At 40.7% G+C, this 55,336-nt stretch overlaps 1 protein-coding gene and 1 long non-coding RNA gene across 2 annotated transcripts; one reads left to right on the forward strand and one right to left on the reverse strand.

Moving 5' to 3' along the window:
* Positions 1-6,028: 6,028 nt before the first annotated feature.
* On the reverse strand, positions 6,029-54,205 carry LOC127643501 (SPARC-like; the record flags this gene model as incomplete). The annotated part of the gene is made up of 4 exons (XM_052126303.1): positions 6,029-6,121; positions 42,612-42,760; positions 53,148-53,267; positions 54,122-54,205. Coding segments are annotated over 4 exons (408 nt in total), but the record flags the coding sequence as incomplete, so codon positions are not given.
* Positions 10,054-27,617, forward strand: LOC127643609 (uncharacterized). The gene is made up of 3 exons (XR_007970541.1): positions 10,054-10,102; positions 26,774-27,072; positions 27,166-27,617. It is a non-coding gene; the product is annotated as an uncharacterized LOC127643609 (long non-coding RNA).
* Positions 54,206-55,336: the final 1,131 nt, after the last annotated feature.

The following is a 55,336-nucleotide window of genomic DNA, read 5'->3' on the forward strand; positions in this document are numbered from 1 at the left end:
CTGAGGGGCTTTAACACTGGGCACGTTTGCTGCGGTCCGATTCCAAGTGTGATTGTTCCCAGTGCCCCCTGCAGCGTTGGTCTATTTTCACACTCACTTGATTCTATCGAACCTCGGTCCATTTGCGTTCATCTTACGTCATCACAAACACGCATGGTGCGTATATATGCGTTTCATGGCGTAACTCATCAGATGTCCAGAGGCATCAGATGTCCAGGGGCATGTAACTTATCTATGTTCTGTGCAAAATGTCCCTCGAAACCCTTCTAGGTTGGCCGTTTTACTATTGTGGGAGGAGCATCAGTTGAGGCGCATATTAGAAGGATGCTGGCCTGTGCTCTAACCAACGAGCTGGCCTCTCAGATGAACTGGGCAGGAAAGAAACTAAAAAATGGCATTCAGAGACACAAAGCTTAAGATGTGCATGTTTGGAAAGTTACAGTCAGTAGAGAAATTGAGAAAAATGTTAAAAGGGCAATTACAGTATAATTTCAGTTTTGGCTTTTTCTTAAAATATTTCCCATCCCATAAATGTTATTTGCAACCATTTGTTCGAATCCCAGAGTGACTCCAGCCAGGTCTCCTAAGCAACCAAGTTCACCTGGTTGCTAGGGAGGGTAGAGTCACATGAGGTAACCTTCTCGTGGTCACTATAATGTGATTCGTTCTCGGTGGGGTGCGTGGTGAGTTGTGCGTAGATGCCGTGGTGGGTGGCGTGAAGCCTCCACACATGCTATGTCTCTGTGGCAACACGCTCAACAAGCCACATGATAAGATGCGTGGGTTGATGGTCTCAGACGCCATCCGGAATGAGGCGAGTCACTACTCAAGAGGACTTAAAAGCACATTAGGAATTGGGTATTCCAAATTGGGTAAAAAAGAGGAAAAAATCTCAAAAATAGTGCTTAAATGTCGACAGGACCTAAGGAAGTCCCTGGAGGGCTTTGGAGGCTTGAGACTTTCTGTATCCGCCCTCCAGCTAGAGTTAGAGAATACAGTGGGCAGCAATAATGGTAGAAATTACAGCAATAGTGGTAAAACCTCCTGAAATAGTTGTGATCGGGTAATAACTGATTTAGTGGTAATAACAGTACAGTGGAAATATTTGAGAGTTAGCCTATTTATTAGGCAATTTATTATTTTACCATCTAATTCTATTTAATTATCCACCTTACTTTACTTTTTACTTACAAACTATTTGAACCTTTTCACATTGCTTTTCAATTCAGTCCTACAGTGTGTCTGCAGGTGCTTAAAAGGAAAATGTCTATATAAAAAGTAATTAAAAGGTCTTAAATTTAAATTCAGCAGGTTTTAACTTCAACATAAACATTTTATAAAATTTCAAGTTACTCTTAATTTTGTGGTACATTTGTAACACATAATTAGTCACATTTCCAAATATTTAGGACCCACCTTCTGTCAATTATACAGTACTACTGGTCAAAGGTTTTAGAACATTGTGCAGTTCTAACTTCCTGTTTGTTTTTTATTCTTTTTAGATGCCTTACAACAAAAGTTGAAAGCGGGAGATATCCGCTGATGAAAAATCTATGCAAAATTTCAACACTGATTCAATGAAAGCTTGTGTTGTGTTCTATCTCTATATATATGCTACATTCTACCACCAGGCGGCACTGTCGTAAAGTAGGTATTAGTTGAGAGAGTAAGAGATGAAGAGATGATGACTCCTGAATGTACCGAGCTTGTTACCATGTGTTTGCTAATAAGAACTGTTGTAGTAATGTAAATGATCCCTGTTGAATTAAACAGCCCTTGTTGAACTTTCTGGCATTCTTCAACACTACAGTTTGGTTGATGCATTAACATTGATTCAATGTTGATTCAGTGTTGGTCCGCTCCAGACAAGTTGAAAGTATAAGCTCCGTAAAACAATTACATGAGTTGTCTGTAACTTGCATTGATTAAGAATTGCTCTTTAAAAGAACTACAGTGATAAATACCACACTGCAAACAGCAAAGCGTGTTACTTTTTTGTGCGTTAAGATTCGCCTTGATTGCATTGAGAACACAAGCGCCATGTTGAGTTACAACGAGCTAGATGTGATGGCTGTGATTTGTACATTGGTGAACACGCTGACATTCATGTGATTCAATGAAACTTGTGGTAACATTAGTGGTAAAGGAATATCATAAATCACTGGTGTTGTTTGCTATGACAATGGGGGTTCATGGGAAGTCCTAGGAGACTCTTCAGGGGCAACTCACCGCACATGAGCAACCTGCTGACTCCATTGTCAACATAGCACAGCATTGCTAAGCTAATGAGTAAGCAGTAAGCAGTTTAGCATCATAGCACATCATTGCAAAACGAATAAGTTAGCGGTCTAGCATTGAAAGCCTATACTAAACCATAGCATCAAAAGCTAGTGGTTAGCACCCCATGGCCTGCTACAGTTAAACACAGCTTGTGTTTGAACAAACTTTAAGTGATTTAACACTAACTTCTCAAACTTTAAACACATTTTTGTCTCTCTCTCTTATGCATTTTATTCCATTATTATCCCTCTTCATTATCTTATAACACAAATGACTGTCTCTCAATGAGCAATTGAGTTTAAGTTAACTGAAGCTGTGGGACCTGTGGAGAGCCGATAAAAAAATGATATTTTCTTCATGTTTCCTTTATAATTGCTACTTTTATCAACTTTTACCAAAGCTGTACTACTAGATAATAATAAGTCTGAAATGGTGTAAGTTTACAGAAAACTTATAGCTGCCTCTCATTTATTATCTACCACCCATCCGTTTCCACCTTTATTTTAATTACTTATTGGCTGTGTTATTTTATTTCACTTTTGTGTGTTGGGCATTGAGCTGATTCATTTAGGTGGAAGGCCCCCACCCGAAACATCAACTCAATATCCAGACAACACAGTATCAGAATACATCAGCTTCCCCATTGTGGAATTTCAAATGTACAAAATTGTTCTGTTACACAATCACGGTCAACAAGCACTGAACCTCAATCAGAATCCCTGATTTTGCTATTAAGCATAACAACAGAACATTTATTGGTGGATTTTGCTCATTTAGTCTTGGCTATTTTCCATTTTATTTCCAATTCCCTGTCTCCCTCTGACTTTTCTCTCCCTACTATTTACAGTCTCGAGACAAAGCCTGTTGAACCACAGATAATTCTTGTTAAAATATTTGTCAACAATAAGAGTCATCTTGAAATGTCAAATCATTAACCAAATTTTGTGTTCTCCTTAGTCTAACCTCACGCAACTACTTTCTTTGTTTTAATTAACACAATCCAAATTCCAGCATCCAAACGCAGCCACATCCAGAAGTAAATTGCACAGAGAAGCTCCAGGTAAACGTCACTGCCCCCGGGCATGCCTTTGAGGCATCTGTGGTAAGCAGTTCAACTGTACCGCATAAACAGGTGTATGGTGTCAATCCTGCAAGATTGAGAAAGAAATTATAATAACACTTCACTAATAACACAGTTACTCACATTCACTGAAAACAACACTTAGCTGTTACTACTCTTCACTTGTGTCTCCACACATTGAAGCCAACACCTAGCTGTAACACTATTCTAGGCCCTTAAACCATTGCAGATCTGTCAGATCTCTCGCTAGTCTTCCACTACAGTGTGCAAACATGTCACTGAAGACTGTCCCTATGGCCCACTTGAAAGACTTGAAAGCGATATTGAGTGACATATTGGAAAAATTCAACAACTACCTAGCCCACAACCTAAAAGGCCAGATGAAACCGAGTGACAAGAACACCACCTATCTGACACAGGAATTAAATGACCCAAATCTGCAGTCCACAAAGACCCAAAAGGTACTAATGCATGACATGTGCCGCAAAAACCTGCTACAATCTGAAGCCCCAAGATCAACTCAAGGTGTCCAAACATCTGGAACAAGCATCAATGAGAAAAATCGAATGGCCCCAGGAAGCTGCCAAGCACAGAGAGCAGCAGACTAATGCTGCCCAAGAGGACCTGGAAAAGAAACTCCAGCACAAAAAATCGGAACTGCAAAAGGACAGATTTGATTTGAAAGATATGAACTCTTGAGACAAGTCCGTGGAAGGCCATCTGGAAATGTCCAGAACTGAAATTGAAACCCTGACCCAACAACTTGACCTCACCAAAGATGAGCTTGACATGGTCAGAGATGAACTGAAACACTCTTACCTGTTAAAATGGACAGGCATAGCATAGCAGCACTCCTGGTCAACAAAACAACATCCTACAACCAAAAGATTCCACATGATAAAAGATGCAGCACTAAGCTTCACCAGCCCAAATCCTATTGAGGGTCACAAGATACATGCTTACCTGCATGACATAGACTTCCACCTTAATATGAGGCCTCAGATGATTAACAGAGGCATTTTATGCCTACTAAGGATAGTAGGCATAAAACCACACAAACCACACAAATTTCAGTAAGTAACTGAGTAAGATCTGTTTACCACCCTGAACACCAAACAGGGACAGAAAGAGACTATATAAGCCTACTACATCGACTATGGCAAGACTACTTTCAGTCTCCGAATGAACCAGAGATGGAAGAACAATTCAACTTCAAAAACATACTCCTCCAAAATCTGCAAAAAAATAATGGCCTCAAGAAATGCCCACAAGGCATTGTCAGTCTCAAACCTCTTAAAACCAAGGACTGGCATCAGAAGATATGTGGCATCACAGCAAAGCCAGGTTCTTAAGCATAGATCAGAGTAATCCCCATGGTGATCAAGAGCGTGACCCCCACATATGCATGTTCAACCACTGGGAGAAACTGTGGAACAAACCACATCTCTAAAGCAATCCAAACGAAAGGATGACATGGGAACCCAGATGGACGAAAGGCATCTCCACACTGCACAGACAAACACTGAAATGAGCCTGCACACAAACCAGATAAGCTACCTCCAGAAGACTCACCAGAACTGCTGAAGCTACACACAGCATACTGTACTTCAATCAGAATCCACCCAAGGCCGACCATAAAGACATTTCATACTCCTCCTGTCACAACCAATGACAGGAATACAGGTGACAGGCACAATAGTGACCGACACAGCACTGGCTTATGGACCAAAAACTCAGCCATTAGCCTCAACCTCAACCACATCCTAATTCAACATGACAGAAACTCAGTCATACAGCAGATCATGATGATTCATATACAGACATCAAGAACTGTGTGAAAGACTTCTATGAACTGTAGCTCAACCAGCATTGACTGTCACCTAGAGGATACAGGTTAGCCAAGACACAAAGGGGCAATCATAAAACAATTGGTGGAAAACCATTTCTTAAGATTAGAAAATGCGGCTTCAGCCCACGAAGACCAACTAAAGTTCGCATGGAGGTGAGATCTATCAGGGGCGCAGTGAGTTGGCTATAATTTCTAATAAATCTCAGTTAAAAATGGGTGAATCCCAGAAACCTCTGCAATACCTTGTGGGAATCTGGGTTTGGCCACTCGGAGATGGCTTTCACCTTGGCCAGGTCCATACTTACTCCCTCAAAAACTATGAACCCCAAAAACAGAACCGACTGTGCATGAAAAGTGCACTTCTCTGCCTTGCCTCTCATGGTCCTGCATAGTCCTGGAGAAGATAAGAAAATCATCATGATAAACAAACACAAAACGATCGACCATGTCTGTATGCATGTCATTTACGAGCCCCTGGAAGACGGCGGGGGCATTGACCAATCCAAAAGGCATGACCAAATATTCAAATTGCCCCCTATGAATGTTAAATGCCATCTTTCACTCATCCCCCTTCCTGATATGGGCCAGGTGATAAGCGTTGCGTAGGATAACGATTCTTCACCGTGATGTAATTTAGCCCCCAATAACCTATGCAGGGTCTAAGCGAGCCAGGAAGGGCGTATGAGACCAGCTATTAATGAATCGTTTATATACCTGTTCATGGCCTCCTTCTAGGAAGCAGGGAGTGAATACAGCCATCCTTGAGGAGGAGAGGAGCCAAGAAACAATTAAATAGCACTGTCATATGGGCAATGAGGAGGGAGGGTTGTGACACAGGATAGGCTGAACACTGCCCTCAAGTCGTGGTACACCAATGGTACTCCGGACAAATCCGCCAGCTCATCCTGCAACTAAACACAAGATAGGACAGGGGAGACAGCAGAGTTTAGACAGTGTGAGGAACAAAAAGAGCACCAGGCAAGGACAGTGTTGGTTGCCCAATCTATGTGTGGGTTGTGTGTTACCAACCAGGGATTTCCCAGCACAACTGGGGTCGAAGGGGACTGGATGAGATAGAAGGACCACTGTTCAGAGTGGTGTGCAGTGATGGGCATTAGGAAGAATTGTGGTTGGAAAAAAATACTGTATGATCACGATTGGAGGTCATTCAAACTCATGGTGAAGTTACATTGTAAAAAATCGACATTAGAACTCAAGGATATGTTTAGTATTGAAAGTAAGAACATTTCCACACGCACAATGTGACAAGAACTTACAGGATTGAGACTAAACAGATCTGTGGCCACAAGAAAGCCACTTGTTAGTAAGGCTAATCTGAAAAAAAATTACTTATATTTGCTAGGGAGCATTAAGCTTGGAATGTGGAGCAATGTAAAAAGGTAATGTGGTCAGGTGAGTAGAGATTTACCCTTTTCCAAAGCAATGGGCGCGTCAGGGTAAGAAGGGAAGCGCATGAAGCAATGCACCTCTCATGCATAGTGCCCACTGTACAAGCCTCTGAAGGCAATGTTATAATCTGGGGTTGCTTCAATTGGTCAGGACTAGGCTCAGCAACATTATGCAGCAATAAAATGAAGTCAGCTAACTACCTGAATGTACTGAATGACCAGATTATCCATCAATGGATTTTTTCTTTCATGATGGCACAGCATATTCCAGGATGACAATGCCATGATTCATCAGGCTCAAATTGTGAATGAGGGAGCATAAGGAATCATTTTCACACATGACTTGGCCACCACAGAGTCCTGACCCTAACCCCCTTGAAAGTCTTTGGGATGTGCTGGAGAAGACTTTACAGAGTGGTTTGAATCTCCCATCATCAATACAAGCTCTCGGCCAAAAATGTATGCAACTCTGGATGGAAATATGTGTTGTGACATTGCATAAGGTAGTCGAAACAATGCCACGACAAATTTGTGCCTTAATTAAAGCTAAAAGTGGTCCAACTAAATGTTAGAGTATGCAACTATTTTGGCCAGGCAGAGTACATTTATTTTTTATATATTTACATTTTACAATACATTTATATTAGTACATTTAAATGGTTTGTGCCAAAATTCTGCTCCCTGTGTTACGGCGTGATACACAACAAAATTGGCTTACACTACAGTGAACAACAAAATAACCTATTTCATTTTCTGCAAAAAGTTTCTGTAGGTGTCCTGTAGGTAGATCAACAGGCCAAATTTAGCTGATGTTCTCTGGCTCACTGTCGCAGAAACCGGCTTATGATGCTCTCGCTGAGATTTCCACTCAGTTAATTTAGATCAGAAAAAGAGAAAGCCACACTTCCACACTGCAGGTCTGGAGACATGGCACCCTGGGGAAAAGTTACTTTTATCAGCTCTGAACAAATAAACTCACACAAAATGTAATTTTGTTACTACAGAATATATTGTAATGGAGTGTTGTTTGAGAATCACACACCAGACCATCATATACTTCTCCAAGATGTGTAGCAGCAAACCACAGGCACATGGACATACATGACTGGCTGCTAACTAATGGCCAAGCTATTCTTATTTTAGCCCATGTATTATTAGCCCCTGAGAAGACAATAGACATTAGCTGCAAGAATTAATTTAACAAGTTCAGCAACTCGCATGTACAATCCTATACATGCTCTGCATTGCAGAAAAGATCATCTGAATTATCCACGGGTGGTGACAGTCAATGCACCATTATACTAAACCCTGCTACAGTCTCCATGGGGAGTTACAACCCATGGAAAAAAAGCTACAGTACCTTCTCTTCTCATTTTTCTCTTGTTCTATCAATTAAATAAATAAACTGAAAATGTCAAAGAAGAACGACTAACAAGACTAAAAAATAGTAGGGTTGAATGATTTGGACAAAAAAATCTAATTGCAATTATTTTTTAAAAATAAAATACAACAGTCGTGGTACAACTACAATGTAACTAGTGAAAAATTATTTATGCCAAAAAATATGGTTCCTATAGTCTACTATAATAAAAACATATTTAAACAATAATATTTGTATAGTAAAACCATAATAACCACAAAAATTATTATTTTTATTCCAAAATTTAGTTTTACTGTTTTATCACTATGGTTTCACTATGAATGTCATGGTTAAAATATGTTTACTGAAGTAAAACCATGGCAAAACTTATTGTGAGGGCACGCAAAACTTTTTCAGAAAAACAAAATTCCACACTGTCCTCTAAGAGGCTCTGTACTATAAAAAGCTTTTATTTGAGTTGAAAACAGCCTTTTAATGCATTAAAAAAAGTGTCATGGGATTATTTTATAATAGTATAGTCAATTGTAGCGGCAAATCATATGTGAAATTACTACACTGTGCAATTAAAACAAATCTGGAGCACTTTAAATATAATGCCTCAGCACACATTAGCACACTGAACCGAATTGAATTGAACTCAGAGCTATTCTGTCATTCAGGAGACCAGAAGTATATGTGTATCGAGCACAGAACCGCTCTGAAACCACTGAAAATGCATGTGTAATACACTGACCCTGAATGTGGTTCCACTGATCTGGACAAATGTGTTATGGTCTGATGAGACCAAGATTAAACTTTTTACCCAAAATTGTAAAAGGTATGTTTGGTGCAAAAACAACACTACACATCAGCAAAAGAACACCATCCCCACGGTGAAGCATGGTGGTGGCAGCATCATGCTTTGGGGCTGCTTTTCTTCAGCTGGAACTGGGGCTTTATTGAAGGTGGAGGGAATCATGAATGGCTCCAAGTAACAGTCAATTTCAGCACAGAACCTTCTGGCATCTGCTAGAAAGCTGAAAATGAAGAGATCTTTCACCTTTCAGCATGACAATGATCCAAAGCACACATCCAAATCAATAAAAGAATGGCTTCAGCAAAAAAAGATTAGTGTTTTGGAATGGCCCAGCAAGATCCCAGACATGAATCTTATAGAAAATCTGTGGGTGGACCTGAAGAGGGCCACAGGAGATGCCCTCGTAATTTGAAAGATCTGGAACGTTTTTGCAAAGAAGAGTGGGAAAATATCCCAAGTCAAGATGTGCCAAGCTAATAGACTCTTATCCAAACAGACTGAGTGCTGTAATAAAATAAAAGGGTGCTTCAAATAAGTATTAGTTCAGGGATGTGCACACTTATGCAGTTAGGTTATTACATTTTTTTATTTTTTTTATCTGAAACGTGTCACTTTGGTTTTCAGTGGCATTGCATAGGCTGTAATTTTTTACATAAAAATTCTGATATGATATATCTTTGTTTAATTTTTTTACTTCACAAAAACCTGCTGTTTTAACAGGGGTGTGTAGACTTTTTATATCCACTGTAAGCACAAAAGGGTAGCAATGTCCAAACTATATATTTGTTTAGTTAAATTGCAGCCCTTGCGGTTTGATAATCGCACTGGGTCATATTGCAATTTGTATTTTATTTAGATTATACATCATCCCAAGAATGTAGATAGTTTTTTTCTTCTTTTACAAAGTATTATTGCTGCAAATGTGACAGATGGGAATAATGCATTTTACCAGTAAGTCATTGCAAGCATTTGAGTAAGCAGTAGAGTAACAGTTAGCGGGTTCATATTCAGGTATGTTTGCCATTCTCATAGGGTAATGATATATAATATGTTATGGTTAAAATTGTTATTGTTAGTTACAGCAGTTACAGTACTTTTATTATTTCTTATTTTTCATGTGCAAAATGTCATTCTAACAACAGAAGCAGCAAGTGTAAAAAAGGTGTTGTAGTTACTTGAGGCTCCAGCAGGGGGAGCGTTTGAACTATGTTACGGTGCACCTCGCTTCCTCCCTTCAGTCATTACACATATGATCTGATGGAAGTTTGTGTCCGTGCATCTTTCATTGAATTATTCCTCTTTTCAGGTATGAATTTTGTATAATAGGTGATACTGTTTACCCACGTGTTATGTGACTGTGTACATGTGTCGAGGAGAGTGTCCTTACGCACAGTTAGTCGAACATTGTGAAGTTACGACGCTAATTACATGACGACGAGTAAGCTAGTTAAATGAGCCTTTAGTAATGCTAACCGCGACCTCGTGGATGAACGCGCGGCACTTAGTAACGTTAGTTATGCAGTGATATTGTACTTGTCGTAGCATGTGTTGTATATGATTACAAAAGATACTGAGTACTATTAATGGTGTAAAGAGTTATGTATGTATGTTATCAGCACAATTGTGTTTGTATCGCGTGTGGATTGACGTATTTACTCTGTAGTGAAAAGTGGGAAATGCTTCTGCAGGAATAACTTAATTGCTGACGAGAGATAATTGTTAGAATTGTATGTATAATGCATGTAATATTATTTTGTATATGTAAACTGTACTGACGTTGCATATGATTGTTGAATATTCAGTCATTACACATAGGCTATGATCTGATGAAAGTTTGTGTCCGTGCATCTTTCATTCAATTATTCCACTTTTCAGGGCTTTACACAAACTTGGAAATGTAAAATAACAATTACAAAAAATGTATCATGTTTGGAGCTCCAGTGGATGAGAATTTTTATTTAGATATTGTTATTATTCTAATCTACAATGGCATACTGGCTAGTGTAAAGAGTAAAGCTAGTGGATGATCGATGCTTCTATCCTTTGTTCACAAAATCATGTTGTCTTCCTGGATTGGTGTATTAGATTATTAGCTCTTACCACATAAATTAATTCCTTAACTACAAATATTTGATAGTATGATATTAGTTAGTGAATAAACAACACTGAGTCCATTCATAAATGTGACTGCCCTGACTTAAATTTAATATAACCAGTATCGCATGGCTTCGGAAGACTAGAGTAATGCACACAAGTGGCATAGACCACTTTATAGCTTACGTTTTTGGTGCTTTTCCCATACTGATCGCACTGTGAAATGGGCAACAGTAGATTTAGTGCATGCTTACAAAAATACAAACCACTGCCCCCAGTGGCAAAGCTGGAAGTGTTGTTAAACATATGGGCATGTGTGAGGTCCAAATTCAGTTGTGTATTCTTTACTTATAGCCTAACCCAACCCCCAACCAAACCTAACCATCAGTGGAGTAAAATTTTCATTTTAGAGTGAAAATGCAACCTCTGAATCATGCACCATTGTTTAAGTGAACATGATTACTTCCTGGTGAAAAGGCTACACAAAGCTGCTGGCTTTATGGTTGGGTTTTTTTTTAGCGGCCTGGTGAGGCCTGGCTGAGACCAGAATTTGTCACTTGGAGGTTGCTCCAGAGGGAAAGGTGAAAACATATGAATTGATGCAAAAATGTCTGATGGGGGATGACGCTTGCCGGTTAATCGGCAGAATGGTGTCAGTTTTAAAAATAAGGGTTTTGAAAAATGAGGGTGGATAAATTATTAGACTTTTCATTTTTGGGTAAACTATTTCTTCAAACTACAATTTAGAGCATATTTTGATAGACATGAAGAAATGAAGGAAGGTGCCAGGCTAGTCCCTGCAATACAAACTAATAAAAGTACCTTAAAATCAGTGCTGTACTTAACGGCAACTAATACAAATTAGTGGTAACGTGTATAAAAAGGTTCCATTTGTTAATATTAGTTAATGCATTATGTATCATGAACTTACAATAACCAACATCATTTTTAAAGCATTTATCTATCGATGTGTGTTTGTAGGGGGCAACTACATTATACATTAAATGTCCTCTATAGAAGAATAAAACAACATTTGCTATTTTAATATTTGCTATTCTCACCTAGCCAGACCTTTGACTAAAACAGCAAAGGTTAGGGCACGGACTATGGGCATGACGTCTGAGGCTAAGACTAAATATTTTCTAACACAATGCTATTTTTTGATGACAAATAGTCATCAAAAACCTGATTCCTGATTCAGGTAAAAAGGCTCATAACAAATGTTTGTGTCAGGAAGTATTCTGTCAGGAAGTACACCAGGAGAGTTGGATGCAAGTGCAGTAAGGGCAATTTAATGTGAACCAGGCAACAGTACAGTTCAAACAGCAGGCAAATCCAATAATCAGAACAGGCAGAAATTCAGGCGATTGTCAAACAGAGGTAACAAGGCTAGAGGCAAACTCCTGGTCAAAACAGGCGAAGGTACTATAACAAGAGATCAGGCAGACTATGAAGGCTTGATAACATCTTTGACACAAGGAATAGAGTTATACTTCACGCCGACAAAACGTGACAGGGTTTCTTATAAAGGGTGCAGTGATAACTGTGGTGACGAGGTGCAGGTGATGCTGATCAGAGTTCAGGTGATTGGAATCAAGGTAGTACATTGTGTTGTGTGAATTGGAGTCCGGTGTTGCCATGTTTTGAGGCTGCATTGCTTGCTGGGAAACTGAGTTCATGACATTAAGTCAATACACCCTAACATTTTGGGATTGCCCACAAACTCTAAGCCATGTTACGATGTTGTTCTTTAGAATGTCAATTGTGGTAAAATGGTTAAGTAAAATAAATGACTTATCAAGTTAAATATATGCAGTATAAGGAACGCGCACAGGTCTTGTATATGGTCATAATTTTTTTCAAATTGTCTCCAATTGCAAACATATTTTAAACTTCACCAGTTCATTTTAAATTGTCTTGTAGTGTAACAAGTATATTTATAAAAAAGCATTCCCTCCATCAGGGAACTGGGGTCACAACAGTAACCTAGATGCTCCCCTTCTGTCACTCACTCGACGGTATGTCGATGTAGTGACACTAGGGGTCCCAATCCAATAACGTCACGACACTGAACCGTGTTATGTGAACTGCTGATGCATGTGTAAGCAAGCTGTTGCGTGCCAAAGGAGAAGACCTCATCAGGCTGCACATAACTTTCCCCAATGCCCCATAAAACGTCATATACATTTTAAGTTCCCAACATCCCTGAGGAAGGGAACAAGGGACGTGACAAGCATGGGAGCAGGCCGCGCCAGCCGCAGCCTTTTCTCTCTCTATGTTTTCTTTACATAGAGTGTTAGATGCGGCTGGCCCCCCCACACGCATCGGGGAAGGTGTTCTTTTCCAATCCTATTCTTTTAGGGGGAAAAGACCCTGCGGAGACCACATCCTGCCCAGGCCGGGGAGGTTAAAATGTGGCAAATATGTCACATGGGCTTACAAGCCACTCATGGAAGTGTCGTGGTGGTAGGATCTGCCTAGTGAGGGAGGAGCTCTACAAACACAGTGACCGGGGGTAGAGGGAACTGCCCAAGGGAGACGTGGGTCCGTTGAGAGGGGGAGCGTACCGAGGAAAATACGACACAGGGGGTTACCATGATAACCAACACCTGTGGAGCGCCTGTTCCAGTACAGAGTAATTAGTACCCATAGTGGGTCTGGTCAGGAATTCCTCCACCGAATTCATGAGCCAGAGGGCTAGGGAGGAAGGACATCCAGGGAGCACAATTTTGTGGGCTCGCCTGAGACTAAGAGCGGACGTGTACACCTCAGAGGAGGGGAAAGATGCTATGCGCAAGTGTTACACCCAGTCAGCTGTTCCGTATTACTGAGTTCTATGTGCTCGGTCCTGACAAAACATGGGACGAGACCAACTAAACCCAGAGATTATAGAATCTCACAAATGCATTGGGTGTTGCCCAGCCCGCTAGAGAGGTGCCATTGGCCAGTGCTCACGAGGATGTCACACTCCTCGTAGAGTGTGCTGAAACCCGCAAGGGGGCGGGCACGGCCTAGGTCTGATAGGCCAATGCAATGGCATCGACGACCCAGTGGGCAAGCCTCTGTTTGGAGACAGCGTTCCCTTTCTGATGTCCGCTAAAGCAAACAGAGTGCTACTCGGAACATCTAAATAGGTGCGGAGAGCACACACCGGACACAGCAACGATAAGGCTGGGTCTGTCTCCTCCCGGGGCAACACTTGCAGGTTCACTACTTGGTCCCTGAAGGGGGTCATAGGATGCACATAGCCTGGTTGGGGTCTTAGGATGACATAAGCATCTACCGGACCAAACTCCAGGCAAGTGTCACTGACAGAGAACGCTTGCAGGTCCCCAACCCTCTTGATGGACGCGAGCGCAATCAGGAGGGCCGTCTTCAGGGAGAGGGCTTTTTGCTCATCTGACTCTAGCGGCTCGAAGGGAGCTCTCTGAAGGCCCGTAAGGACCATGGAGAGATCCCATGAGGGGAACAGGCGTGGCCTGGGTGTGAAATAAGGTCCATCCTCAGGGGAATTCGCCAGGGAGGTGCTGTCGTGAGGAGCGTGAGATCCAAGCACCAACAAAGGGCTACCAGAGTGACTTGTTCCTCACCCTCCCTCCCTGGCCTTGCACAGGGCTTGTGCAAGTAGGCTCACTAGGGGAAATGCGTACTTGTGCAGCCTCCGGGGCCAGCTGTGTGCCAGTGTGTCTAACCCGATGGTAGCCTCCAACCGGGAGTATCAGAGCAGGCAGCAGGAGGATTCCTGAGAGGCAAACAGGTCTACCTGTGCTACACCCCATTGATTCTAAACCAGCTTGGGGTGGAGTCTCCACTCTCCACTGAGTGTGGCCTGTCGTGACAGCGCATCCGCTGTCCTATTGAGGCTGTCTGGGATGTGAGTGGCGTGCAGCAACCTCAGCCGCTGCTGACTCCTGAGGAGGAGATGGCAGGCGAGTTGTGAAATGCGACGAGAGCAAAAGTTGCCTTGGCAAGTTATATATGCTACAGTCACAAAGCAGTCTGAGTGGATCAAGATGTGCTTGCCCAGAAAAGGTGGAAGAAATATCTGCAGGGCAAGAAGTACTGCCAGAAACTCTAGGCAGTTGATATGCCAGCCCAGCCGTGGCCCTGTCCAGGAGCCAGCAGCTGCGTGCCTGTTGCACATGGCGCCCCAGCCTAGATTTGAGGCATCTGTGGTGACCATGACACGTCTGGACACCTGCTGTAGGGGGATTCCTGTCAGCAGAGAACAGAGGTCTGTCCAGGTGCTGAATAGCTGGATAATTCTCATCCAGAAGCCTCTGGAACTGGCACAATGTAACCGCTGTGCCTTGTCTGAACGATCTTAAGCAGTTCAACACCGGCTGTGTGCACTCGCTTGTGAGGCACGCTGACATTGAGACTGAGTCGAACTCCATTCCGAGAAAAGAGATGCTCTGAACCAGGAAGAGCTTGCTCTTTTCCTAGTTGACCTGAAGCCCTAGGTGGCTGAGGTGCTTAAGTACCTGGTCCCTGTGGGCACACAGTGACTCTCGAGAATGAGCTAGAATCAGCCAGTCATTGAGGTAACTGAGTATGCGGATGCCCACTTCCCTTAGTGGGGCAAGGCTGCCTCTGTGACCTTTGTGAAGGTGCGAAGGGACAGGGACAAGCTTAAGGGGAGGACTTGAAACTTGTACGTCGGCCATCGGACGCAAGCCCTAGGACGGGTCTGTGTCGAGGCAAAATTGAGACGTGAAAGTACGCGTCCTTCAGGTCTACGAATGCGATCCAATCTCGATGTTAGACGTGTGTTAGAATACGTTTCTGCTTGAGGGTCTTGAATGGGAGTCTGTGTAAGGCCCAGTTCAGAACTCGTAGGTACAAGATTGGCCGCAAACCACCACCTTTCTTGGGTACAATGAAGTGAGGGCCATAGAAACCCTTCTTCATCTTGGCTAGAGGGACAGGCCTTGTATAAAAGTGTTGCAATTTCCACTCGCAGGGTGTTGTCATTCTCGCCATGTTGTGAAGTGAAGTGGATGCTGCTGAAACGGTGTGGGTGCCTGGCAAACTAAGTCGCGTAGCCGAGTCGGATGGTCTTGGCCAGCCAGTCCAAGCTCTAAGAGGGGGGCACTAGGGGGACGATCACGTTTGACTTACCTGGTGGGGCTTCGCAGTGGAGAGGATCAGGTAATGTTATGTCGGGGGGCAGAGTTGCACCCCAAGACAGTTGTGCTAAGGGAAAACTGAAAGCACATACCTTGCACCGCGTACCCGGCTGGGGGCAGGAAAGTGACTGAGGAGGCCCGGTTGGGGTGTGGTAAAAGGTATCCCTGCCGGCCTTCCACCGGAAGATGTTGTGGTCAAGAGGCCAGCTCCGTAGCGGCCATCTAGCTCCCTGAGTCGATCGTCTCAGGAACACTTGGGAGCCTTACAGGTCCACGAAGGGGTTTGTGAGACGGTGGCGTCAGCTTCCTGTGGGGAGCTCTACGCTGGGGCTGAGAGCTGGGCCCGGGTGATGGCGAAGCTGCATCAGCTTTTGCAGCCGCAGGGGGACGCCCTCGTCGAACAGACAGAGTACATGCTCTTGTACCCCCCCCCCCATTATAGTCATATTATCGCAATGAGAACAGTACCACTCATAAACACTGACTCAGCCCAGACACGTGAGGCAACGCCCATGACCATCAGAAGCGGAGAGATATCAGCCGCATCCAGGAAATAGACAAAGGTGGAAAGCCATCTTTAAAAAGACACGTTTTTTTAAAACTCTTTTAGAGAAAATAGAGTGTAGGGTGGAGGAGGGAGGGGCCGGGCTGGAACAACGCATGCCCGGTCTCCAATAAGCCTGATAGGGGCACGCAAGGTATAAAGGCGGACGGTGACGACGGTTCAAGGGAGAGAGAGAATGACATGCAGCTGCTCTGTGTGTTTATGTTTGTGTGTTTTTCGTTTATTTCTTCATGAAACTATTATTTATATTGTCAATCCGGTTCTCGCCTCCTCCTTTCCCTTAACCCCCTTTACATTGGTGCCGAAACCCGGGAAGAAGGAGGGATTCGCGGAGTCCTCGACACTGCCATCCACCCAGGGGAGCACCACTGCCATAAGCTGGGGGACGGAGTAGCCCAACAGCCGGATGTGGGGAACAGCCGCCATCAGTGAGGCGAGTGGGGACTGGACTCCATGACTGCCTGGAGCGATGGAGCCGCTGCCAGGGGCAGAGGAGTGCCCTGCCGTCCCCCAGAAACGCAAAGGGGTCAAGAGGACCAGTGCCCACGAGGGGAGAAGGGAAGCAACTCCCTGACCGCCTGGAGAGGCAGGGCCGCTGCCAGGGGTGGAGGAGAGTCCCCACGGGTCGCCGAGAACACGGAGGGGTGTTCTGTCCGCTGGGAGTCGGTCTGACTCCGATCCACCCAGGGAGGAGCAGCTGCTGTCTGAATGAACAGCCATATTGCACCCTCCTTTATACCCGTATGTATGGGGAAGGGACATGCAAATTCTGTTCAATTCAGAAGTGCTACATTATAAAGTTTCAGTTGCATGAGAAAAATCAAAAACTGATTTGAGTGCAACAAGACTATATATATATATATATATATATATATATATATATATATATATTAAATTTTATTTTTTTTTAATGAGTATATGGTCAAGTGCTCATGGAAAAGATGTGTATTTAGCCATTTTTTTGAAGATAGTGAGTGAAGGCCATTCCACCAAAGAGGTACATTAAATTAAAAGTCCGGGAAAGTGATTTGGTGACTCTTTGTGTTGGTTTGCAGACTTCAGGCTTCTGGTGGGAACGTAGCTCTGCAGGAGTGATTTTAGGTAAGCTGGAGCAGATCTAGTGAATGTTCTGAATGCCATTATCAGAGCCTTGAACTTGAAACGTGCAGTGTAGAGAGACAAGGAGTGGTGTAACATATGATCTCTTTGGTTTGTTAAAGACCAGACGTGCTGGTCTTCATACCCATGAGCTGTTTCATAAATGAAAACCCGACAAGTGTATGCATTCAAAATATTTCTTCTATTTTAAAACACAGGACACTTGCCAAGATAAGATCAAACTCGGGCAGAAATTGCTCTATTATAGTAATCTTAATTTGCCTTTTTTGTTTCTTATATTGATAAAAACCTGAATGTAGAACACACATTAAAGTAAAACTGAATGCTGAACTAACACTAAAGCTTTAGATGTCATAATCTCCAGAAGTTCATTAGCACAATACTACACTGCCATAAAACATTGTCCTCAAAACATTCAATGCTTGTTATAGCTGCAGAATTATGCCTGGAAATGCCATTTCTGATGTTCTTTCACTGACTTGCATTCAAAAGGGATCATCTGAACATTCCACCCACAGTGCTAAAACATCATTTGTGCCAAAGTATTCATTTATTTGACATGTATTACTGTATACATTAAAAAAACTACAACGTTTCGAATGTTAATAACAGTGTTAATATACAAAATGCAAGTCATTTCAATTAATGTTTGGATCCCAGTGATGCGCTTGTCTCCGACCCACTTATCTCCTCTTCAAATTTAGGCTGGGCTTATTGACACATTGGCACTAACCTCCAGACCCCATTGGAACCATCTTTGAACTCCCCCTGGATCTTGCTGACAAAATATTACATTATTATTCTTTCTTCCGATAAAACATTTTTTTAAGAGGGTTTTTAAGATACGTCTTCTCCCATTTCACATATCAGTCTCGAAGTGATTATAAGTCACACAGAGCAAGTGGCATCAGGGAGAGAGAGAGAGACTCAGAAAAACATCTTACTCTAGAGACTCAATTAGATTCTCAAACCGATTTCTTGGTGTATAATCCAAGCTCAATTGCTAAATTGTGGTTATTTGTTTCCACACCTACATGCACCACAGTTTCCACTTAATAAAGGCTATACAAAGCTCTGGTTTTCTGCTTTTGGTGCTTTTAGGGGTTAGATTTCTCCAACTGGCCCGGTGAGGCCTGGCTGAGGACAAGCAGTGTTGATAAGGGTGAAAGTTAACAAGCACCCAAAAGTCTGATGAAATGCAATAGCATCTCAGAATTCAAGCTAGTTTAACCTAATGTGCCAATAGCCCAGATAGCAAAAAATGTCCACATGGCTTCTTTTTGCCGCCGTCCCCAAGCTGTCGGCTATAGGTGCGTCCCACTGGCGGGGATGAAACGTTTGCCGCCGAATTCGTCACTCCCATTTCTTGCGAGATGCCGCCGGCGATCAGACGGCGGGCCGCCCGCTTCATTTTCTCTGGCGGTTGCCTCGCGGCAATCGACCGCGGCTGGCCGGCGGCAAGCCGCTTTGAAATACAAGGACAGCTTAGACTCTCAAAATCGACCAGCCATGTTGGCTATTATTATTTTTTGCTCCAAAGCCATTAGGGTTTATAACAGATTCTTGACTCTTGATTCCATGATAAGGTAAGGTTTAGGAAATGACATTTAAATTACTTTGAAACTCTGAAGCGATTATACAGTAATATATGTAAAATATATTGAATTATTTATGCACAGGTGAAAATTGTTTACATTTCTTTGATTGATGCACATTGAGACATGCACCAATAAACCAAAAATAATTCCTTTTTGTAAAACTTACTTGGCAATAAATATCTTTATGATTCTGATTAGGTTTTAAAATAGATATTTAATACAGGGTATGAACAATTTAGCAGAATAAATTGATGAAGTTAGACTTTTCACCAATGCCTGTATCAGTGAACAGTGAAAGACATCTGCAACATAGCCAAAATATTGGGTATACTTTAATTATTTTTTATTAATTTGCAACCATGGTGATATCTATCATAAACATGAAAATCCCTGTTTTGACGTGAAGGATAAACTCAATGAAAAAGCAAAATTATCCTCTGGTTTCACAGTTGCGCAGAAATTTCGTTTATGTCTACATTTTTTCCAACCTCGATATTTTTTGTTATTTTACCTTTTACAGGTTTTGCAATTATGACCTGTACAAATGTTTAAGAAAGTGTTAAAGTCCCTGTAAAGGCAATAAAAAAATCTAAACGCATTATAAATGTTAAAAATGTATTGCTAAAACACATGACAAAGACTGAACTGTGAAGTTCCGCTGTCGCCATATCTGTTTCCGGTTTACTTGCGCGTCGCCCAAAATGTCTTTTTACTCGATGTCTCCAGAATCTTCCGAAAATACTGGCGTCAGCGATGTTCATCGCATTGTTGATGCCTGGTCCCCTGCTCCGACAAGCAAGAGGGACAAGGGCTTTAAACTCTACATATCGAGTTATCTGCACAACTACAAGGGTAAGTATTTTAATCTAATGTGGTGTGCCGGCAGATAGCGGCTAAGCTAGTTCAGCCACGTGTTCATTTTTAATGTAACGTTAGTATAGAAGCTTGTTTTTTCTTAGTTTTAAAGCAGACTGTTTGTTAATTTTTGTGATAATTGTGATATCAATTATATTAACTTGGTCTCCTCTCAGTTTCTAATAAAGATCAGGACACCGGTGAAGTCACTGTCAGGGCATTGTGTTACAGGTCCATGAGAAAAGCAGATAAACCTTACAGTTTGAGCGTATGGTGAAGCTAGAATTAATAAGACTGCAGTTATAGGCTTGTTACTTTAATAGCCCAATGTTCCTGGGGACTCGGCTAAGGTTATTCATGTTTAATGTAACTCAAATCAAATGAAAACAGTTATTGTAGGCAGGTAAGTTTCCCTAGCTGGTCCCCTCTGTGTAAAATGCGTTCTTATTCAAGTTTTCAACTCAGTCATTCGTTTAAGGTGCAATCTTGTGTTATAAGTATTAGGCTATCATGATTATACAGTGAGCAAGCTATATAAATAAGTATTTAATATAATAAAAGTGTAGAGCAACAACCGAGGGTGTAAGGTAAAGGCTGAATATTGTAGATTTATTACAATATGTTGCATGTTTGAATTAAAATACCTGTGGATATGCAACTTCCCACTAATGAAAGTTTTATTCAAAAGGAGCACACTCTACAAAGGCCTGACTGGAGATTTGCCTGATCTATCCGGTCCTTCAGGTGAGTAGGGATATAACAATAGCACATTTCACTGTACAGTATGATATATCAACCAAAATCTGTATACCAATATTTCATTTTCTTTTCCTCCCTTTTACAAACAAATATTCTGCTTCAAAGAAAAAAATGAAATTGATGTTATCATAAGGGTTCTTCATTATGAACTTGTATGCCATGCATAACATACTGTGGATTGAAATTACAGGGAAAGGTACTGGTATGATAATTGTGGTTATATTATATTACTATTATATTTAGTGTATTGCTAATCAATATATTGTTACTTCCCAGATGACAGCGGCTCGCTTCAAGAGCAGGTGAAGCAAGTTGGGACAATGTTGAAGACATTTGCTCGCACTGGGCAATCAGGTACAACTTGCAAACAACACCTGTGGTTGTTGGTTTAATTCCCACTGGGGCCACCTGTACATGTAGTAGACCTAGATATAAATGTCATAGTTTAGTAGTTGAAGGACCAGGACTGACTACTTTATTCTTTTATTCTGGGAACCCCTGTAGGTGCAGATCAAACCCTAATGCTGCGACGCCTTGGAATTTGGCGATGTTGTGCGTAGCATGGATCGACAAAATGCTATGCTGCAACGCTTCAGTGCCAATGTGTCTGTTGGAGAGTTATCCCTGCCAGGGGATCTGTTACTCCCCTAGACACCCAGGAAGATTTGGCGTTGCTTGACAACAGTTTGAGGCAGGATAAAGAGCTCCAGCAACGATTTGTAAGTGTGCCGATTTCGTTTATAACGCCATAGGGTAATCTAAAAAGTAAAATTAAGATCGTACACTGCATATTCTACAGTCTGAATCCACAGCCTGTCACATTTTAAATTTATGAGAAGCTTCAGAGAAATGTAATTTGTAACATGTTTTTTTTGTATTTTCAGCTTCGGTTTTTGGCAATCAAATGTGGGAGGGACCTAAAGACAACCGTGTGGCTGAATGCTTCAGAGTATCTTCTCTAATCACCTTTCCATCAATACAACCTGGACTGGTGTAGGGGATAAAGCATGTTTTAGAGACATGTTCCTGAAGACCATTGTTCAAAGTAAGTTGGATATTTTTTTTATATTTAAGTAGATGTGTATGACCTTATTACCATTCAAATGGAATGACAGATCTTTATTTTCTACAGGAGCCATCCGGAAGAACCCGGCAACCCAGGATGCCACTGATGAGGCGATCCAGGTTAACGTTACGCGTTACCTGAAAGGAGCATCTGAACATGAAGGTGGAAAAGGCGCCGCACAGCTGAGAGGGACCTACAGCCGACCCCTTAAACCTAGGCTGACTACTGACACCCCAGCATCACTGACAACTGGAACCCTTTCTTTATCCTGCAGTCAGTAACATCAAGACCCCTAAAAAGCCTGCTAAAAGTGTCAGACTACACTCACCCAATCCACACTGTTCACTGTGGAAATTGCTCTTTTTTTTTTTTTTTTTTTTTCTCTCGTGTCCCTGCTTTGAGGGCAGCTCCTTGGATGAATATGGGATGGTTTGTCCTTTTATACAGGCGCACGAGGAATCACTGAAGATATGCCAATTTGCACTGCCTCATTCTGGAGGTCAGGGAAAACCGGTGATTCTTAGCCCACTACGCCACACAGTCCCCAACCTCTCCAGACATTCTGATTGGCTGTGTTCTCTATAGCCAGATTTTCTGCTGTTAATTATATTTTTTCCCACTTGTTGGCATGTGTAAGTTGAATGTCAAAATGTATATTATACCTGTTATCCTGCACATTCCTTGATACCAAAGATCTCAATTATTTCATATACAATTTGCTGCTTATTTCATTGTTACAGTGCTTAACTATTCTATTTTTAAATATAGCTCGTAAATCCTAGATTATACATCTAATACTTGATATTTGCACATTATCTGGTATCAAATATTCTACTTACCGTGAGTTTAGTATTGGCTTATTTCATTCCGTCAGTGCTTAACAATTCTATTATAGTTTGTAAATCCTATTTCATACCTCTGATACTTGATATTGCACAATAACTAGTACCAAAAATTCTACTTTCATTCCATCACAGTGCTTAACTGTTATTCTATTGTTACATATAGCTTGTAAATCCTTGTGCCACAGTCAGCATTGCAGTTGGTATATTCTACTCCAGAGCTTTACTCTAAATTATTACCACTTAACCTATTGTTAGAAATGACTTGTAAATATGATGTTATACCTCAATTTATTTGGTATCCTGCACTTTCTTTGGTACCAAATATCCTCATTGCTTATGTTTACTGGTAATTCTTTTCATCCCAGAGCTGACCTCTTTATATTATTAACAATTATTGTAAGTGTTACAATAGTGTTTTTTTAAAAAAAAAAAAAAAAAAGAAATTGGAAACCTGCATGTTCTTTTGTGTGTGTGTGTGTATATATAATGTTTGTATTTTTCTGTTATTTATATTTCAGTGATCTGACATCTTGTTTCAATGACAGTTACTTTGAAATGTGGAATTAAAACGCCAAATGGAAATTTGTCTGGTTTTGATCAATAATTATTCTTGATAAACTGCATGCTATAAATATATATATATATATATATATATATATATATATATATATATATATTATACAATAAGCGGCGGCAGATCGCTCGAAAAAGCGTTTGCCTCCGACGGTCCGCCTTCGATATAACGGCGGCGGAGCGGCGGCTGGCCAGCGGGCCGTCCGCGTATCGAAGGCGGTAGGAAGGCGGCTGCCGCCGGCGGACCGCCGTCAAACGTGTTTGCGATATCGCCATTCTGCCGCTTCTACTGCCGCCGGCGGACCACCGACTTATTGCTGTCTGGGAGGTTAATAGCTATGTTATAGATATCAAGATAAGAACTCAACACTATGTGCGTTTATAATGTGCAGCAGCAGAGTTTGAAAGAGAGAATGAGCTATTGTAAACAAGTACAATGGGTTACTGGGTTTAAAATGTATAATCATTTTCATATTAACATGGAAATTAAGCACAAAGACCCAGTTAAATGTACACTTCATGTAGGTACAGCTTCAATTTAAAGAAAATGTGTTCATGATCTTTACATAGAAAATGTAATGATTGCTCAATCTACTTTTTTCTCTTATGAAATCTCACAGTACGGTAGTGAAGAGTTACTCCAATTGGCACTGAAGAGCATGTTATGACATGATTGCTTCTTAAATACTCGAAGCACAGAGAAAGTGGTCTAAACTGTGCTTTTAGACACTTACTGTGTGCAGGGATTTACATTTTAATCCTGTCAGTGTGTCAGCATAATTACATGACAAATAGGAAGGATGATTATTTCAATTGATGACTGTCAAAAAAGTGACTTTGAAGAACAGAATAACCTGATTTCACCATATGTTGAACATAATCCTCTACATTTTCTGTTAGATGACTGCACTTTTGAGTCTTGAAAAAATAAATGTATCATCACACTAAAATAAGCATACTAATGCAAGCACAAATATACTGTCAAGAAAATATCTTAAGTATGTTCAGACCTAAATTAACCCAACATGCATCCTGCATGTCAAAGGACTAGGATACAAAGTAATGCTAAACGATATGCCAAAAATATCACAATATAATTTTCATATTCTACATTATCGATATTTATCACAATATACATTTCATACCATTAATGAGGGCATAACTGCATTCCACATGTTTGTTAGGCCTCATGAATGAATTTGACATAGCTTGTTTACAAGTAAACTCCAGAGGGTAAGCTACCTTTATTATACAATTAGTTTCCATAAGGTGTGTGAACTTTTTTGATGTTCCACATTCTAGCTCAGTAGGTGGCAGTAATGAACCAATAGCTGGTTAACCAATTAACATCACAAGAAGAAGAAACACTGTCTCGCCTGTGACAGCACTATGGATCATGAAAAAAAAAATAGTTTAACTAAATAGTACATAAATAAACAGCAATAATGTTATTGTCGGAGTTGTTGTTGTGTTCAGTCAATAGCTGCTTAATTGTATTGTCAGTGCTGTCTTGTTTGGTACACAATGATATTAAATTAGCCAGATAGCTAGTGGCTACCGAGCCTCATTGTAGTTTCCACAAAAAGTTGCTGGAAGGAGCAGACTCTTCACTACAGCATGAGTTCCAGAACACAGACTGGGATGTGTTTGCTTCTCAGGCCAGCCTGGAATCCCACACTGACATTAATAGCTACACAAATTCTGTTCTGCAACACATCAACATACCCCAATCAGAAACCCTGGATGAACAGGGAAGTCTGATGCCTGCTGAAGCCACGTGATGCTGCTTTCAGATCTGGCAACCAGGAAGCCTACACTTTATCCAGGGCCAATCTGAAGAAGAGAATTAAAGCAGCCAAACACAACTACAAACTGCAGATTGAGGACAATTTTACAAACAATGACCCCCGACGTATGTGGACAGGTATCCATGCCCTCACAGACTGAAAACCAGCGAACAGCACCCCCCAACCAGTAATGCCACCCTCCCAGGCGAACTGAACATTTTTTATGCTGGCTTTGATCATGTAAATAAAGAACCATCCATAGATCTCCCACCTGATGATCTGCCACTCACTGTTTCCTCCAGTGATGTATTCTCCACCCTGAGCAGATTGAATGCACATAAAGCTGTTTGGCCCTGAATGTATCCTGGGCCGAGTGCACAGGGCCTGTGCAGAACAGCTGGTTGACGTCTTCACCAACATTTTCAACCTCGCCTTGGCCTAAGCCATTGTCCCCACCTGCTTCAAAACAGCCACCATTGTACCAGTACCAAATTATGCTGCTGCAATGGCCCTCAACAACTTCTGCCCCATTGCTCTTACTCCCATCATAGCAAAGTGTTTTGAGAGGCTGGTCCTCTCCCACCTGAAATCATGCCTGCTCCCAACACTGGAGTCATATCAGTTTGCCTACAAACCCAAAAGGTCAACTGAGGATGACAACTCCTCAGCTCTTCACCCCGCCCTGACTCACTTGGACAAAAACAACACATACTGTATGTCAGGATGCTATTCATTGATTTCAGTTCTGCCTTCAATACTGAATACTGCTCACTGATCTTGGCATCAGCCGCTCCCTCTGTAACTGGACCTTGGACTTTCTCACTAGGATCAGATACCACAAATCATCCACCCTCACTTTGAACAATGGTTCACCACAGGGCTGTGCACTGAGTCCAATCCTTTACTCCCTCTTCACTCTCGACCACATACCTGAGCATGGCTCCAACTCCATAATCAAGTTTGTAGATGACACCACGGTGGTAGGCCTGATCAGCAGCGACAATGAGACGGCCTACACAGAAGAGGTAAGGCACCTGGCAGTGTGGTGTGCCAACTCCAGCGGGTGGTGAAAACTGCCTGATACATCACTGGTGTTCAGCTACCCTCCATCAAAGACCTTCACAACAAACGCTGCCTAAGGAGGGTGAGAAGCATTATCAAAGACACCTCTCACTCCAACACGGACTGTTTACTCCTCTTTCATCTGGGAGAAGCCATAGGAGTCTTCGCTGCCACACCAGCAGACTCAGGAACAGTTTCTTTACCTAAGCTGTCAGCCTACTGAACTCTAAACTCAGGTGCTGAACACTACATCCCACTCGGACCAAAAAAAAATGTCTTGCACATTCTTTGCACATAACTTCTACCTCTTGATGCCGCTTGCACTGTTATGGTCACCGGCCATATAAATATATTTACATATTTACTTATTTATACTTCATTCTGTACAATGCACCTTCAGTTTTATACTTCATTTGCACCTTGTGCTGTATTCATAGACATTTGCATTGACCTGATCTCTGCTTCTCTACCTCATAACTTTGCACTCTAAAAAAATATATATAAATATTGCTATGCCCGTCATAGAGTTCTCGACACTGCCGTCCACCTAGGGGAGCACCGCTGCCATCCACCGGGGGACGGAGCAGCCCGACCGCGGCGAACGGCTGCCGTCCGTAAGGAGGAACGGGACTGCCTGGAGTGATGGAGTCGCTGCCAGGGGAGGAGGAATGTCCCCACGTGCCGCCAGGAAAGCAGAGGGGCATTCTGTCTGCTGGGGGTCGGAGGTTTGTCTCCGGTCCACCCAGGGAGGAGTGGCTGTCGTCCGCCTGAGAATGTGGAGGACTGGTCGGGGACCACGTGATGGCGCATCAGAGAACCATTGAGTGAGCTTCTTCTCTCTTTCCTCTCTCTCTCTCTGTCACTCTGTGTTGGCCTGTCTCTCACCAATTTTTTTTTTCCCTCCTGTCTCCTCCCAGGTCGAGGAAGGCGGGGATGGCCAGCCGGCAGACGGGATGCAAGGCATGCCCCTCCTCAGGGAAAGAGTGGGGGAGATGTACATCATGACAGGCGCTCCCAGGCCTGAGGCAACGCCGGGAAGAGTGTAGAGCAGAGGAGGGCTGGGCCATGTTTGAATGACGCACACCCGGTCCCCAATCAGCATGATTGGGCACGCGAAGGATAAAGGCAGCCAGTGAAGACAGTTTGAGAGAGAGACAATTACAGGCAGCTGCCCTGTATGTGTTTGTGTGTGTCTTTTTATTTAATTAAATATGATTTATATTGTTAAGCTGGTTCTCACCTTCTCCTTTCCCTTGAACCCCCCCTTGCAGCTACATTTTATTGTAACGTGGTTGGCAATGATTGAATGGTGCTGGACATTACTTTGAATCAGAACGAATTATGCAAATTTCTGATGTGATGTCTGTAACGTCTCAAAAACATGAATAACCAACACTCCTGAAAACTTTCTATAGGTTAGTGTAATTAATATTTTCAAAATGTTGTCCCACTGTCCACATATATGGACGTTAATGCTTAGGAAAACTATTTGCTCTAGAATTAATTTGATTAATTAATTTATTTGTTTGTTTGTTTATTGGGTGCTACTAGTTATAAATAAAAAGGAAAATGGAAAATGCACACAGCAGTCACATTTGGGTCTCAGGAGGTTAATCATTCCTGCTGCAAAGACCAGCATATTGGTCAGCTGCATATGATGGGTTTTGGATGCTTGTTTCCAGCAGGCTTCAAAACTAGGTCAACCAACATCATGAAAAAAATATGAAATGCCAATTCATGATGGTTATCTAGTCTTTTCAGCAGTGATAACAGCACCATGTTTGATTATCCATCTTGTGAAAAGTATTTATTTTACATTGCCATGTTAGAAATAAGTAATTTTATTTATACAGTCTTACATTAAGTGCATTTACATCATCAGGCCAAACGATTCAGAGAATAATAACGGTACCTTATCCGGTACCACAATAATCACCTTGAAAAGTTGCCTTTGATGTCACATGCCAGATACTATGTTTGCAAAGAAGTAAATAAAAGGAAGCTCTTTTGGTTTCAGTACTATTAGGGTGAAGTTTAGGGTTAGGGTTAGTAGTAGTTCAATGTAATTACTAAACACATTTTTCTGAGAATTGTATGGGCTGTGCCTTCCATGCCACATCCATTTAAAAGGCTCTGTCACATTTAACCCTGCATTGCGAAATTCCGCAGGCAAAGAAGGCATGAGCAGATGCGAGTGTAATCCCGCAAATTGTTTTTATTGCCAAACAGACTCTTTTTTTTTTATGCTGCACTTTATACTCTGGGTAAAGTGCAGTAATATTTAGTGAAGTTATGGATGAAGCACTGTGCACCGAGCCAAGAAGTATTTTCTTGAGCTTGCGCAGTGTCGCAACTGTAGTTCTGGTTTGGGCCACTGGAAAATGATATTCAGAAAGCATACAGTACTCAGATTTTAGCAGAAAAAACATTTAACCTCCTGTCACTGATTTTTTGTGAGATCAATCTAGAGAACCATGCTGGTGGAATGACTTTAGTGATTGGTCATGTGTTATTTTTAATCTAATCCTGATTATGCATCACCAAAACGTAAAAATAAACCGTAGCTGTGTCATAGAGCATGGACCAGTACAGAACAGCAGGATTTAGCAGCCTTTACGCAGTATGTAAATACAGTCAGTAGGCTGCCTCCAATCACAAAAGACATAACAGGGTGATAGGATCCACATTCCCATCAAAGGACAACTTTTTTTTCACGCACTGTCTGCTCATTACCCAGAGGGTCAACAAATCTTATTACAGTATGGTGGCAATGTCATTTAGAGACAAGCTGCTTTCCACATTTGTTGTGGCACTGTTAACCATGCATTAAATAAACTAAACCCCTAAACACCCCCTATAAAGCCTGTAGGGAAACAGTTTATCCCCGCCAAGACTCAACCTTAACAAGATGCGGTGCTTCCAAAGTCATGTCTATGTGTTTAGGATTGATTTTGCCATTGTGACATGGATCATTCATCGATCTCACAAACCTAGCAAGGGGAGTCTGTCTTAATAGAGGACTAGTGCACAATCAGGGCAAACGTGTGGTTTCCAATCACACCCAATTAATTTGCATTGCAAAGGCAAATAATTAGATCTTTGTCACACTACCCCAAACATAGTAGATGATTGAAGGAGGTGTGATGTTTTTTCTAAAGGAGAACTGGGCTTCCATTTTGCAGACCACATATTTAATTCTAGTAATTATTTGGTGCACAAATTTATATAAGAACTTTTGTGAGGTTTTACAGACTCCCCATGAAACATATAGGGGTTCAGACACAACATTTTTGGGAAACCTGTTTGAAAAAAAAAATGTCATTAATTTTGCCATTCCGTTTGGTGATGCTAGTGGCACAGAAATTCTCCACAAAATGCAAAACTGTACCCAACACTGTATTAACTTGTCACAGAGTAATTTAATTTTTACAAATTGCCTCATTAGAACTGTGAACAAGCTTCCAAAGATCTACAGAAATTATTTAGGTCTGTGAACACAGTATAAATTATCCCACTGCTAAATGAAATCCAGTAAACATCTGTTTATCAGGCTGAATCAACAGTCATACATTTAGCAGCAATGACTGCAATGTATGCAGCAGAGATTGCGTGAGCTTCGCACAAACAACAACATTAACTCTATTGAACTCATTCTCTCCCTATGTTGCACAAACACAATCTCCTTTAAACAGAAAATGTCTAGTTACCTAAGAAAAAACTCTTTGTGATGAGGTGATAAGGAATACACTACAATGGGAAACTTGAACACTGTTCCTGTTTCCTTAGGGGACCTGTAAACATTGTTCATGTGAACAGAGCCAAATCTCTGTAGGCAATCATTAGAAAATAGGCTTTTCAGCGTGTTACCAGAGATTTCCTTATCTCTATCATTTCTAGAGAGAGGAAAAAAAGGTGGATGAGAGAGATGTAATCTTTTCCTATCCTGAGTCTTGGCTGGCCTCGGATCTGATAAAAGACTAGAAAACTTTGAAGAAAACGTACTTCTCAATTAGTCATAAAGTACGTTCTTTTGGTATGCAGGTGAGTGGTATGAATACATTCATAAACATACTTTATCCGGGAACGAGGGCATTGTCCTGTAAACTGATTATATGATTGTAACAAGACGGAGGGCGGAAGGCGGGGCCGGGTCGTGATTATACACACCGGTCCCTTATCAGGCTAATTAAGCCTCCTAGAGGGATAAGGGCGGACTGCGGATGGTGGTGCGAGGAGAGAGAGATCGTTTACGGTCAGCTGACCGTCATGTGTGTCTTTTTGTTCAGTTTTATATTAAAACTATTATTTATATTGTCAAGCCTGTTCTCGCCTCCTCCATGCCCATCTAAATCCCTTTACAATGATGTAGTAACAACAACCACAAAAATAGTCTTCTCTGGTTTAGTTTAACAAGTACAATTTAACCATGATAAACAAATTTTTTTGTTTTTGTTATTTACACTGAGTGTAAATAGCAACAAAAAGCATCTTCTTTGCACCTGTTTCGACAGTCACGTAACACGGTCAGTGTGTGGCGCTTTTCTATGGACCCCTTGTGTCACTTCATTTGACACAAAGTCGAGTGAGTGACAGAAGGGGAACGTCATGGTTACTGTTGTACAATACGTTGTGTCCCTCTTGCCACAGCACTACCTAGCACTGTAAATGTCCGTGCTTAATTTTCGGCTCCACAGTGCAAAATCCTGACTGGCATTCTCTGCCCCGCTTCCCTTTATACCTGTATGTCCGGGTAGGGCATGCAAATTCTGTCTGCCAACTTCACATTGGCCTTTTCTCAGGTTCAGAGGTACGATTTGGTGTCCAAGGAAGACCCCTTGTGTCACTTAATTTGACACAACGTCTCGTTCCCTCCCTCGGGGAACAGAGGTTACAATAGTAACCATGATGTTCAAAAAAAACATAAACCAAACCTAAAAAAAGGCAAGACATAAAAAATGAGAACATGAAAAACTAAGAAACTATAAAGCACCTAAAAGGCATAAAGTATACAAACCCGGTAACAGAACCACAACCCATTAACCTTTGGGTTATTATTAATCATACTAACTAACACTAGTTTCTTTACAACATACAAAAAAAATACAAATATATTGTTGTCTGAGGTGTCCAAAAAGAGCAAGAGAGGTGAGAGTAAATTGGATGTACAGCTTTTAGTACAACGGCATTTAATTGAATTGAAATTCAATTCCATTAAAAGGACATTTCATCCCAACCTTGAACATTGTTTAACTCAAAAAATCAGTTTACAAGCTGATGTTCTTAGTCTGTTATACAGACAAACTGCAGCAGCATAGCATAGATGTGAAAAAATATTCTTTATACCCCTTGGTAAAATGAAAATATGTTTAAAAGTCAACTGAGATATTTAAGTAGAATAGTGTTTTAGTTTACACTCTTTGATAGAGTTTTAATTAAGTGTTCTTGGACTGGTGACCTCATTTGAATATGCCGAAGATGACACCATTAACGAGCATTCTTCTGTCCAAGATTTCCATCATTCAAGGATAAAAATAATTCAAAAGTCATAAACAAAATAAAAATCTAAAAGTTTTACAAAGAATTATAACTTGTTGGCTCTTGCAGAAATTCTCAACTCCACACTCAACATGTCGACACTCTGGGAGATATACAAAGTAAGTGATAAACATTCACTTTATTAAGTAATACCGATAAATGTGTTTCCACATTACATAATATCAAAGCTTGTTTTACAAACAAATGCAGAAACAGGTGTATAAAACCTTATAATCTCTTTTGATATAAAAAAGATTTCCATCTTTCAAGGATATAAATAATTCAAAAGTCATAAGCAAAATAAAAATCTAAAAGTTTGTACTAAGATCATAAATCCAACCAACACCAACAAAAACATTAAATGCATATGATGTTACACAAAATGACTGTGATAATGTGCAATAATGATACACAATTTTCCAAATGCATGGAATGGTTCCCTGTGAACTCTTGCCTCCATTCTTTACAGAAGCCATTCCTAAATGGACAGGATGTAACCAGAAAACTCTCACAAAGAGCTGGATGGGGGATCAAAGGGGATGTTCATGTTAGATGCCACTCCAGTCACAGACAATTTCTCATTCAAGTCGTGCATTCTCTAACAGCACATCTCACACATACCCTCTTCGTACTCCATTAAAGTGTCAGAAAGCCCTTGAAGTGTCACCTGTACAGCATTAGCCATTTCATCTAATTCATACAATGCTCTGGGGCCATGGCCAAATGATTATGTCAGAGCTAACATTGGTTTTGTAGAAGTCAGCAAGAGACATGTTTGAACATCCTGTCTTATGAGTGAGTAATTTTTGAATTCAGATGCCAAACATGCTTTCAAGAACCATACTAATACTTGATAATATCACAGTGATCCTTGCAAAAGCTTGCAAATTCGCATTTAGGAATACTTCATATAAACACCCAAAAGAAACACCCTTTTTATATTAATTTACTATCTGGTATGTGACATCAAAGGCAATTTTTCAAGGTGATTATTGTGGTACCGGATAAGGTACCGTTATCATGCTCTGAACCGTTTGGCCTGATGATGGAAATGCACTTAATGGGTAACTCCATGCAAGACTGAATAAATAAAATTACTTATTTCTAACATGGCAATGTAAAATAAATACTTTTCACAAGATGGATAATCAAACATGGTGCTGTTATCACTGCTGAAAAGACTAGATAACCATCATGAATTGGCATTTCATATTAATATAAATTTAAATGAAAATTCTCCAATCATTTACTCATCCTCATGCCATCCCAGATGTGTATGACTTTCTTTCTTCTGCTGAACACAAACATATTTAGAAGAAAATCTCCACTCTGAATGGTGTGAATTGAATGGTGACCAGAATTTCAAAACCTCCAAAAAGGAGATAAAGTCATCATAAAAGTTATCCTTATGACTCCAGTGATTTAATCAATGTCTTCTGAAGTGATCCAATTTGATCCAGTTTTGGATGAGAACAAACCGAAACATAACTCCTTTGTCATTGTACATCTTAACAGCAGTCTCCTTGGTAATCATGATTTCAAGCTTGTCTATTGCGCCATCTAGCACACTGTGCATGTGTTAAGCAACAGGACATGTAATCAAGCTTGAAATCATGATCATTCCTAGAGACTGCAATGGCGAGATGTACAGTGAAAAAGCAGTTACATTTTGGTCTGTTCTCGCCCAAAGCCAACTGGGTCGCTTCAGAAGACAATGATTTAGCATTGGGAAAAAGCATTTTACCTAGGATAAGGATGACTGAATGATGTAAACGATGTAACAAAAAATTGCAAGCATAAGTGGAAAGATGTGGTCTTCAAGACAAGAGGTTTAACACCAGTACTCAGTGCATTCAGATTCTAATTGTGAGTACATTGGTTTACTAGCTTTTGCTGTGTTTTGTTAATAAATATAAGTGAAGTTGTCTTAAACATTATTTAGATCAGTGGTGAATTCTCAGGGCCAGCAAAGCCTTCTCTGCTGGCCTAACATGCCAAAATAAATAAAAAAAATGCATCCTTTTATTACTCAGTCACCTTTTTACCTTTATATTTTTAAGTGCTTTCCACACTTAATTAATTTACAAACAAGCAGAGAAAACTAAAAAGCTCTTTAGCAGAAGCAGCGCGTGAGTTTGAGCTCCACCCCATCAGGCCTTCAGAATTTCCACAGAATCCCTAAACAGTGCAAATGAATGAGCAACTAAAGTCAGATTGTCAGATTCATCAGCAAATCAGATTTATTTATTTGTTCTTGGTGGGTGTGATCTTTAGTATATGTCCCAGTCGAGGCCTACTAGCTGGCCTTGAGTGACGCAATCACTTTATTGCTTTAAGTGATGTGTGTACTTTGAAAGCTAAGAGTGCGAGATCATCATCACTGCCGCTATCGCCATTGAGAAAGAGATCCTTATGGATTTAAAAACACGAGAAAGCACTCTTTTAACAGTGAAAAGCGCTGTTGAAGCGCCCAGGGGTGTAGACTGCACAGCGTGCAGAGAGAGAGAACGCCAGCTGGAAATGCGCCATAGATCCAACAGCAATGCTTCTCGCTGACAGAGATGAGTGAAACAGTGGTGAACTTCAGCTTGCTTGTTGCACAACCGTTCGTCTCCGAAGAAAAATTCTGACTGGCACTCGCTGCCCCGCTTCCCTTTATACCCGTATGTCCGGGCGGGGCATGCAAATTCTGTCTGCCAACTTGACATTGGCCTTTTCTCAGGTTCAGAGGTACGTTTGGCATCCCAGGAAGACCCCTTGTGTCACTTAATTCAACACAACGTCGAGTGAGTGAGTGACAGAAGGGGAATTACAGTTAGAGAAAGGAAATAAATGAAGAAACACCTGCAATATTTCTTAATAAGTTTTAAGTTTTGAATTCAGTACAAATAGCTCTCAGTTACATAGAAAAGTCAGCTCAATCTATTTCAAACTAGGGATATTATTTAAAATTCACCCGTGTTAACTTACTTTTTGATATTTTAATACAAGAAACTTAACTAATATAATTGTAATATTAAACATTGTGGTTTTAATATTTTATGCAATATATTATACATGAAATGGACATGACGATGTAGAAATGACCCATAACACATCTGCACATTCACTGAAATCATAACTGTAGTGATGTGTTTCAAGATGTTGTTTGCACTTGTCCTCTGAATGGATCACTAATTTCATATATTTTAATCTTTCTCATTTCCTGACCTTTTCGGATAAACCCTTCTATACAATTAACGAAATTAAATTAAATGAAATTAAAGACAAGAGGACAAATCATCCACTGTTTGGCCATTTGGGAACATTTATGCACATAATTAATTAATTCAATTATTACAGTATATCTGTTAGCTTTGGCCTGCACCAATTACATATATATAGTTATAAGCAATAAAAAATAATAATATTACATTTAATTACTGATGTTTTGCTGCCCTCTTCTGGAAAAGTGTAAGAAAGAGAAAGAGAGGTACTGTCACAAAAGCAGCCTACCTCCTATTCAATTCCTAAACCCTATTTACCCAAAGTAATCGAGTATTTGATGTTCTTTCTTAGATTGAGTTCTTAGAGTATTATCAAGTACAGAGAAAATTAATTAACAAATCACTTGATGTTGTGCAGGAAAATGAGGGCCATTTGTGAGCAAGAAAGAAAAATTGGGTACTTTTTCTTAGATAAACATCTCAGAGATCACAGTTGCTTGTTAAAAAGCAAATAAACTAGAATTGAATCCTAATTCTTTTTACTTCAGTTGATTGGAAACAAAATGTAGTAATGTTCAACAGTTCGGCCCAGATCATACAGAAACTAAAGAGTTAATCTAGCCCCAAAGGACTTTTCACCTATATAAATGGGGAAAAAAGCTACTTGGGAATTTTTTCCTTGGATTCTGGGCAACGAAATAATATGGAAAAGTACAAACCACACTTGTATGAATGCCTTGCATTACGCAAAATATCAAAGAAGTTAAAATATATTACAATTAAATTACAAGCACACATTTCATTCAAACTTTTAACAAATAAATAAACATAAATATACAGTATTTCGACACTTACTGGTTGTCAAACCTTGGGACATGATAATTTGATTAAATACATCTGTGGTTGCTCAGCTAGGACAGATGTGTGAACTTCTGAGGAAATGATATCATTAATCCACTAATAATTACATTCACACTAATTGGTTATACTAATCTAGCATAACTTGTTTGAAAATTACACTTGATTTGTATGTACAAGTGTTGTTTGAATCCAGTTGACCAGGCCCTGCATCAAATTAAATCTCAGCATGAAAATATTCATGATATAGTTAAACACATTTACAAAGAATCAAATAGGCAGGCAAGTGAGTTGATCTTCCCCATGATTTAGCTGTTCCCAAGAAAGTCATTTTAGTCTTTGATTCTTTAATCCAATTATTTATTAATTTGTAGTACCATTCAGATGGGGGCTGCAAGCCGACACAGTTTACAGGAACACATCCAAGTCATGAATAAGCTATCAAACTTCAAAACTCTCTTGACGACAAACATTTTATCTTCTGTTTGATGCCATCTTCTCCAGAAACTTGTGTCGCCATGAATCACTACTAATTTGTTGGAGAGCAAAACAGCATATTTATTGGGTGGGGGTAGCTTAGTTGCTTGGGCTAACAAAAAACTGCAACAATGTAAAGTACACAAATATTCTTTTTTCAGCAGGGGCAAGATCATGAAAAAAAGGAATACAAATAAAATAGAGTGTAAAATTTAATATATGTGAAAATGATAATTTTAAAGCAGTATGACTTCCACAACAGTGCAATCAGAACCATATATAAGAACATTTGAATATTTTATTAATATTACATTTAATATAATGCATAATTAATATAATTTTTGGTTATTCCATTGGACTTGGTGTTTACCCCCAGCACCCTTCAGCACCAGATGATCTTGATTTAGTCTTCTTATACAATCCGACAGATATGGAGGCTGTGCATGCAAAATCTGTAATTAAAGTGTTGAAATGCATCTCTCTTATTCTGTGTACACTCTGTGAGAGCTCTAAATATACATATATTTAGAGCTCATTAATTAATTAGTAATTTATGAATGCCCATCCCATAGCATTCATTTTCTGCTAAAAAAAAAAAAAAACAGATTCAATAAATCATATTTTTTTGTGTATTATTGCTTAAAATTTGTCTCTTCTGCATTGGTTGTGTGGACTTTTCAGCTTTTTTTTTTTTTGTTTTGGTCTAAATACAACTCTAATCTAATCCTAACAGATAGCCTATATAAGAGAACACTATGATGATATTTTACAGGGTTTATTAGCATTACTATTTTTGGTCACAAGGAACATTGCCCTACAAAAGTATTATGCTGGCTCATCTTTAGTTAGCTTTATAATCTCATCCTCGAGGGTAGTAATTACTGGAAGACAATGGTGTGCAGTTTCTCAGTTTTTACTTATTTAACTTATTTAAGTAAGTTAACTAGAAAACTATGATTTAAAGTTAGCACGGTCCTTAAATAATAAAGCACTGTCTTATACATTTTGAGGCAATCACTGAATTGTAACACACAATGTGTCATGCAATCTTGACAGCGATGATGCTGTAATTTAATGACTTCTTAAGGTTCTTTCTACGTTTTCTACATTCTTACAAGTTTTGTGTTTTGATTACAGTGGTCATACCCCACACATTTCCTTTTCTGTCTGCCAACACAAGCAAACATACAGGAATAGTTTTCACATTTACTTTTACTTTTTTGTATACTTAGCAAGTAATATACAACTATAGCAAGTAATCATTGTGTGTATAACGTCTAGGTTACGTATGTAACCTCCGTTCCCCATTGGAGGGAACGAGACGTTGTGTCAGAGAAGCGACACTAGGGGTCTCTCTTGAGCGCCGATATTCAGCTCTGAACTATGAAAAAAGGCCAATGAGAGTTGGCAACCAGTATTTGCATGTCCCGCCCCCGGACATACGGGTATTTAAGCGCGCAAATACGGGAGTTCATTCAGGATGAATGACACAACAGTGGCTCGGCTCAGCGACATGGCAGAGGAGACACAACGTCTCGTTCCCTCCATCGGGGAAAGGAGGTTACATACGTAACCTAGACGTTCCCCTTCTGTCGCTCTCTCCACGTTGTGTCAGAGAAGCGACACTAGGGGTCCACTTATAAAAGTGCCATGCGCTGAGACGTGTACGTGAACTGCTGTTACAGGAGCGAGCAGGTATTCTTACGAGCAGCATGACCAACTGTATCAGGCTGCACGTACCCTTCCCCAATGCCCCATTTAAGCCATCAGGATTCCTTATCGTTACCCTGGAGGGGGGAACAAGGTGCTGGCCGTCAACCCGGGCCTCTTTTCTCTCTATGTTTCTCGCATAGAGCAACTAAGGCCGGGGCCCTTACACGCATTGAGGGAAGGGGGTCTTAGCCCTTATTCAGGGCGGAGAAGACCCTGCGGAGGCCACGCCTACCCGAGAGGGGAGGCAAGTTTAAGTGGCAAAACCATCAGAGGCCTGACTTAGGGCCTATGAGGAAAAGTTGGTGCGGTGGTGGATCCAGCCTCATAGAGGGGGGAACATACAGCACGGCAACCGAGGCAGCCATGACTGCCTAAGGGAAACACGGGAGTCCGCTCGCCAGAGGGGACAGAACCGTGATGTTACACACAGGGGGAGTCCGAAGGAGGCCTTACCTGTGGAGCACCTATACCAGTACAGGGTAGCTTGCGGTACCCGCAGTGGCTTGGGTCGGCGAGTTCCTCCGCTGAACTGCGACCCACGAGGGCTAAGGAGGAATCAACCAGTGTCCCAAACCTGGGATCTCCTGGGAATGAAGGCGCACTGTTTTCCCTGGTTAGGGGGAAAGGCAAGGTGCAAGCGATTCACCCGGTAAGATCGTGGGCGTGCTACCGAGTTCTACGGGCTCGGTACCTGAGAAAACAGGGGACGATACTGACTCAACTCGGAGATTGTAGAATCCCGAAATGGTGTTAGGTGTTGCCCAGCCTGCTGCTCTACAAATATCTGCTAGGGCAGTGCCCATAGCCAGTGCCCATGAGGACGCAACACTCCTGGTGGAGTGGGCTCGGACCCGCAAGGGGGGGGGGGGCACAGCCTGGGTGTGATAAGCCAGGGAAATGGCGTCGACAACCCAGTAGGCGAGTCTCTGCTTGGAGACAGCGTTCCCTTTCTGCTGTCCCCCAAAGCAGACGAAGAGCTGCTCAGAGCGTCTGGTGCTCTGTGTGTGGTCCAGACAAATCCGCAAATGAAAAAACAAAGGATTCTCCTCCCAGCCCTCCCCCCAGGAACCAGTCGTCCAGCCGTGATGGCTGTGGGGAGGATGGAGGGTTCCAGTCCAAGCCCACACTGTTGGCTGCCCGGGAAAGCATGTCGGTCATCTGTGCGTCGGCCTCAGCCTGGGCATGCAGGCCCGAAAGCGGCAGCCCAGGGGAGTCCTCAGCATCAGATACCACGCCCTCCGATGCTGCGGCGAGCTCATCTGCTTCCATCGCAAGAGGGTCGGCAGACTGGCTGTGAGGCGAGTCGCCGCCTCGAGCACGGACGGGAATCAACGAGCGTGCTGGGGTGAGGGTGGTCCGAGGGGGCGTACCCGGCGGAGCTGCACCCGCTGCCATCCCCAAATCGCCTCCATCGCCAGCCGCATCGTCCTCAATCCCGTGGGAAGAAGGAGCAACACGGGGGGCGGCTGGAGTGGATTGCTCACAGTTGTAAGCAAGCCACGATCGCAACGTTGTCATGGTCATGTTCTCGCAGTGAGAACATGAACCATCCACAAACGCAGCCTCGGTGTGATCGCTACCCAGACACACGAGACAACACCTGTGGCCGTCTGAAGTGGAGAGCACTCTACCGCATCCAGGAACAACACAGGGGCGGAAAGGCATCTTTATAAAGACGCGTCCTTAAAAGGACGTTCAACGGCGCTGTGTTTTGCTCTTTTAATGAAATTGACTCTTTTAATAAAAATCACTCTTTTGTGAAAAAAACCCGTGAGAGCTTTTTTAATCTGCACTGTCGATGCGCCCAGGGGCAGGAATGCACAGCCGTGCAAACAGGAGAAAGCCGCTGTTGTGCGCTGTAGAATCCAACAGCATGCAGCAGAGGAATGTCAGGAACTCGGTGTGTAGTATGCAGCAACTGCAGACACGACCATCGGCTCCGAAGAAATTTTCTGATTGAACTCCCGTATTTGCGCCGCTTAAATACCCGTATGTCCGGGGGCGGGACATGCAAATACTGGTTGCCAACTCTCATTGGCCTTTTTTCATAGTTCAGAGGTGAATATCGGCGCTCAAGAGAGACCCCTAGTGTCGCTTCTCTGACACAACGTGGAGAGAGCGACAGAAGGGGAACATAAAACTTTCAAGGCTTGTGATAGAGGACATATAAATTGCAATGAATATTGAAATGGAACTTTAATAGAGGTGTTAATAAAACCATTGCAAGAGTTTCAACAAGGAATTATTGTTTAAAACTCCTTCAACATGGCGGGTCCAAAGGGTGGCTCTATATCGTGAATTATGTTTACGCTTAAAATATTAAAATGTTAGAGTTCCCAAATACATATGTGGTATCATTTGAAAGCTTAGAATCTGAATTTTTCATAGAGCAATGTTTTACTTGTCTGTGAGCTTGCTTGGTTAAATAATCCAATGTGTTTATATATATATATATATATATATATATATATATATATATATATATATATATATATATATATATATATATATATATAAATACTCCCATTAACCATTCTCAATCATGGCCTTCTAATAATACCCATCCATTAATTGGCTCTGTAACGCTACTCTCTCCTCTCTACCAATAGCTGGTGTATGATGAGTGTACTGTAATGTTTATTCATTCATTCATACATTTATTCATTCAAAAACAGAAAATTACAGACGAGACAGATCTATGCTCAGATTCATATATATATATATATATATATATATATATCTATATATCTGTGTAACATTTTGCTGGACTGAAAAACGAATTGATAAGATATATTTGTCAGTTTCAATGTTGGCATTATTACTGCATGTTGCCTTTGTAGGGCACACTATTAGTAGTCTGATTTCCTTGAAAGTGTAAATAATCTGTTGATCTGTGGCACTTTCAACATTTCTCTGGGGTGAATTTCCCATATAATGACGTAGCTCACTGCTTAACCACCATAGTACGATGCATGGATGGAGAAATTAACTAGCTTGTCATGACCATTTCCTGAATCCGTATTAACTATGTTGCATATCCATAATTCGAACCATGTTGGTTCAACAGTATAGAGCTGACATTAATAATGTTATGCAGGGGGTGGAGTAATAACTTCAGCAAATATTAAATGATAAAATCAAATTGAATTGTACACCAGAAAGCCGTTTAATGCAAGAAAGCTGTTGAAGACAGGAAAGCTGCATGCACTGTGTAGATACATAAACTTTAATAGGTGGGTTTCCCTCCGCATTAAACTTCAGGGTTTCCCCAAAGCACTTGAGCACATATACACATGCACACTCTTCAAAAACATATAAACAACACTTATGGACACATAAGCTGTGTTCTCCGACAAAAGCCATGTGTGATAAAGCACTTTCTCTTAACTGCCTTTTCAGAACAGCGCTTTTCTGCAAAATCCTGAAATAAGCTGTTTTCTTAAGTGCATATAAACATTGTCAAAGTGTTGATAGAATTAAATATACATATATATATATATGGAACAAAATATATAAAAGCCTCAGCGAAGTCAAACGATGACCACACAGCAAACTAACAAGGAACTATGCTTCAAACCTCATGTGGACAGCTGTACAATGTACAACAGGAACAATGATTTCGGGAAACACCAAATCGATGATTTTAGGAAACGCACCCCTGTTTGTGTGAGCGGACCGTAATTGCAACTTTGGTTCAACCAATAGTGTGAGCTTGACGGTGGCACAACTTTGGGAAACCTATGTGGAAACTATGATAAATGTTGTAATTTATTTGGTGACAATAGTGGAAGAAATTACACACTGCACCTTTAAATCCTTTGTCACATATATAAACCACAGAGCTTGCCTTCAGCAGGAGATTATACTGGAACCAAGTCTGTCTTTTATTGGAAATGTCCCTCAACCACATCCTTACACCATCTAAAAATATTACTGAAACTCCTCTATGTGTAAGTCATAGTTAGAATAGTCTAAGCCTCAGACAAACCACTCCACAAACCGCCCCTGGACCATTCAATGACCGTCTGATGTAGACAGTGCACAAAAATATCAAGCAAAAATTTATTTTAGATTGACTGGCTGGCTTTAGGAAACATTCAAGATTCAGGATGAAGGTCCTCCAGTTTACAAGATACCAGGCAGCTAATTATCACTTTTCAGGTAGAACTAGTCAGTCACTTGCTTTGTCAAAATTTGAGACATTGAATCTATGAAAGATATTCTGAGTTTGAAGCACCTACAATAGTAGCAAGTAAACTAGATATTCATCTATATTAATAGTTTCTACTCTAAACTAGAGTCAAACTGTGTATTTTCCAAGGTTAAGAGAATGCTATCATCAGTTTCAGTTTTACAGAATGAGCTGATAGACCAGATTTTATGCCAATAGTCAAATGTGTGGTTCTGTAAGATTAGAGTTTGAAGGACATTTGCCAACAAAGTTGTGAATCAAGTGAATCAGTTGGCTTTACTGACAGATATTTGGGATTTTCATATAAACCCTTTTCATATAAACTGAAAGAGGAATATGGCAAGAAGGAGAAATTGGTGCTGACAAAAAGCGCCAACAGTACCTGTCTGAAGGATGCTGGTCCATCTGTGCAAATTGCCAGTGCACTGGATAGATGTACATGTTGTAAATCTTCTCAAAGTTCTGCAGTAGAAGCTCAATGGGGTGATCACCTGCATGAAGACGCCTCTCACTCTCATAGATCTTCTGAACCTGTTGGTCAGAGCATTTATTTACCAACAAATAACAATTAACATGTCTACCAGTGTTTAGAGATTATCAAGAGCTATTTTCTACTATCTTAAGGAACCATCTGAAAAATTTAGATGTTTAAGCTAGTTTAAGCTTCTGTATCTGATCCCCAGCCTGACAAGTGCCCAAAACCCCATAAAACCAGTAAAACAGACCAGCCTAACCAGCTTGGCAAGAGCTGAGTGGAATACATTGCCATCTATATGAAATGTTGTTTTTGCAATATCTCTGAGAGACATACCCTGATTCTTTGTTTGGCTGTGAGAAAGCCAGGCGACATGAAGTCGTGTTCATAAAGCTGCAAAAGTACATTCTTCAGCCAGTCCCTGAAACTGGATCAGCAATAACTGCCAGACAAAATGAACCCAAAATAAATATTTGCTCATGTACCTGCTTGGATGTTAAAACATCATTCAGCAAATGCTTTTGTGATCTTTATGATTTAGAACAGTGGTTCTCAACTGGTGGGTCAAGACCCAGAAATGGGTCTGATCTGATAGGGTCATGGACAGAAGGGAAAAACCATGCTACAGTAAATCATGTGTTTACAACTGCATTATAAATAGATTTTTAAAAAAGGAGGAGAAAACACCCATTTCTTTCATTGTTGTTGTTGTCAAAGGCTGCACATCCAATCAAAATCTACAGTGTTTGGCTGCAAATTCCTGGCAGAAGCTTGTCAAATTAGGCAGATGCCAACATGAACAGGTTTCAAGGGTGTGTCCAAATGGGTGGCCTGAGGTGGCCCTGTCCACCCCTAGAATTTGATTGGCCACCCTGTGTGCATCCCAAATTCTAAACTGTGACTTGTCAATTCCCAAGTCAGAGGCACTCCTTATATAAATCTAGGTAGAGCCTTGTTGGTTTAAATCAGAGTGAGAAGTATCAAGAAATGACAGTTTATTGTGTGGAAACAACATACAGAAATACGAAGAGAAATATGGCTTGAGCTAGTACTGTAGATCACGCCTACGAAATAAAGCGAGTGACCATTTCCATTTCACTATAAAAAATGGTTCCATTCACTACAAACACCGTACAACATGACAACAAACAGTACTCTCTTCCATCCCAACTAGGCAAAAACTGTAATGCTGTAATCTTCTGCATATTTCATAATCTTATTCAGATAGGAATTGTCTGATTGACATGTTAAACCAATCACACTCCACTTTCTTACATTATATTTTGGGATGTGTGTAACATTGGTGTGCATCAGAAGTAGTTTGTCAAACATTCAGGGTAATCTCATTTACTTACAACTATCAAAGTTCCCTTTCATAGGAACTTGACCTGCGTAATCACATTGGGACACACCCTGAGTGTCACGTGGTCTGAAGCCCTTATACAATCACGGCAACTGGCTGATGGAGCTTAAGTGACACCCCTTGGGAGCTTGTCACAGGCTACATAAAGGCACTCACTTTCGCATGATCGAGTCAGATTTTCTGTTCTTCAGTTCATGATTTTGTCTAAGCCCATGTTTGTTCCAGTGACTCACATTGAAGTGAGGATAATTAATCCTCCCTTTTAAGTGGCAAACATTTAAGGACATTTTTTATAAAGCATAAATTTCAATTAGTTTTTTTTTTTCAAATATTACATGGGTCCAACAGGGACAGCTGCACTTTTTAAGGCACGCAATTTCTCACCATGATGCGTTATCCCCTCTTGTTCCAGTTCCACGGCCTCTAGATTTGGATCTCTGTGTGCAGGAGCCATTTGGGATTTTGGCTTTGTGTTTGAGAAGTTTGGAGTGCAAGTGGACATCGGGTTAGTCCTTGTGTTTGTCGCCCTCACCACCGAGCGAACGTGCGAAATAGCTCGCTGGCCATTTTCTGACTAACAAAGCATGCAAAAGATTTTCCATGTGCGTCTTGAGCTCTTGCCATTAAATAAATTGAACAAATTGGCCCCTTTGTCCCTATTGTCTGTTTCTGTCATAGGTGGGGAGTCAGGACTGTCTGAGGATTGTCCCCAACTAAAATATCATAAGAAATAAAATAATACAAATGCAAATGGGGCAACAACAAAAAAAACCTTCAAAAATTGCTCTTGTGAATTGTTATGTTTATTGTCCCCCCCCAACATTTTGATGCAATTTTCACCCTGGTTTCTGTGTCCTTCTGGGAGAATGCACATGCATAAGGCAATGGAGGAGCAGCCTCTGCCGTTCTATCTCTTCCCTCTCCCTTTGAAGCAAACTGCTCATGGTGGAAGGGGATCATGCATGGGGTGGTGAGCCCAGCAGCAGAACGAGGGGGCTGAAATAAGAGAATAATCTCCAATAGAGTGATGGTGAACCAACACGCGGTGTGCTTCGTCTGTGCCATTATTCTTTCGGGATTCTATCAGGAGATGCAAGGGTATTTATTATTATGGTATTTTTAACACCATTCTGGCGAGACAAGAGATGTGCACTGCTATCTCTGCTCAATTTTTTGGTGGCGGCATGGATGTCACTCTTTTCAGTCAGCTGTTGGATCTATACATGTTGATTTTGCAGTCCAACCAAGCACATCACATGAAGAAATGACTTTGAGCTAATCTCAGCTCCGTTTGGAATTTTCCTCCAGTTTTCCCCCCACAGCTCGCGCTGGGGAATGAGTTGGTAAAGGTGATACTTTTATTTGCGAGGGTTTTTCGCACTATCTGGATACTACACGTTGTTCCCCCATTATATGCTGGTGTCGGTTTAGTGTCTAACCTGTTTTTCATTACACCAATTTAGCTCAGTTTCCCCTGTAATTTATGCTGGCGAATGAGCATTGAATATTTTCAGCTTGAGTTTGGCCTCTGCCTCCCTGACCAAGGGTCTCGAGGCAAATGTAGAATAAACACAATGTGCGATAAAAATTGGTCTACACACGAGCCTGATGAGCCCCTATTCAGTAAATGAAATTGGACTGTATAAACAATACATTTCTCTACTTCGGTCAGTATTGGAATCAGTTTGCCATTGTATGCGCATTGAACATCTGACAACCAGAATATGGTTGAATTTCCCCCACAGCTTGCTGGGCAGCGAACATAAAAAAAAGGTTTTGAGACATGCATAACAGAATTCAATGTTCATCGGGCACAAGCGTACACATAACACACAGTGAACATTAGCACCACACGCTGTCCCTCTATAAAGAATGCTGGTGCCATTGTGGTGAACCAGTTTTCTCAAATAAACATTCCCCCCAATGTTCATACACTTATTCCCATTCAAATACCCGGGAAAAGGTTTATTCTGTCAGCGTCCCTACTGTAGATATAATTCAGGGCGCTCCTCATTTATCCCTAATTACAATAAAGGCAAAAACATTATCAAATTCCCTTCAGCTAGCCACAGTATTGGGGAAGTGAAGGTTTCCCTCTGTTGTGCCGCTGGTTCTGGTGCAGATGCAAAAGGTAAGCCAAAGGCAAAATGCATTAATCCTTCTGTCTTCCCATCTGTTGACTTGGCAGCAGCTGTAGGGCATTTCGAACTGGGTACTTCAAACAATAAAGCACGTGTAATTCAATTCAGGCGGGCTCCGCCGAGGTTCAATAGGGTTGTTCTGACAGAAGTTTCTGTTTGGAAGCCCTGTTTATGATTTAGGAAATTCACTCTCTCTTAGAAAAAGGGGCAATAGAGGAGATTGCCCGTTCTCAGAGAGATTGCAGCTTTACAGACATTATTTTATGGTCCTGAAAAAAGACGGCGGCTTGCATCTCATTCTGGATGTTTGAATTTCGCTCTAATGAAATGTAGGGTGCACTGGTTGTTTAGATCAGTTTTACTATCAGATATAATTAATAATTAATGTTTATTAATTATTAATTAATAATTAAATTAAATAATATAATTTAATTTGTTAAATTCTATCCTCGGGGCACCACTCTTTGGCAAGAGAAAAATGATAGTAAGTGACTGATCAAGTCTCATAAAATTCTACCCTGAAGATTGAGTATTTTGATTGATAATCAAAATAATCAAAATGGGAAGAAGCTAGTCAAATTATTGCCATATGAATCCAACAGTAATCTGGTTACAGTTGGCTTCTAACAACAACAATTTAACAATACTGAAGTAATACGGGAGTTCTTGACGTGGCAGAGGCTGGCTTCAACACAATATTCAAACAACAACAAGTAGGAGTACTTATTATAACATAACAAGATTTATTATAATCAAACAGCAATGAACACTGCCAATTCTAGATGAATATAACACAAAAACATAAAGTGGAAATCCTAACTAATTTGTGGAGCTATATGCTAGTGAATGTGTGTGTGTCTCTCGATTCGGTAACAAAGACACAAAATGTTGGACTAAACTCCACGTGTAGAACTAGGTTCAAAATGGCAAACTGAATTCAAAATGGAAACTAGTTCAAAATGGAGGACTAGGTCGAAAAGGGGGGAGCCCACGATTATTTGAATGTGTAGGGAAAGAAAGATGGCTGGATCAGATCCAGAGCAACAGAGCTAATACCACATGTGGGTGGTAATGAGCAGACACACAAAGGAACTGAACAAAACAGGCGGGAGAATTTGAAAAACACCAGCCTGATTCGTACATAAACCACGGTGCTGCTCGCTCCGTGAATTTCAGTGTGTGTAAGAAAGAGAGAGCAAACAAACAGGGGTTCATGCAATTTAACAGAGGATACATGCTGGTAACAGCGTGATTGAATCTTTAATTCAGATCACTCAATAAAATAACATTTCCCCAAAAATGACGATCTCATAACTCCAAACAGCAATCAACGATCGTAGTTAAACATACAAATGTAAACAAAACATCAAACATTCAGCAATCAAATATATATGATTTAGTTTTATAAGAAAAGTCACAGTTTCTAAACTAAATCTGCCCAGATATCAAGCCTAACTTGGGAAATCCTGTGTGATTTCAGCAGGGTTGTCCGTTTGAATTCCTGTTAGGTTGAGCGGTCAGGAGAAAATGATCTGGATTCGGTCCTTTGTCTTACGCTCGTCAGCGAGAAGACGTGTCTCTGTGTTGCTTCTCGGGTCGGTGATGGAGAGAAATGCGGGAGGTTGATAAATAGAAAACTATTGAGAAGGGAAGCTGGTCGCCTTTTCCGTTTTCTAAATAAATTCACTGTTGTCTCGCAGTGAACATGAAATGAACCGGTTGTAATAATTATACTACACAACTGGAACAAAGCAAAGTTATTCTTACTCTACCATGGCCAAATGGTGAGGTTAGAAAAATGTGGTCTCTCTTTGTCCAGAAGGAGGGAAATTCCTTGATGTCTCTTTAGAGTGCAGCTCGTGCAGTTGTAGGCAGCGAGGCTGTAAGCAGAGAGAGCGAAATCAAATCTGAGCGCTGGTTTTGTTAAGATGACATCATCAGTCATAGGCCGCTTTTGACCAATGACGTTTGAGATTGAGCCCATGGGCGGGACTTCCCGTCCGGCTGTGAATCATTCTGGGAAACCGAGTTCAATGTCTCCCCTTCGATCATATAACAAAGGGCCATGCTGTCTCTGCTGCCATTTTAGTGGGGCAAGGCCCTACAGAAATGTCAATTCAGTTTTTGACAATACATTTGAAGGGTGTTTATTTACATATTCAGATTTCGCCAAAGCACAGGGGCTTTCTCAGATTCGCTTTCGAGGGCAAACGTATACATTTTGCATACTTCTGTTGGCTCCATGTTTTGAATTATCTTGACATTTGGTTGGTGTTTACCCAGTCGGATTCTTTGGCTCCCTAACTTTGAGATGTCATTCACAGCCATTTGATCTAGGGCTGTTTGTAACCTAGATAAGAGTGTCCTCTTGTCAGGAGAATAGACTTTGTTTCTAGGGGTGTAGCTGGATTCGCTAGCGATGCAGGCGCGTCTGTCTCCAGTTCGTGTTCTGTCATTTTGCCAGTGTAAAGCGATGTTCAGTGTGGGATGCATTATCCCTGTGAGAACATTTCACAGGCTTTTGGAGCTCATGATCACGGTTTCTGCTGTCATTACCCCAGGCATGTTGAATGCGAGACCTTTTCACTGCAGGATGAACCCCACAAAGGGACTTCAACCACTGACACATGTGCTCCATCTCTTTAAAGTGATGTGTGGGTGCTACAAACACTATTACCATGGAAACGGACCTGCCTTTTGATGGCGGGCATTTCGTTGGGACAGGTGTGTTGCCGCTAAGTTATAACAACAGATGCCTCCTCCACGGGTTGGGGCACTGTATACAAGGGTTGTCCAGCCTACGGGGTTTGGATGGCTCAGCTGCAATATTGGCACATAAACTGTCTGGAGATGTTCACAGTGCAGCTGGCATTAAAGATTTTCCTCCCAGAGATTCAGGGCAGCAATGTCCTCATCCAGTTTGACAACTGGACAGTGGTATCCTACATCAATCGCCAGGGAGGAGTGCATTCTCATGCCATACTGAGACTAGAATGTGACATTCTTCTGTGGGCATGGGATAATGTGCTATCTCTATTAGACATGTCCTGAGCCGGTTGAATTTGGGGGTAGATCTCCTATCCAGACAGGTTCTTGGGAGATTCCAGTCAGACATGTTGTCTCAGACTCGGGGCAACATTTGGCACCACTGGCCAGACTTGTGGAAGTTATGGTTATGGCCCCTCAATTGGGCGTTCTTTTGAATGATGGGTTATACCCACTGTGTTTGATACCATATGAATGCTAGAGCTCCAACAACTAAGAAGCTTTATTTGTTCAAGTGCCATATTTTTGCTTAGTGTACAGCATGAGTGAAAATCCAGTTCACTGTCCTGTCCGTACAGTGCTGGATTTTTTTGCAAGAGCATTTTGGGGCCGGGGACCTTTTCGTCCTGTCTGTGTTCCTTTATGGGATTTATCTGTTGTTTAGAGGTGCTCTCGGGTGCTCCGTTTGAGCCCTTGGCAACAGTCGCTGATAAGTTTCTGACTCTTAAAATGGCCCTGCTAATAGCATTGGGTTGGTGATTTGCATGCCCTGTCGATCAATCCCCTATGTATGGATTTTGCACCAGGGTGTTCAAGAGTGGTGTTAAGACCTTGTTTGAACTATTTACTTTGCTCTTTATTTTGCTCACAGACTATTCATTTTCAGGCTTTCTACCCTCCCCCATTTGAGTCGAAGGCGCATGAAAGACTGCATATGCTTTGCACAGTATGGGCACTGCAAGTTTATGTTGAACGTACTAGACCGTGGTGTAATTCAGAGCAGTTGTTTGTGTGCTTTGGTGGCTGTAACTGGGGTCCAAGCAAAGACTATCTCACTGGTTTATTGATGCAATTTCAAGTGCTTACAAAGTGCACAGCTTTACCTTTGCCTTCGGGTAGTCAAGTCCATTCTATGAGGAGCATGGCATCCTCATGGGCTTTGGCTAGATGTTGGAGGACATTTGTATGGAGGCAGGGTGGTCCTCTGTGCATACATTTGTTAGATTTTATAATCTGGATGAGGGTTTGACTCCTGCTTCCTAGGTTCTCTCTGTTGGAACAGGAGTAAACTCATAATTCCCTCTGTTTTGTTCAGCACTTTAGCTTGCTTGTTGGCAGCTACTGTTCACATGGCATGAATGTATACAGTTCCCAATGCAATTACACAGCTCAAGTTCCTACGAAAGGGAACGTCTTGGTTATGTTAAGAGTAACCATACTCTCTAGCAGCTGCATAGGCTCATGCATTCCTGCAGAAAATCTGACTCAATGGTGCGAATGCGAGTGCCTTTATGAAGCCTGTGACGTAGCTCCCTAGCTGCATCGCTTAAGCACCACCAGCCAATAAATTGCCATGATTGTATAAGGGCTTCAAACCACGTAACACTCAGGGTGTGTCCCAGTGCATTTAAGCATTGCCTCATTCACACTCAGAGAACCAGGGTTACGCTTCACATAACCGAGACATTTTTAAATATCTTTAAAAGATACGATGCCATGAGCCTTGTAAACTTTGGCAGGTTCTTTATCATAATCACATTTTGGAGTTAACAAAATTATAAGTCTGATACATTTTAGAATTAGCAGAAATGTGCTTATTCTTAAAGCTTATTTTCTTTCACAATATAAGCTAAATAACATAAAAAATTTGAGAAAAGTTTTACTATAAAATGTATTAAAGTTTGTTTAATGAAATAATCACATTACCTTTGGCAGTCCAAATATATGGCTATATTGAGTACACAAAACTGAAATCCATGCATACTCTTGTGTATGCTTGTGAAAAAATTAAGAACTATCTTCAATATGTCTCACAATAAAACAACAGCCTACTTGATAATCAGTGCTGGGCGGATTACTTGTGAATTGTCATCATGTTTTAAAGCAAGAATATTCTAAATGAGCAGAATATTTTAGAACAACAGAGTTCCACCAAGTCACACAAGGAACAATTTTGTCAAGTTTTATGTCAAGTTTCATGCTGTGGATTCCACTGCATCAGCAGCAACAGTAGAGCAATGGGCTTTGTTCCATATTACTGCATATTTTATTGAGTGACTATTGTGTACCCTGTGGGCAGGACCCTAGATCCTTTGAAGCAAATAAGTTCAGTGTGTGAGCTGCACACCATTGGTGAGGTAGTAATAAATAATATATATTTTTAGACATATCTAGTCTACTTTATGTGCATAAAACCATAAATAAATTACATGAACAAACAGTAATGAACCTGAAATCTGCAGCAATGACATGTGAAAGCTAACAGCTCAAAACACATTTACTTTTAACCCTTACACTTATTCCTTAGCTGTGCTGCATATCTTACTGTTGTAACGTAAAATTAGCACATGCTCAAAATGTTCATCTGTGGGACTATTGCACTTCGGATTAAGAATATGATGATATTGATATGAAAATGATCATTAAATTATTAACAAATTACTATAGTAAATATATAATCATGTAATCTGTAAAAGGTAAATGTAGTACAATTATTTTAAATGTAATTTTATCCAATTACATACATTTATTTTTGTAATCTTATTACGTATTCCAGATTACATGTAATCTGTTACTACCCAGCACTGTTGATAATATTATGTCACACCGAGTATCTTAATCGCTCCAAAACTAAAAAAAACTGCAAAGAACTACCGTGTGTTCAATGTTATGTGATGCCCTGTCCTTAAAAAGACATCAACCATATTAGCAGTGTCCATAGCTTTTTTGTCATTTTAAGAAACACAACATACCTTTAAATTATGCTGAAAAAGAAAATGCTATTTTGAGTCTTCCGTGTTTTTCAGTATTAACATTTAATAACAATTAATCAATTATTTAACCAAATCACATTTGTCAATTGAGATTCTGGAAAATGTACATATTAGTATTACAATTATTAATATTATTATTATCACCAGGGATGTTGAGTTATGCTTCATGCCACCCTTGAATGAGTCTGTGCCTGACATCGGCCATACAAAAAAGTCTGGACATGCCACTAACAGGTTATATGACATAATGTCGTCCTTAGAAATCATTGTAAAAATTATGCAAGAGAAAAAAATTACCTAGACTACATTAAATACGGCTTCATTGGCATAGCAGATAAACATAGATTGTGCTGGCCACTATGTGTTTTATTATTGTCTTGATACATATAATAAATAAATAAATAAATAAATAACACATTTTGCGGCCTGGGTAGCTCAGCAAGTAAAGACGCTGACTACCACACCTGGAGTCGCAAGTTCGAATCCAGTACGTGCTGAGTGACTCCAGTCAGGCTTCTTAAGCAACCAATTGGCCCGGTTGCTAGGGTGGGTAGAGTCATGCTGGGTTAACATCCTCTTGGTCGCTATAATGTTGTTCTCACTCTTGGTGGGGCACGTGGTGAGTTGTGCGTGAATGCCGCGGAGAATAGCGTGAGCCTCCACACGCGCTAGGTCTCCGTGATAACACGCTCAACAAGCCACGTGTTTAGATTGCCAAATGTCTCTGTCTCAGACATGGAGGCAACGGATTGAGGCGAGTCACTACGCCACCACGAGGACCAAGAGCGCATTGGGAATTGGGCATACAAAATTGGAAAATCCCCCAAAAATAAAAAATAACAAATTTTGAGGACTTTTTTTTTTTCTACAATAATACAATTTTGTACTTTGTTCAAGGTTGCTACTTGAAGCAAAACCAATTGCGAACTGCTGATTTAAAATGTATGTCAGTACACTAAATCCAATAAAGTCTGTTATCAGATATTTGTGCACAAATATGATGTTCAAATAGCACACAATGCTTTGCTTTCTAGATAAGACACACTTTCACAGACATCGCAGAAATGCACTTGTTCTTAAAGGTTTGCTAAAGGTATTAGCCAGAAATGGCATCATGGCAAGCTAAATTTAGCCTTGCGTATGCTAACTGTAAACTAAGCATATAAGAAGTGTTTCCTACATTTGCAGTCTCCAGTGTAGTCCAGGTGAATTCTCTGGCCCTTTTTGGTGCCCTGAAGGCTATTTTGGTGGCAAAGAGCTGACAGGATATGTCATATGTCTTATTGTCAGTTCCACACACCTGCAATAAAAAATTCACAATACCAACAGGTTATTATTAGCGGATTGTTTTATCAAATACAATTCATCTTACTATAAATATCTATTAATTAAAGGCTTGATCATTAATGGAACAAATACAGCTTTATGTAACATAAAATCTGGGCTTGCAACAATGGCACTCATTAAGTTTATGGCATATTTCCAGTTTCAATTTAGCATCTGTGCTGCCTGACCAGACTGTGCTAACTGTCTTATACCCACACATAACTGTTATAGTTACTAGAATGAGTGGGATCTTCCTGTTTGAAAAAATATTAGTTCAAAGGGTTTGAAATCAGTATCAACAGAAATTAAAACAGATTTATTGTTCTCAATTAAGTGTAGCTTCTGTGACAATACTTATATGTTCAAACACATTTACACTGGGAGGACACGCTGACAGCTCCTGACAAACACTGCCTTGTTCTCATCATCCATTCGGCATGATTTGACTCTTTTACAATGAAAGTTCTCACAGGGGTCTGGATAAAACAATTACAGTGTGCTTGGTGTGATAAACAGTAATATTCTGTCCGACTACTCAGAAGTTTTACTGTTAGTACTCTATCTTCAATTCAAACATCTATGACTTAATGCTTTAAAGGCTATAAAACAGGCATATAATAAAGGTGGCATCCTTTAGCCACCCTGTTAAAAAGTGCTAACATTCTTTTGGCTCGGTTGGTTTGGACAGAGTATAAACCAGGGGCTACAGTTCTCACTGACATGTTAAGCCAGGCTGGTTTATCAGTCTATGTTAAATAAAAACTCTGCTCAGCAGATTCCAAATAAGAACTCTGGGCTGTGGAGACACAAGGCTGAAACAACACTCACCGGCTGGCACCTCCTGTCCACTGGGTTGATGGATGGGTCTAATGTCAGGGTAGAGATCCATTGTGGTCCTGATCTGTACTGGATTCATCCCCATCAAGCGAGCCTGTAAAGAGGCAAAACCAACACTTATCATTCTTTGCTAATGAGTTCTATCTGTTGATTCCTGGTCCAATCTGAAATGATACATTTACCAGTTTTTAAAATAACTTGCATTTTTCACACTCAAATTTAAAAGCTCATATTCACACATACTGAGAACTAATTGCAAAAAATGTATTCACATTTTTTAGAAAAAAACCCAAATAATAAAAAAAGACTCTGAAATGTCTTATTTCATTCAAGCACTAGGAAAAAATATTTTTTCTCTTATCACATTCCATTACAGATCTGAAATGTAGGTGGTGGTCTAATGCATTTCAACCCTCACAGATGTGCTCATCCATAGACATGCAGTATAATTATCAGTTTATGCACCTTCCTCATTTTTCATTGAATAGCTTAGCTTCTGAGTGGCATAGAAGCTCAGTCTAAGTGTCATTAGAAAGCCAAGATCCTCCCCTTTGCAATGTTATATAACATTTTACATAATTTAATATCAATAGTTGAACACATATTTTTCTGATGATGTGTTTAGCATGCTTTTCCTGCTGGATAGCTTATTTTGTTCTGGACAACCAAGATATATCGTTGGATTATTAATCCAAGCAAACTCACAGACAATTAAAAAATTGCAGTTAAAATTAAAACAATTAAAAAATTGCTCATTTTGTAGAAAACTGCCTAAGGAAAGATTCTTTTGATTCTTTTGAAAATATTTCAAACTCTGGTATTAGGGAAACAAAATCAATTGTACATTCACATTCCTGAGAACACATTGAATGAGTTATTTAATTTAGTTTCCTTGGTCAAAGGGAAGTTATGGGGACATTTAAGTAGTTCTTATTAAGAATTTTTTGAGGTTTTAGCTCTTTGTAGTATTATTTATGTTGTTTTGTTGCAAATGGTTGTTTTGTGTGATGTCACCATTAGTGTGATCAGTGTCCTATTTGGTCAAGTTGGACCCTGTTGACCTTAATTTTCTTTGTGCATGTGCAGTTAAAGTGAAATTGCTTTGGAGAATTAAGTATATTTAATGATTGAACAAGAATCAGTTATGATGTTTAATTGAACTGTGCTCTAGTTTGATCTAAAATTGAATCAAGTCAACTAAAATTA

The sequence above is a fragment of the Xyrauchen texanus genome, chromosome 5, assembly GCF_025860055.1.
Source record: "Xyrauchen texanus isolate HMW12.3.18 chromosome 5, RBS_HiC_50CHRs, whole genome shotgun sequence".
NCBI classification, from domain to species: domain Eukaryota; kingdom Metazoa; phylum Chordata; class Actinopteri; order Cypriniformes; family Catostomidae; genus Xyrauchen; species Xyrauchen texanus.